This window comes from Linepithema humile, chromosome 1 (assembly GCF_040581485.1).
Source record: "Linepithema humile isolate Giens D197 chromosome 1, Lhum_UNIL_v1.0, whole genome shotgun sequence".
NCBI lineage: Eukaryota > Metazoa > Arthropoda > Insecta > Hymenoptera > Formicidae > Linepithema > Linepithema humile.
The window spans coordinates 13,996,743-14,068,831 of NC_090128.1; the positions used below are offsets into that span (position 1 = coordinate 13,996,743).

The 72,089-nt window shown below is 29.8% G+C and overlaps 1 protein-coding gene and 4 long non-coding RNA genes across 5 annotated transcripts in view; 3 read left to right on the forward strand and 2 right to left on the reverse strand.

The window, feature by feature from the left end:
* The window catches only part of LOC136997468 (uncharacterized), a 2,178-nt gene extending 1,097 nt beyond the window's left edge, over positions 1–1,081 (forward strand). Inside the window, exon 1 of the mRNA XM_067348377.1 lies at positions 1–1,081. This exon is cut by the window's left edge and continues 1,097 nt beyond it. Coding sequence (XP_067204478.1) covers positions 1–965 — 965 coding nt within the window. The 3' untranslated portion in view covers positions 966–1,081.
* A 6,032-nt stretch (positions 1,082–7,113) lies between these two features.
* LOC136997469 (uncharacterized) lies at positions 7,114–9,357 on the reverse strand. The gene is made up of 2 exons (XR_010888212.1): positions 9,225–9,357; positions 7,114–9,145 (listed from the first exon to the last, which is right to left on the reverse strand). It is a non-coding gene; the product is annotated as an uncharacterized lncRNA (long non-coding RNA).
* Positions 9,358–10,893: 1,536 nt separating this feature from the next.
* LOC136997470 (uncharacterized) lies at positions 10,894–11,816 on the forward strand. The gene is made up of 2 exons (XR_010888213.1): positions 10,894–11,026; positions 11,106–11,816. It is a non-coding gene; the product is annotated as an uncharacterized lncRNA (long non-coding RNA).
* Positions 11,817–24,270: 12,454 nt separating this feature from the next.
* On the reverse strand, positions 24,271–24,778 carry LOC136999685 (uncharacterized). The gene is made up of 2 exons (XR_010889994.1): positions 24,687–24,778; positions 24,271–24,579 (listed from the first exon to the last, which is right to left on the reverse strand). It is a non-coding gene; the product is annotated as an uncharacterized lncRNA (long non-coding RNA).
* Positions 24,779–49,924: 25,146 nt separating this feature from the next.
* On the forward strand, positions 49,925–52,760 carry LOC105668539 (uncharacterized). Its single transcript, XR_010890367.1, has 3 exons — positions 49,925–50,577; positions 50,713–51,280; positions 51,380–52,760. It is a non-coding gene; the product is annotated as an uncharacterized lncRNA (long non-coding RNA).
* The last annotated feature ends 19,329 nt before the right edge of the window (positions 52,761–72,089 follow it).

Sequence of the window (72,089 nt, forward strand, 5' to 3'; positions counted from 1 at the left end):
AGAATATTTTACTGCAACAATGTCAGCTCGAACAGAAAATATTACACAATTCATTAGCCATAGCCACTCAATCACCGGATGTTTTCGCTTATCACTTTATGAAGGGACCAGGATACATGGCCTTACTGGCTGGCGAAGTAATACACATAGTAAAATGTGTGCCTGTCGAAGTAAGAGTAGCACACACCGAAGAATGCTATGATCAATTGCCTGTGACGCGAGAAAACAGAACACAATTTTTAACACCGCAAACCCATATACTATTACGACAAGGAACGCAGATTACGTGCAATTTGTTCGCACCACCTATGTATCTTCTGGGAGATGCATGGTATAGACTCACTCCTAAACCAATACATACAGTACCGCCGATGACCATGAAACCGATGACAACACCTAGCTGGAAATATATTAGCCCCGGATCACTTGCTACCAGCGGCATATATACTGAAGGAGATTTAAGCGATCTCAGGGATCATATTATGTTTCCTGCTGAGAGACCAGCAATGTTAAACACCTTGGCCAGAGGAATGATGGGCCACTCTACGATTATGCACAATGGAGGATCTTTTGCAAACTTCCTAGATGAAGCATCAGTTGAAAAAATAGCTATGTCAGCATGGCAGAAATTTTGGGATCGATTCCTAATTTTCGGCAATATAAGCGCTGGATTTTTAGGAATTTACTTGGCAGTAAGAGCAGTAAAATTAATATTGGATACCATTGTGCATGGCTATGCTCTACACACAGTATACGGATGGTCCATATACCTGCTTGGAGCCATTTGGGACTCGTTAACTCAGCTCCTATTACACTTAAAACTGAAAAAACCACGCGATGGAAATAGAGAAACTATGCAACCGTCCGCAGAACGAAACCCGATAGAAGACTCTTCACAGAGGGGAACCTACCCCCTATTATCTGCAAAGGATGCATCCACTTATACATTCGCACTAAAGGACTGACCGCTTGATTTCTCTTTCCCTTGAAAAAAAAAGGGGAGAAAAAAAAAGAAAAAAAAAAGGAAAAAAAAAAAAGGGGAACGGAAAGAAGGAAAAGAAGAAAAAAAAAACATAAACAACAGCTTCCCTACCAACCTTACATAAGCGCCAACTCTGACAATTCTTATTTTTCTTATTTACGCATTTTATTGTTTTATCTCATTTTAATCTGTTTTGTTCCTTCTTATGGGGTCTCGCGGTTGCGACCCGAAATTCGCACCTAACCCCAACACCACCTTTTTGTTTATAGAAACATGGAGATCGAACACCTCGATACTCAAACACTGAGCCGCTCGCCGTTTGCTGTTAAAATAATCAGGGTGTTTTCGCCCACGCTGATTTGGATTCACCTGGAAAATAGTAAAGAATCTTTCCAAAAAATGATGGAAGACTTCAACCAGCGGATGAACAAACGCCGATTTTTCCATTCGAATACAAAACTAGGCGACATTGTTGCCCTCGAAACGAATGGAGGATGGCAACGCGGCATCGTTACAAAAATGAACGGAGATGGGACAGCGCAGGTAGGACTCCGAGATTGGGGCGTGTATGTCCGCCATGCAATCGCTGAACTCTACCATCTCGAGGAGAGGTTCAGAGAACATTTCTGGCAAGCCGTGCCATGTAGCTTAGCCTACACAGCCCCTGCCACCACAGGACCCACATGGTCCCGCAGGGCCATAAATGTTACCAGAAGCATCGCCGAACAGCAAACCGGAATTATGCAGATAATCAAACCAATTCGTGACGAAGGTGCACTCATCAAATTAGATATTAAGAACGAAACTAACAACGTCTACCACAACCTCAGAGACTTATTAATAGAATTAGGAGTCGCGCAAAAAATAGCGAATATAGCCACACACACCGTACCATCCGCGTTGAGTTAAACACCACACCCTTATTATCACGCATAAGGATATATACATAATTAATTCTATAATCACAGATAATAACTGATAAGAATAACAAAAATATATACATATATATATTGTGTTTGTTATTAGGCAAAAGAAAAGTTTTTACAAAAAAAAAAAAGAAAAAAAAAGAAAAAAAATTTTATATAACTATCTTTTATAAAAAGTTATCTCTAATTATCTCTTATAAGAGAGAAAATACATAAATATATATACATATATATATTCAATAGTATAAATAATAACCATAATATTATACACACACACCTATATATATATATATACATACATATATATATGAATACGTATATATATACACGTTTAAAATAATGTTAAGAAAAATCTATATATACATATATCTCTATATATCAAACATATATATATAGTACAAAGAAAAAGGGAAGAAAAAAAAAAAAATTCTTTTTTACTATCTACTTCAATAAATAATCAAACATATATAATCTTATATACATATATACATATATATAGATACATACACTTCTAAAGCATATATATATATATCTAAGTAAATAAGCAAAATAATTAACTTAGACGTAGGATTAACTTCTAGTATATATTTTACTTAATACATACATAAATAAATAATGTCGTATACTTAAAGGATTTTCACATATCCATAATTCTCTCATAAGTAAATCTTAGATAAAGTGGAATCCTTTTCATTAACAATTTGCTATAGGGAGAATTACTCGATGATCAGTCACAGTATAGAATGTCAAAGTACCAACTTTTACAAATACAAAAAAGGAGAGAGAAAGAAGAAGAAAGATCTATACATATAGTATATCGAAGAGTAATGTGCCACTAATCCACTTGACGCCACACTGAAAGATCACCCTGGAGCCTGCCCGCTGCTCACGGAACTTAATGTACGACCGCCCTGAGTGGGAAAATACATTAATTGTGGTAGACTACCACAATTCCCGTCACCAGTGTTGTCACAATCCGTGACTAAGGTGACTAAGGACAAACTTGAATACGCACCTATCACATTACCCTACCTGATCCATGAGATCAACCTATGTGAAGGTTGCGGAAACTTTATTAATAACATTGAAGATAAGAAGACTGTACAAAAAGGTTCCTGTATAAAGATGAAAGCCGAGCTGGACCAAGGGATGGAGAAGATAAGTGGCTACCCAGAAAAACAATAAAAGGGTACATGTGGTTGGACTGACCTACGGACCTTTGCACGTAACATTCTGGGACACGATTATCACGTAAATAAAACTCCATCTTTTCTTTTCTTTACTCATTTTACCATGTTCTATCGAACATTTGAAAGGATTCCACGGAAGAAGGCTTCATCAAATTCTTTATAGTAGATTTTTATTATTAGAAATAGAGTCAAAAGAAAAAATATATGCAGTATGTAAGCGACAGCAAAAAGAACGAAAGGAATAAGGAAGGGGTTTTGGAGGTCGCCTTTCCTTTCCTTCTCTTTAACAAACAAGCAGTGTAAGAACGATTCGGCATCTCAAATGGGAATGTTAACCGAGAAAAGAAAAGAATCTATCTTTAATTTAATTGCAAATGTTGCATACCCCCAACATTTGTCTAAGGTGGGGGGTGTTACGTCCTGATCAGACTACACGATTCTTTTCTTTTCATTAAATACCAGACCTAGTAAACGCAGAACCAACAAAACTCTTAAGAAATATTATAACGCCAGAGCTGTTTTTCTCATGAGACACCAGGAGCTCGAATCTTCTCACGGAGAAAAATAGCATGGATATTTCAAAATACCTTGGCCGCTCAGCGTGCCTATCGTCGCCAGAAAAACCGTAAAAGTCAAAACTTCGCGGTAGCTGGAGTCCTTAACCGACTCCAGACGGTTAGAGTAAGAGATAAAAAGAAAAAACTGGCACCAACTAGTCATACTCTTGGATTCCACCTACGGGAACTCTAGCTAGTAGATAGGGTTTTACCGAGTAACGATCGGGGAATGACCGCAGTCGCATGCCGAGAAGGCGCGACACCTGATACGGCGCACGTGTTTAGTAGGTCTGGGAAACCGAGATGCATTAGTCGCACTCTCCACGCGACACCAAGGGCACGCGACAGTCGTAAACTGTCAAATTTATTAGATCAGTGACCCAAGGTTTTGCGAACTTATATACCGATTCTTAACCACCCAATCCGAAAGCCGAGAATCGGGGCAAACACTTCTATAGACCACCCATCATTTCATCGTATGGTCTAAAGACTACGCCCACCCAGATCTTAAGACACTGAGATGCACCCCACCTATACTAATTAACACCAACCGGGTTACGCCACCTCAAAAACCTACCCCCATCATATATGGACCCGAAACGACGCTATTCCTTATTCGTTAGGGCCTCTTTCTTCCTATCTCATTTCAAGTAACCTAATCATCTAAACTCAATCCTATTAGCTAAAAATGACGCCATCCTCCCCCACATTAAAAATTTTCTCGCAAGACTAATTCCTATTCGATCCCCGCTCCAAAAACCTAAGATTTTCCAAAGGGATCTACCCCAAAGAAAAAGTATAAAAACCCGTGTTCTGGTGGCTCCGGACACAATCACACACAGTTTTTCAAGCAGTTTTGCGCAGTTATTCCGTTTAGCTCAAACAGTTTTTCGAGTAGTTCGGGGGCGCAAATCAAAGAGTAAAGTCAGTTGATACCTTGTCGCGATCGTCTCGTGGTGCATCTCAAGTAGAAGGCCCATCACCCTGACGACACCATCCCGCAGCAGGGTGCCCACGCGTTTACAAAAAAAAAGGGGTCCGACGCTCATATAACGCCTTCCCTCAACGGGGCGCCTGCTCAGAACCACCGAACATAGTCAACCCGACTTGAAACTATCCTACAACGAGTAAGTTAGTTCATTTGTTTTTTTTTCTCCTCTCTTTAGTATTCTCTTATTTCTTTTTATGTAATCCGTCCCTATTTCGGTTAAAAATCTTTTTTTGTGTTATTTGTCAGTGAGAACTAAACATTTGCCGCGACCCAACAATCGTCGGAACCGCTCGGATCTCTCGGCATTTGCTCTCTGTTTAGCTATATTCCTCCCGCCATACGTTAGATACGCTGCGAGGGTCACCGTAAGACCCATTAGAATTAGGCGACACACCCCATTTAATAACGCCCGTACAAGCACTCACACGCAAACAGACCAACCTCCTCCATTACCACCGATTCCTCAGGAATTTCCTCAACCACCTCCTCAACCCTTTCCCGTGTTCGACTTTCCTCTACTTCCTTCTCCTAGGTCTATCTCTCCGTCTCTTGAAGAGTTCCTGGAGTACAGACCCCCTTCGCCTGTTCGCTTCCATCCTCCTCCAGTAGAGGCTCAACTGGAGGAATTCCCACGAAACGATCCGGAGTTCGACAACATATCCGTCAACTCCGAAGCCACTACCATCGAATACGTCGCGGCTCCTCCCCATCTTCCAAACCCTGAATTCACAGGGTTTGATTTCCTAAACTTAGTCCTCTCCCCTGAGGAATAACACACACACACACACACACACTTGTGAAAAATACACTAATAGAAATATAAAACACGTGTGAATAAGAGTTGAGTTTTGTATCGTAATTATAAATTTAATCGAATTAAAATGTTGTCTTTAGTAAATTAAACTTTGTTCTTTTTTTTTATTTAACCACACCCTCCTCGTTCGTCACCCCCTCCACCTTCCCTCTCAAATTGCGCACAAAGGTTCCGCCCCGGGTAATAGGGATTCAATTCCTTGACCCAAAAAGAGAACCACGAGCGGTTGACTTGTTGACGGAGTAAAGACGACTCTTCCAGTCGCTGACCCGTCGCAAGTCCTAAACGCGCCGCTCGGCTCGTGCGGTCAGACCCGTTTACGCCGATCGCCGAGCCCAACGAAAAAATTCTACATCTATCAGGACGTAACACCAGTTATAATTCCAATTATATTATTATTATGTTTTAATTTTAATACTAAGTTATGTTCTGACTTAAGAAAATTCATAAAATATATCTCGTCATACAATATAGGATAGTTGTATTTTATAAATAAATAAATACATACATAATCATTAATAGATGCTAATTCAACTATAAAATTTTTATTATCTGTTTTAATTAAAGGATCATTTGTATCTATAATACCATCAACATTTTCGAACTTAAATTTATTCCAAAAATGTGATTTCTTCATTATTTATAAGTTATCAACATTATAAATCAATTCTCCATTTCTAACGAACAAATCCAAAATACCATTAGTTTCTTTAGCCTTACAAACTAAATTCATATCTTTGTCATATATATACTTTGATTCAGAATCAAAATATCCGTCTTCAATAATATCTGAAATAACGTACTTTATTTTGATAACTTTTTTGATCTTATATGTTTTAGATTCATTTACATATTCTATTTTATTATTTTTTATAGTATCGAAAATATATTCTTCGTTTATAGGTTTTAATGTATTGTACTTGTTATAAATAAATTCAATTGACGACTCTTTGAGAAGAGAGTACAATTGAGTTATTCTATTTAATTTTCTTTTTATAAGTTGAAACATTTCGTTATCAGAAGATTTTCCATTTTTTGTAAATGCTAATATTATATGAACATTTACATACTTTCTATCTATATTATAATGAGATCCATATCTCAATGATCTTCCTATAATTTGTCTTAATTGAGATTCTGACCACGGTATATCCAAAACAACAAGATCATTAACACATGTAAAAGACACTCCTTCACTACCAGCATTAGTAAAAATACAACATTTTACGTATTTTCCACTGTCGTTATTAATGTGATTAAACTCTGATAAGTTTCTTTCCCTAATATTTGATAATTTGGAATATTCTATAAAACTAATTTTAAATAATTTTAAATATTCCTTAAGTGTGTGTGTGTGTGTGGATATTCCTTCATAACTTACGAATGGTTCATATATTAAACACTTACCTTTTGACTTTAATATAAGTCTACATGGTTCTATGTATTTACATGAATATTGTTTTAGTTTATGAAAATTTTCATCGTTTATATTGTCATCATCATTATTTATAAATTTCTGGATAATTTTATCATCAAAACTCATATTTTCTATACTGCGTCTAAAAGAAGAAAGTTTTGATTTTATAAAGTTATTAAATTCCTCTTCTGTCATTTTCTCTCTGATCTTCAAACCGTCGTATACAAATGTTGAAACCATTCTTCTTATAGGTTTCAATTTATACAAATCTTTGTTCAAGGACTCATATTTTTCTGCCTCGTTGTAAAATGATTCTTGATAATCTGTCATTAGTATTTTGTATATGTGAATGCGTTTAGATGCAAAATTATCATTTTCAATTGTATTTGTTAACGAATCGTTTTCAACTTTTTGGTACGAAACTATTGAAAGTAGTCCGTTCTTCAACCTATTTCTGTTAACTAACTTTTCGTCATCAAAATATTTTTCGTCAAAATTTACAATATTTTTTCTAAGCAAATTTACAAGAATATTAAACTCTTTTATATCGTTTACAACCGGAGTTGCAGACATTAGAAGTAGTTTATTGTATTTTTCATTACAAACATTACTTATAAGTCTGTATAATCTGTTTATTTTTCTCTCTTTGTTGTCGTAATCCTTTTCTTTATTTCGTAGTATGAAATTGTGCGCTTCGTCAATTATAATTAATACTCTGTCTCTTTTGTTCTTATAATTTTCTAATTTTCCTTTAAATTTTAAAAAAACGTTATTATCATCATAATGTAGTATCTCAACTTTCTTATTACAATAATCAGATACTCCTTCCTCCCAAATTTTGTGTAAACTAGCTTTTACAAATATAAATATTCTCCACGAAGGATATATGTATGTGATATTCTTAATTATATATAATCCTAATAAAGTTTTTCCAAATCCAGTGTCCCAAAATACAAGTAAACTAGATAGTGTCTTCAATCCTATGAAAACTCTAGACGTAAAAGATTGATATTCTGTCAGTATTTTATCTTTCATATTAATGTCTAGACTTTTTGTGTTTTCTATTGCATAATTAATGTGTTGAGCAACTATCTTTTCCAATTCACCCATTTAATGATATTAATATTTGATATAAATGCTATTTCTAAATATTTTCAATATTATTTTTACATGTATATCTATAATATTCATTATACTTAGTGTATATCCACTAAGTATTTATGAACTTGTAGTAAGATCTGTTGTTATGAATATGGATAATAAAATAAAAAAAAAATATAATCTACCCATTGTCAAAAAATTTACAGTTTTTAGTAGTAATGATAATATACATAGTTCTGATGGTATAATGGATATTGTAGGTGATAATGTTATATTTACAATAAACGGGACTAGAATATAGTTAGATATTGTTAAAGAATATGATAAAATTGTACCTATGATATACAGTAAATGAATGACATCAATCTAATTTGTTATCATATAAATGGATAAGTACTCTAGTGCTATATCTGATAATGTAAAAAAATCATCAAATTTTTTACGCGAAAACACAAGATGGATTACATTAGGAATTATTATTTTAGCTATATTTATAACACTCATAATGGCAATATGCGATAAATATGTTGAAAATGGAGATAATTATCTCTTAGGAGCCACATACTTTGATATATTATCAGTAATATTATGTATGTTCTTGTTCGTTAATTTATGCATAGGATACGGATCTGTAAAAATGTAGAAGCTTATTATTTATATAAATAATATGAATGAAAATTTTTTTATTCCAATAACTTCTGTAGTAATCATAGTCATAATTATTATAATATTTCTTTTTAATTATAATGAACATCTTATTATAAAAGAAACTAGAAAGGAAATAGATAAATTTAACGACGAATAAATTATTAACAACAAGCTACAGAGCCCAAGCTGGATTTTCGTGCTTAATTTATTAATATATTATAACAAATGTTTAGGTCAATCTAGACGTTTCGACCATCTGGTTGTGGTCATCTTCAGTAGTTAGTTATTATAAAATCCGGAACATATTAATAAACAATCGTTACTTATAAAACTAATTCGGATATTACAATCTTCTTATATTCGTTACATTTAAAAATTGTTTAGAAGGACAACACATCTTGAAAGTCATGTCTCTTCTAATAACACCAATCTTAAGATCATCAGGAAGGAAATCATGTTTTACATTAAACATACACGATGTCCTTTTTAAGATTTGAATTGTGGTTGATTGCAATTATTCTAAAACCAGCATGAACCAATGTCTACTTTTATCTTTATATTACTTGTTATTTATTAAAATTACTAAAAATATTCTTACCTCAATGCATAGCAGTACCGTCATGTTGTGTTTTCGTGTAAACTTTCTTATTTTAAAAAAACTAAGAACCAAAACTATTCGGTGTAACGAGTCAGTTTGCTAAAAATGATATTGGAGGTCCGTGTCGTTTGAGTGGACATGGCAAACTAGTTGAATATAATAGAGGATATATTAGAGAACTCGTATGTGAAGGAGATTCGTGGTGGGAGAGTGAGTGATCTTTAAGCAGTAAACAAATTGAGAACTGGCAAATACAAGTTTGGCAGTAACTCAGTATCGTTCTGCTTATTAAGACTCGTTTTTTGCCGTTTTATGTGCAACATCTCGGAAATCTTTTTAGAATCGGATCATTGCCTTGCTTCTTTAGATGTTGTTTCTCTTTTTACGAACATTCCTGTTGAAAAGGCAATAGAAAGCATAAAAAACAGATGGGAATGGATTAGAAGGTACAATTCCATACCAATAGAAGAATTTTTAATTGGTATCAATTTAGTTTTAAATTCAACGTATTTTAGTTTTAATAAAGTAATTTACAAGCAAATTTTTGGCACTCCAATGGGTTCTCCTCTCTCTCCAATAATAGCAGAATTTGTGTTACAAGATTTGGAAAATTCAGCAATCGAACGTCTACCTTACAAATTACCGTTTTATTTTAGGTATGTTGACGACATACTATTTACGGCTCCAGAAAATCATTTAGACGAAGTTTTGGAGACATTCAACTCAATGCATAGCAGATTACAATTCACATTGGAAAAAGGAATAAATAATCATATCAATTTCCTAAACGTTAAACTAATATCGGAAAACAATTTTATTAAATTTGATTTGTTCCACAAACCTACTTTTTCGGGCAGATATTTAAGTTTTTATTCGCATCATCCCATGGCACACAAAAAAGGTGTTATCATTGGCTTATTTGACAGAGTTGTAAAGTTAACACACCCACAATATTGGCACAAGAACATCGAGGAAATGATTTCCCTACTTTTAATTAACGGCTATCCATTGGAATTAATTTTTAATAGTATTAACGAAAGACTTAAAAAATTTAGCAATAATTGTTGTAATAAAAACAAAAATAGCAATGATAGAACGGGTTATTTTACGATACCATATATAAAAGAAACTTTTGATAAATTCACACGGAACATGAAAAAATACAATCATCATTTAGCCTTTTCGTGTAACAATAAACTTAATAGGTTTATAAAAACAGGGAAAGACATTATTGAATCCATGAGCCAATGTGATGTAGTATATAAGGTAACGTGTCATGATTGCGAGGCTAGTTATGTGGGACAAACAAAGAGAAAATTGAAAACTAGAATTAAAGAACACAAGTCGGATATAAATAAAAGAACGGGATCCCCTTCTGTCATTTCTTGTCATAGATTAGAAAAAAACCATGAAATGGATTGGGAGAATGTAGAAATATTAGACAAGGAAATGTCTTATAGCAAAAGGCTTATTTCCGAGATGTTGCACATAAAACGGCAAAAAACGAGTCTTAATAAGCAGAACGATACTGAGTTACTGCCAAACTTGTATTTGCCAGTTCTCAATTTGTTTACTGCTTAAAGATCACTCACTCTCCCACCACGAATCTCCTTCACATACGAGTTCTCTAATATATCCTCTATTATATTCAACTAGTTTGCCATGTCCACTCAAACGACACGGACCTCCAATATCATTTTTAGCAAACTGACTCGTTACACCGAATAGTTTTGGTTCTTAGTTTTTTTAAAATAAGAAAGTTTACACGAAAACACAACATGACGGTACTGCTATGCATTGAGGTAAGAATATTTTTAGTAATTTTAATAAATAACAAGTAATATAAAGATAAAAGTAGACATTGGTTCATGCTGGTTTTAGAATAATTGCAATCAACCACAATTCAAATCTTAAAAAGGACATCGTGTATGTTTAATGTAAAACATGATTTCCTTCCTGATGATCTTAAGATTGGTGTTATTAGAAGAGACATGACTTTCAAGATGTGTTGTCCTTCTAAACAATTTTTAAATGTAACGAATATAAGAAGATTGTAATATCCGAATTAGTTTTATAAGTAACGATTGTTTATTAATATGTTCCGGATTTTATAATAACTAACTACTGAAGATGACCACAACCAGATGGTCGAAACGTCTAGATTGACCTAAACATTTGTTATAATATATTAATAAATTAAGCACGAAAATCCAGCTTGGGCTCTGTAGCTTGTTGTTAATAATTTATTTGAATAATTTGAGCCAATATTATATTTTTAATTTAACGACGAATATTTTAAGGATTTAAGACAAAAAGAGACACAAATATTTGACTTTAAAGTTGAAAATATAGAAGAATTGGAAGATTTGGTTAAAGATTTAAATGAATTATCTCTAGATTTAACATCTCAAATAACACAAGTGTCAAATAAAATAAATGATGTAGAAAAAAAAGTTAATGATATAGAAATTAAAATAAATGAAAAGAATGACGATATTAATGTGCTTAAAAGAAAAATTTTAGAGGAAAAATAAGCTTTTGTAATTATTCATTTATATAAATGAGCATTTTACTAATTGTATCTATTGTTGTGCTAATAACAGTGATTTTATTCTTGTATATCAAGATTACATCAAGGGATATTATAAATGTTCAAGATAATTTTGTTCATACAAAAGAATTTTTCAAAGAAAATCCCAAACTTTACGAAAAGTACATTAGTGACTACAGCAAGGAGTCAGATATGGATGATAAACTAGATAGTTTAAAGAAAGAGATTAATATAAATATTGTAAAAGAGATAAAAGATATTAATGAAAAAATCAATAGTATGAAAGAAGAAATTCTATCATCTGTAAATAAGATTGTGAAAGAAGAAATTATTTTAAGAGAGACTAGTTAAATATTAACTTATTTAATATATATAAATGGAAGAAAAAATAGACAAACAATCATTGGCCATTAAGAGATTGAACGTTATAGCAGAGATGCCTGCTTTTCGTGAAAAAATGAACCTCACAAAAGGAGGAAACAAAGGATTTGAAAAAGAAATAAAATGGGGACATGTTAAAGGTACAGACAAATATTTTTCGTACTACGAGGACAAAACTAATTTCGGTACTAAATATACAGGGTGTCTGGCAATAATCGCCCCACCGGTCATATACAGGTAGAGGAGGTCAAATCGAGTAGAAAAGTTTTTTACCATTTTTTGATTTTTGTAATAAGTACTAAGTAATTAACGAAAAAAGATCGGCGAATCCGATATCTATACCATCATTAAATCAAAATTTTATCTTTCATGATCATAATTTACATATATCTTCTTTTGATATAATTAAAGAACTTTCTAATATTTCGATATTGTATTTATTTTCTGATTATATGATTGATATTTTAGAGAGAAAAATAGGATATGGTATATATTATAGTATAAAACTACAAAATAGAGCTTATTTTGAAAATATTAGAGTTATAAAACCTTTTATTGTATCTAATGATAATAAGATAAAGCAAGTAAAACTGAAAGATAGACACGAGTATCATTATTTAATTAAATTACCGGCAGTTGAGGAAGAGAATATTATAATAACGTCTGATGGAATATTATTAAGTAGCAATATATCATTTGATAATATTATAGCTAAGAATTTATCAGATACATTTGAAATAGATGAGAATGAGATTATAAAAGAATATAATAATTATAAATCATTAAGAAGAGAAACTACAGAATCAAAACCATTTTATGTTTATGGGTGTGAAAATACAATAACTTTTAATATTTTTCATTATTTTGACATTAGTATATCTCAATATACTGATTTTATAGTAAAAATAATTGATATTATTTTCAATATTATAGAGGAAAGTATTTTAAATTTCGATCATACATTATATATTTATGATGGAAGTAACATTAGAGAGAAATTTCATAGAAATTCTAAAAAAAGCTACGATGAAATATATATAAGTGATAGTACTTTATCTCAAGTATGTTCATGTATATTTTTATCAAATGGACTGATAGACGGAGAGAATTACTTTATAAAAGACAAGGATAAGGAATTAGATATAAACTTATTATTAGGATTACTTAAGAAAAATAAAAGTATATTGATAGAAAATGTTAAAAAATATTTTAAAAAAGTTTCTATATTATACGATTAAGAAATTAGGATTTTATATAAACATATCCTTTGTGAATTCTCATATCGTTTCCTAGCTCGTCTTTCAGTATAATTTTTAGCTCTTTATTTTTTATTTTATTAAGATGTTTATTTATTTCCATGTCTATATATTCGTTATTAAAGAGAAATTCTAAGACATCATATTCAGTTTCATCTATTACGATAGATAACACTACAAATCCGTTGTATTTTATATTTGTTTTTATTTTGTGTAATATTATATTATCACAGTGTTTAAATTTAAAAGTTTTATTTATAGAAAATGAAAATATATCTCTACTATTAAATGCTTGAATATTTTCACATATTATATTAAGTTTCCTATCTGTTTCGGATAACCATTTTCCCAAGTTGTTAAAACCAAAAACGTTTCCGTTCATTTATAATGGATAATATTAATATAATTAATTTTATAGAAAGATCTATAACATATTCAAACTTTTTGAATTTTGATGTAGATAGTATATGTATTGATGAGAAATATAAAAACGAAATAAAAAATGTTATTAAAAGTTTAAAAAGTCCTGAAATAATTTATTATGATTATAATAATGAAGAATCGTTGAATTATAAAGAATCGTGTGCTTATTTCTACAATTTTCACGAAATTGATACTAATATAATATATAAAATTATACAGAAATCAGATTATATATTATGCATAACTGATAATATAAAAAAAACAAGAGAATTTATTGAAGATATTAATAAAAAATGTATAATAGAATTATTTTGGGAAAAAGATAACAGTCTTCTTGGTCTAATAGTAACTATGAAATATATATATTCTGTAGATATAAAATATATATTTGTACATTTTTAGGTGTTTTATATATTATCGAAGTTTAGTACTTTTTTATTAACCTTTAAATATTCTGTGGGTTTTCTTTCAAAAAAGTTAGTTTTTCTATTTAATATGATATTTTCCATAAAATCAAATGGGTATTTAACATTATAAAATTTTTCATATCCAAGTAACTCTATAACATTATCTGCTGTAAATTTTATATATTGAATCATTTGTTCTTTATTCAAGCCTATTATTTCAACATTTAAAGATTTATTATAAAATTCTGTTTCGATGTTCACAGCTTCTTCAATAATACTATATACCTTATTCTTGGATATTTTATCACAATCATCAAGCTTATTTCTATACATATAACATGCGAATTCACAATGTAATTGTTCGTCCCTAGCTATGAGTTCATTTGCTTGTGCGAGTCCATTCATTTTTCCAAGATGTTTCATATAAAATATAATAGCAAAAGAGCCAGTAAGAAATACTCCCTCTATTATTGAAAAAGCGACTAGTCTGGCTCCGAATGAATCGTTCGAGTTCATCCATTTTTCTATCCATGCTATTTTATTATCTATTACAGGATCAAGACAAATTCTATTATTCAATTTTACAATTTCGTCCTTATCATTAATGTATATATTTACAAATTTATCATATACAATTTCATGTATATTTTCTATAACTGTCTGTATATTATAAAAGTACTCAGCCCCTTTTATAGATAGAATGTCGTTGGAAAATCTTGTCTGTATGTTCTCACATATAAGTCCATCGCTGTGAAGGAAGAACGCAAGTATATATTTTAAAACATTTCTCTGATCATTATTTAAGCTATTCCAGTCGTTAATATCTTTAGTAAAGTCTAACCTATCAAAAAACCTGTCGTATATATTACCCTTTTAAAAAAAGCTGTCGTACATATTAAAACCTTTCAACAAGTAATGCTGTTGTGTATATTAAAACTATAAAAAAATATGATATCAGGAAATGACGCCAAGTGGGATTAAAGAACTATGAAAAAAGTTGTACACTATTTCTATAAAACTCTTCTATAAAACTTTTGTACATAAAGCTGTCGTATATATTAAAAAAAAAATCTAAAAAAATGCTGTCGTACATATATTATTATATTGCATACTATATTTCACCATATTTTACATATACTATACTATATATATTATATATATTATAACATATACTATACAATATATATTATTTATAATATTACATATACTATATATATTATAACAAATTAAACTCATAAATAAAAAAATAAAAAAATATTAAAAAAATAAAAATATTTTAGCAAAAAAAATTTTTAAATATTAAAAAAATTTAATTAAAATAAAAAAATATTTATTAAAAAACGCAAAAAAACTTGGCGTTGCTACACCTCAAAATATTATAAAGCAAAAAAATTAGTAATAATATAACAATTGACGATAAATTGACATAATGTAATAAGTTGACATCATGTAAGTTAACATGTAGTTTACTGTAGCAACGCCAAGTTTTTTTGCGTTTTTTAATAAATATTTTTTTATTTTAATTAAATTTTTTTAATATTTAAAAATTTTTTTTGCTAAAATATTTTTATTTTTTTAATATTTTTTTTATTTTTTTTATTTATGAGTTTAATTTGTTATAATATATATAGTATATGTAATATTATAAATAATATATATTGTATAGTATATGTTATAATATATATAATATATATAGTATAGTATATGTAAAATATGGTGAAATATAGTATGCAATATAATAATACACAAAAATTCATAAATGATAAGATCAGGCCAAGTTCCAAAAAAGACACTCCAATATGTTTATATTTTAATAATAATCTGAATTTTTAATATATTACCAACATGAAAAGTAACTGATATATTGTTCAAGGTGCAAATTCAAAATAAACATACATAAAATATACATAAAATGTATAAATAAAACTGATCATAATTTGATTCTAGAAAGTAAGTGATATATTATTCTTAGTGCACATACAAAATTTTTTAAAATTTAATTAAAATAACAAAATATTTATTAAAAAATACAAAAACACTTGGCGCTGCCACACCGAACAACATGTTAACTTACATAATGTCAATTAATTACATGATGTCAGTTAATCATGCTATTATTACATTATTACTCATTTTCGTTGTTTCATAATACTATAGGTGTAAAGATGTAAAGGGGTGGAGGGGTGGTGGAGCCTCTTGACGGGGGGGGGGGAGGGGAGGAAAGGGGGAAATGGCGTAAAGGGGTTGCGCTAGGGGGAGGGGGGATGGTGAAGCCCGTTGGCAGCGCCAAGTGTTTTTGTATTTTTTAATAAATATTTTGTTATTTTAATTAAATTTTAAAAAATTTTGTATGTGCACTAAGAATAATATATCACTTACTTTCTAGAATCAAATTATGATCAGTTTTATTTATACATTTTATGTATATTTTATGTATGTTTATTTTGAATTTGCACCTTGAACAATATATCAGTTACTTTTCATGTTGGTAATATATTAAAAATTCAGATTATTATTAAAATATAAACATATTGGAGTGTCTTTTTTGGAACTTGGCCTGATCTTATCATTTATGAATTTTTGTGTATTATTATATTGCATACTATATTTCACCATATTTTACATATACTATACTATATATATTATATATATTATAACATATACTATACAATATATATTATTTATAATATTACATATACTATATATATTATAACAAATTAAACTCATAAATAAAAAAATAAAAAAAATATTAAAAAAATAAAAATATTTTAGCAAAAAAAATTTTTAAATATTAAAAAAATTTAATTAAAATAAAAAAATATTTATTAAAAAACGCAAAAAAACTTGGCGTTGCTACAGTAAACTACATGTTAACTTACATGATGTCAACTTATTACATTATGTCAATTTATCGTCAATTGTTATATTATTACTAATTTTTTTGCTTTATAATATTTTGAGGTGTAGCAACGCCAAGTTTTTTTGCGTTTTTTAATAAATATTTTTTTATTTTAATTAAATTTTTTTAATATTTAAAAATTTTTTTTGCTAAAATATTTTTATTTTTTTAAATATTTTTTTTATTTATGAGTTTAAATAATATATATCGTATATGTATATTATAAATTATATATTGTATAGTATATGTTATAATATATATAATATATATAGTATAGTATATGTAAAATATGGTGAAATATAGTATGCAATATAATAATATATGTACGACAGCATTTTTTTAGATTTTTTTTTAATATATACGACAGCTTTATGTACAAAAGTTTTATAGAAGAGTTTTATAGAAATAGTGTACAACTTTTTTCATAGTTCTTTAATCCCACTTGGCGTCATTTCCTGATATCATATTTTTTTATAGGTTTAATATACACAACAGCATTACTTGTTGAAAGGTTTTAATATGTACGACAGCTTTTTTTAAAAGGGTAATATATACGACAGGTTTTTTGATAGGTTTAATATATACGGCAATTTTTTTTAAATGTAAAACAATACTGTTTTGTTTTGGTTGTGACAAGAGCGTGTACTTGGCGTCTTTTTCTTTACCTTTTTTTTTGAAAAGGTTATTTTTTGAGATATTATTTCTTTTTTTTTAGTAATTAGTTTTGATTGTGACAAGAGCGTGTACTTGGCACCTTTATTTTACCTTTTTTTTAAAAAAGGTAATTGATAGAATTTTTTTTTCTAATGATATATATACGACAGTGTTTTTTAAAGCTAAAATAATGAAATATTAGTTAGATTTTGCTAAAGACGGCCCATCATCACCCCAGTTGTACTTTCAGTATACAGCATACGACGGTCCTCTTTAATTAATTAAGTTACAAAAATACAAAATTCTATAAATATCATATTGTTTCTAGGCCATTGTGTTTTTCTAATTGAAGCATCATCAGCTTTAATCCAATCATTTTTTTCTCTATACAGGGTGTCCCATTTAACTTGAGACAACTAAATATTTCGAAAAATAAGCATTGTACGAAAAAATGTCCCAAATAAACTTTTAATATTATCAAGGGGGACGTCTGCCTGTATAAAAATTAACCCGCCCCCACCGCTCCTTGGGGAAATAAAAAAGTAGCTAGCGTACCAAAACTATGAGGCATCTACATATGTAGTAAATTTCTGAAATACTGAAAATACTGAAAAGGAGAAACAAAATAAATGAAAGAAATTAAGTCAGAACAATTCTTCAATAACTGGATTTTTTAAATTTCAAGTCAAGTAAATTTCAGTAATACGTACGCTAGCTACTTGTTTTTTTACGGACGCGTTCTTTATGTCAGCAAATAAATAATGGATTATTTATCTTTAGAGAAGAAAGTTGAAATAATTTTGAAATAATTTTGAAAGTTGAAATAATTTTATGTTACCTTAAAGAAAAAGTGTATACAAAAGTACCAAATACTCGAGAAAACATGGTGGAACGTATTAGATATGCTTGCGCACAAATAACGCCAGATACACTTTCTACATGTGTACAAGCATTCCAAGCTCGAGTTAATAAATGCATCGAAATGGAAAGTCATCATTTCGAGCATTTATTGTAATTGAATAGTGAGAGGCGAGGGGACTCACCGAAATAAAGCACCCCGATGGTGAGAGAAAATGGCAAAAACTAATTTTCACTGATTACAGCGCCATCTATCACGATTTGAAAAAATGTCTCGGACAAAACTTATGTATTTTTTTCCAAGGAATTCGAATCTGCAATAAAAAATAGGGGTTCCCATTTAAAATTTCAAAGTTGCCACCCGCCCCACCCCCAAGGAGCGGTGGCGGCAGGTTAATTTTTACACAGGCAGACGTCCCCCTTGATAATATTAAAAGTTTATTTGGGACATTTTTTCGTACAATGCTTATTTTTCGAAATATTTAGTTGTCTCAAGTTAAATGGAACACCCTGTATATATTACAACGTTTATAATTATCTATTTTATTTAGTCTCTATTAGGCCCTGACCTATTATCATCTCTTTCAGTTTAATAAATAATTTAATTATAGTTGTTATAAATAGAATTACAAACTCGTATTACATAGTTAAATTAAATTTGCAATTTATAAGTGGCATTCAAAAACGATATTCAAATACATTGAGTACATGAGTTAGATAATTAATTAAATATGTTAGTACGTATTATTCATTTGATTAGTTATTTAAAAACAATATACTACATATAATTATTTTTAACATGTTCACAATTTATACTGACAATAAAAAATAGAAACTAGCAGATATTACATTATATTACCACGATTTGGCCGTTCTGCACGTGCGCGACGTCTGTAGCCTGCGTACGGGATATATGTATAGGTACAACGCTTGCGCACAACGCACAGAGTCTGCTCTAAAGTGAGAAACAAATATCATCCGCACCGTAATATTTTTCGAAACTCTCAAGCACAATCAGCAATGTAGGAGTATTACACATATTTTATTTCACACACGTATACCGCTATGTGGCCAGATTTGAGACACAAACAGCAGCAGCAGCAGCAGGAATAAAAGGATTACCGCATATATGCGCAAGTCACATTGTACATGTGAGCTCCGCGCTTCGCATGTACATGGCTTGTGCATGCGTTGCCGGCGATACATGCCGATATGTGTACATCTGAGATACTAGCCATCTATCGGCAAGAATTTATAAAGTACATCCCAGACGACTGAAATAATTTTCATAGTTTTCATGACATTTCGACTTTAGACTTTAATATCTTTATTTATACAGCATATAGAGCAAAAACAAGCATACTTTTATTATATATTTTGGGTAAGCGCTAGCGATTGAGCCTATTTTTAAATCGATCGGCTCAGGCATTACTGAGATCCAATAATCTCGGCTCGTCTCAACTTTCGGTCTCGCGTAAAGATACACGGTCGGTCTTGCGCTGCGCGTGAACTTGGCGCGAGACACTGCCGTGTCTCTTGATAGGTACAACGCTTGCGCACAACGCACAGAGTCTGCTCTAAAGTGAGAAACAAATATCATCCGCACCGTAATATTTTTCGAAACTCTCAAGCACAATCAGCAATGTAGGAGTATTACACATATTTTATTTCACACACGTATACCGCTGTGTGGCCAGATTTGAGACACAAACAGCAGCAGCAGCAGCAGGAATGAAAGAATTACCGCATATATGCGCAAGTCACATTGTACATGTGAGCTCCGCGCTTCGCATGTACATGGCTTGCGCATGCGTTGCCGGCGACACATGCCGATATGTGTACATCTGAGATACTATAGCCATCTATCGGCAAGAATTTATAAAGTACATCCCAGACGACTGAAATAATTTTCATAGTTTTCATGACATTTCGACTTTAGACTTTAATATCTTTATTTATACAGCATATAGAGCAAAAACAAGCATACTTTTATTATATATTTTGGGTAAGCGCTATCGATTGAGCCTATTTTTAAATCGATCGGCTCAGGCATTACTGAGATCCAATAATCTCGGCTCGTCTCAACTTTCGGTCTCGCGTAAAGATACACGGTCGGTCTTGCGCTGCGCGTGAACTTGGCGCGAGACACTGCCGTGTCTCTTGATAGGTACAACGCTTGCGCACAACGCACAGAGTCTGCTCTAAAGTGAGAAACAAATATCATCCGCACCGTAATATTTTTCGAAACTCTCAAGCACAATCAGCAATGTAGGAGTATTACACATATTTTATTTCACACACGTATACCGCTGTGTGGCCAGATTTGAGACACAAACAGCAGCAGCAGCAGCAGGAATGAAAGAATTACCGCATATATGCGCAAGTCACATTGTACATGTGAGCTCCGCGCTTCGCATGTACATGGCTTGCGCATGCGTTGCCGGCGACACATGCCGATATGTGTACATCTGAGATACTATAGCCATCTATCGGCAAGAATTTATAAAGTACATCCCAGACGACTGAAATAATTTTCATAGTTTTCATGACATTTCGACTTTAGACTTTAATATCTTTATTTATACAGCATATAGAGCAAAAACAAGCATACTTTTATTATATATTTTGGGTAAGCGCTATCGATTGAGCCTATTTTTAAATCGATCGGCTCAGGCATTACTGAGATCCGATAATCTCGGCTCCTCTCAACTTTCGGTCTCGCGTAAAGATACACGGTCGGTCTTGCGCTGCGCGTGAACTTGGCGCGAGACACTGCCGTGTCTCTTGATCTCATTTTCAGTCCAGAAGAAATTTCTTTGTTTTATATAAAATTCGTGTAAGTCTTTGTCATATCGGCAGCTAAATGAGTACGATTTACTCATTATATTGGAATTCTTATAAGTATTTGTATAACTTAATTAAATTTTCACTTTTTTGTACACTTTTTCTTAGGTACGTTTTTCTTAATATTTATTTTTTCTGTAACATTTTTTTTAATATTTATTTTTTCGTTTAGTTTATTATTATATTTATTACTATCATCTTTGTGTATATTTAAACTATATTAAAAAACCTATAAAAAAAATGTCGAATATGTTAAAAACCTTTCCAAAAAAATGTCGTATATATTAGTAAAAACCTTTCAAAAAAACTGTCTTATATATTAACCCTTTCAAAAAAACCTATCCTACATTAAAAAAATCTTTAAAAAAAAAGATGTTATAAATATTTAAACTTTTCAAAAAAAGCTAACAACAAATATGAAAAATACAAAATATGAAACTTTTTACAAAAAAATGTGATATCAGAAAATGACGCCAAGTAGGACTAAAGAACTATGGAAAAAGTTGTAAACTATTTTTATAAAGACTCTTGTATATAAAGCTGTCATATATATTAATGTTAAATAACTAAATATTTAATTTACTTCTTTGATTGGAGTGTAGATTTTATTCTAAATAGTTTAAACCAATCGGAGAAGCAGATTTAGTTTTCTGATTAATATTAGATAACTTTTGTTTAGTACGCGTACCAAATATTTAATCTACTTCTTTGATTGGTGTACATTTTACTCTAAACAGTTTAAACCAATCGGAGAAGCAGATTTAGTTCTGGTTAACGTTAGATAGCTTAAACCAATCGGAGAAGCAGATTTAGTTCTGGTTAACATTAAATAGTTTAAATCAATCGGAGATTATAAAAATAAATAAGTTAATACGTAAAAAACAAAAAAATAAAAATATTAGAAAATAAAAATATTTAATTAAGAAATGAAAAAAATATATTAAAGAAATTAAAATAAAAAGATTTTTTTCAAAATGCAAAAAAAAACTTGGCGCTGCTACATTGAACTAGATTGTTAACTTACATGATGTCAACTTATTATTACATGATGTCAGTACACTGAATTACGTTGCTAACTTACATGATTAACTTATTTGTCAATTACATGTGTCAATTACATGATGTCAATTTATTACATTATTATTCCTTTTTATTCCTTTATAATATTTTGAGGTTGTAGCAGCGCCAAGTTTTTTTTTGCATTTTGAAAAAAATCTTTTTATTTTAATTTTTTTAATATATTTTTTTTATTTCTTAATTAAATATTTTTATTTTCTAATAATTTTATTTTTTTGTTTTTTACGTATTAACTTATTTATTTTTATAATCTCCGATTGATTTAAACTATTTAATGTTAACCAGAACTAAATCTGCTTCTCCGATTGGTTTAAGCTATCTAACGTTAACCAGAACTAAATCTGCTTCTCCGATTGGTTTAAACTGTTTAGAGTAAAATGTACACCAATCAAAGAAGTAGATTAAATATTTGGTACGCGTACTAAACAAAAGTTATCTAATATTAATCAGAAAACTAAATCTGCTTCTCCGATTGGTTTAAACTATTTAGGATAAAATCTACACTCCAATCAAAGAAGTAAATTAAATATTTAGTTATTTAACATTAATATATATGACAGCTTTATATACAAGAGTCTTTATAAAAATAGTTTACAACTTTTTCCATAGTTCTTTAGTCCTACTTGGCGTCATTTTCTGATATCACATTTTTTTGTAAAAAGTTTCATATTTTGTATTTTTCATATTTGTTGTTAGCTTTTTTTGAAAAGTTTAAATATTTATAACATCTTTTTTTTGAAAGATTTTTTTAATGTAGGATAGGTTTTTTTGAAAGGGTTAATATATAAGACAGTTTTTTTGAAAGGTTTTTACTAATATATACGACATTTTTTTGGAAAGGTTTTTAACATATTCGACATTTTTTTTATAGGTTTTTTAATATAGGACAGGTTTTTTTGAAAGGACGTGTACTTGGCGCCATTTTTTTACCTTTTTTTAAAAAGGTAATTTTTCCTAGATATCACTTGTTTTTTTAAAAATAATCAGTTTTCTTTGAAAAGTTTATCTAATACAATATTAATTAGATTTTGCTGCAAAGAGCCCACCACCACCCCCGTCGTATTTTCAGTATGCAAGATACGACGGTCCTCTTTGATTGATTATGTTATAAAAATAAATACAAAATTATATAAAAGTTATATCGTTTTAAGGCCATTGCGTTTTTCTAATTTAATCATCAATTTCAATTCAACAAGAAATATCAACAATTACTTATCAATCTTCTGTAAGAAAATAATACAGATATCTTTAGCGCCTCTAGGCCATTGTCTATTTCTAATTTGCGCATCGTCAGCTTCAATCCAAGTGTTAGATATTGCTTCTCTACATATACTTGTGTAGTGACCTTTTTCGATACATGATCCATGATGGAATATAGCACTCATTACTTTGTAGAATTGTCCAACAATGTTTATTTTAGTTGTTGGGACAGCACGCAAAGTAAATTTATCTGTTTTTGATTGTATACCGTCTTGAACTGATATTAAATGAATGACCATTATATCTCCGATTAATGTAAATTCACTTTTACATAATATGTCATTTCCTGTGCAATTTTTGCATAATTCGTTCTGTAATTGATAATGAGAAAACGTTGCATTAAATAATTCATTAAGATCTAAACTTTTTTTCTTTCATTTATTTACAGGAATTGAAAGGATATTATTTTTAACAATAGTCGTTGTATTATTACAACTTTTGCATCGTTTAACAGAAGTGACTTGATGCTCGATTAAACTTTTTATATAATCATATTTTGTACAAAGAGCTGTAAGAAATTCACATGCATCCCGTTTAACGCTTTTTGAAAAAAAATCTCCTAAACATTGCCGTATTACGTATATATTTAAATTAGGCAATTTGTTTTCATATTGATGCATTAATGTATCTAAGACATTTGATTTATCATAATCAAATATTTGTTTTCTAATAGCATTTAAATCAATCTCTGGTCGCTCTTTTGAAACCATTATCCCGTTGTTGCTAGCAGAATATGGTATTGCTTCTGTAAACAAAATTGTAATTTATCACAGAAAAGCAAATTATAATTTGAATAAATAGATAATAAATACTTTGTATTTTTCTAAACTTATTTGAAATTACATTACATACCACAAGTTACAAGTGTCGTTGTCATTAACAGATATTTTCTCTCAATTCTCTCTTTAGATCCTACGGAAATCATACGTTTTCAATAAATAACAGTTAAAAATAAACAATTGTATTATAGCTTTGAATTTATAGAAAATGTATGATCTCCGTAGGATCCAAAGTTTACTGATTAAAGTTTAACGCAATCAAAATATCAAAACGATGTTGCGAAGAAGCGAAATCACAAACACAATTCACTCATAACCTTTCACTTATAACATCAAGATTTATTTTCATATTATTACTTATTCTAGTATATATATTTTCATCATACATATATACATACTTGATTAAATATAATAAAATAATAGCGCGAGGCGAGACATCGTGTGTCTTGTTGACATTGAATTGAATACACCGCCACTATATCTATCACCGCCACCAGCGCACCTAACGCCAAAAATTCCAAACTGTACGCTTCAGCCGTACATCCGTCGACGACGACTGACATGAAAATAGATGAAAATTTAGACTTTTCAACTTTAAAAATTAATATCTTTTTATGTACACCACGCACAGCAAAAACAAGCACACTTTAATAACATAATTCGGGTACGCGCTATCGATTGAGCCTACTTTGAAATCAATCGGCCCAGTCATTATTGAGATCCGATAATCTCGGCTCGTCTCAACTTTCGGTCTCGCGTAAAGATACACGGTCGGTCTCGCGTCATGTCGCTTTGCGTTTTATGCGCTACGCGTGAACTTGGCGCGAGACACTACCGTGTCTCTTGATAGAAAAGTCCTTTACCGTTTTGCAATTTTCGCAATAGTAATTGGGATAATTTTCGCAATAGTAATTGGGATATTAATTAAAAGGGATTGACGAATAATCGCGCGTTGATCGCGGCTAGATCGTAGGCTGTACGCTCTAGGCGTGACAGCAATGAGAATCGCATGGCAACGAAAAATAACAACGCATATGACTCCTGCTCTCGCTACGTGTTATTTTTCGTTGCCATGCGATCCTTGTTGTTGTCACGTTTAGAGTGTATAGCCCACGATCTAGCTACGCGCAACGCGCGATTATTCGTCAATCCCTTGTAATTAATATCTTAATTACTATTGCAAAAATTGCAAAACGGTAAAGGACTTTTCTATTCAGTTTACCGCACTCTATTCGCACACGAGCGTTGGCACGAACATTATAAAACACCCTATATATATATTCATTATACAGGGTGTCCGACAATTGCTGAATCACCTCTCGGGTGTAGGTAGAGCGGGTTAAACCGAGTAGAAAAGTCCTCTACCGTTTTGCGATTTTGGCAATAATTAATGTGAAATTAATTAAAGAAGATCGGCCAATTTCCGCGAGTCTAAGCGCGCAGCGAGAAGAGACAGCCCACTGTTACGTGGTTGCTAGAACGCAAGGATCTAGCGTTCAGCACCGCTCGTATGTTGCCGTTGTCAATTGTAGAGCGCTCCTCCCAACGCTTCATCGTGTGCCTAGTAACCAAATAACAGTGGACTGTACCGCCACGGGTCTCTTCTCGCTGCGCACTTAAACTCGCGCGAATTGGCCGATATTTTTTAACTAATTCCTCATTAATTATTGCAAAAATCGCAAAATGGTAGAGGACTTTTCTACTCAATTTAACCTGCTCTACCTACACTCGAGAGGTGATTCAGCAATTGTCGGACACCCTGTATATAAGTTAATTAAATTTATATGAAATTATACATATAATACATATATGTTTCTTATAACAATACATTTATAATATATTTAAAGCACTTATTGTAAACATTTTTCGAGGCTATGTATACTTTGAGAACATTTTAATACAATGGGAACATTTTAATTTTTTTATACATATTTTGGGATTTCAAATTTATATAGTTTTTATTGCACATTATTTTACAGTTAATCCTATATTTCAATTACACGTAATTTATATAAAAAATGAAATAAGTTTAACGAACTTATATTATGACGCATTTAAATTGGTAAATAAAAATTAAGATATTTGTTTGTTATCAATGAATTTTTTTATTGGGGATAATGATGGACGTATTCCAAAAGATCCATATTTTTGACTTTAACATTCTTGTTATTTACATATACAATTAGAACTTGATTGCAGTAAAAATTATTTTATTTATTGATGTAGCTAAATTTGCATTTAGTGAATAAATAATAAAAAAATTAAATAATAAAAAAAACTTAAAAATTATTAATATTTATGTATAAAGTATATTAAATATTATACATATTTTAAATAAAATTTAAAGACAAATATATAAAAAGCTTTCTGTTTATACTGATTACTAATTTTGTAATAATATTAAAATTATTTATTATATTATTAATCACATAATGAGTTTTTATTCCCATGTTAAGCAGAAATTATTTAATGAATTCATTAAATAATTGAATAACAGTCAATGTATAGTTTGAGGAAAATGCTATAAAATAATACTAATTGGCCCCTACATCCAGTCAATATCATAATTTGCAGTCCTCAAAGTATATGTTAGACAAAAGTATCAAAATGTCCTCAAAGTATACGCACGCTCGAAAAAATGTCTCCAATAAATACTCTATGTATATATATATATATATATATATATATATATATATATACAATATACAAATATATATGTACAACGCATATTTTGGGATATTTGCGTTTTATTGGTGTTATGGGGACTATATCACCTTATAATGCAATATAAAATTTTATTTATACTTTAAGATTTTTTGAACAAAGGCATTGATTGGGACTATCCGCACATTATACGATCGACATACCTCAAATTATGTACGATCGACTGTTCTCAAATTATATGATCGGCATACGACGGAAATGTCCTTAAATTAAACGTTTTATCTCAACTTTTAGATGTTGTGGGTCCAAAGAACCACAACCAATTATTAATAATAAAATATATATATATTAATAAAATATAAGAAAATATCTATTGCATATCAGATTAAGATATCTAATATTCAGTTTCCGGCTCATGCGAGACACCGGATAAATCGCGCAGCGAAAATTAAAACCTAATTCACTTTTTACGCGACAATGCTGACGAACGATCGAATTTCGTCAGCAAGTTAGATCGTAAAAACTGCAATCAAGTGCAGTTTCACGTATATAAAATCGCCGTCGCGAGATCACGACGGCGGGTCTAAAACTATCAGTCACAAGAAACGGACGTATGTCCGTTGGGACCACAAATCTAGAAGAACGCGAATTATAACAATTCGCTAAAAGCGAATAAGAATAACTTGGGGCTCCGTGATACCACATTAAGACAAGGATTCCTGACGGAACCTAGACTAACTAGAAGTAAGGGAATTTGTAATAGAACAAGAAACCAATAAATATATGGGAGACTGTTTTTTATTGAAAAAACATCAAAGGATTATTCCCGGATTCCCGGCCTAACTCCTCGGCAGATCCCGAACCCGTGCCCTATCACCAAGGGCACAACATAGAGTATATTTTGTTGTCAAAATAAGTGTCTTATTTCAAAGTTTTTTAAGCATATTTTATGCAATTAAAGTACGAATTTCTTTTGTTAAATATATTTTTTGTATCCGTATTTCTTTAAAAAAAATGAGTGAATATAAGAAGGTAATAGAAAATGAGCAAAATTAATAATCATATAACAAAATTAAATTTTTGATTACGTCATGCCATCGTTCTGCCATTTGCTAAAATATTTTCATTAAATGGGTTATAATTTTGATTAATTAAATTTATTTTGTTCATTATGTAAATTACGTGTAATTGAAATGCAAAATTAATGGCAAAATAACGTGCAATGAAAATCATATAAAGAAATCTCAAAATATCCATAAAAGAATAAAAATGTCCCCAAGGTATCGAAAAGTCCTCAAAGTATACGCACACTTTTAAAAATGTCTCCAATAAATACTCTATGTATATATACAATATACATATATATATGTGTACACCCCATATTTTGGGATATTTCCGTTTTATTGGTTTTATGGGGACTACATCACCTTAAAGTGCAATATAAAATTTTATTTATACTTTAAGATTTCTTGAACAAAGGCATTGATCGGAGATTATCCTCACATTACGATCGACATACTCAAATTGTGTACGATCGACTGTCCTCAAATTATATGATCGGCATACGACGGAATATATATGAAAGAAAATTAATTAATAGTATATATATTATTTATATACAGGGTGTTTCATAATGTCCGTGCCAACGCTCGTGTGCGAATAGAGTGCGATAAACTGAATAAAAAAGTCCTTTACCGTTTTGCAATTTTCGCAATAGTAATTGAGATATTAATTAAAAGGAATTGACGAATAATCGCGCGTTGCGCGTAGCTAGATTGTGGACTGTACACTCTAAACGTGACAACAACGAGGATCGCATGGCAACGAAAAATAACACGTAGCGAGAGCAGGAGTGATATGCGTTGTTATTTTCGTTGCCATGCAATTCTCATTGCTGTCACGCCTAGAGCGTACAGCCTACGATCTAGCCGCGATCAACGCGCGATTATTCGTCAATCCCTTTTAATTAATATCTCAATTACTATTGCAAAAATTGCAAAACGGTAAAGGACTTTTCTATTCAGTTTACCGCACTCTATCCGTACACGAGCGTTGGCACGGACATTATAAAACACCCTGTATATGTATATGTATATATGTATAAAAGAAAATTATTTAATAATATATACATATACAAAATAATCATTTTGATATTTAAAAATGCGTAAACATACGCATAATACGGGAGCGCGCTCGGGGCACGCGCCTCAGTCACGCGATTCAACCGCCCGGCTGTCCAGCCGACCGTATTGCTCTCTCACTCACTCTATCCTACTCGAGTGTCGAGTGAGTGAGACAGCTATTGGACGGCATTAACGCATAGCACGTCGCATATCGCTTTCTCTCTCCATCGTCCGTCTTGCGCGAGGGATGCAAGATAGAAGCGCGCCCCACTACTATTCCCCCACTACCCTACTACTGTCCTCCTGCCCCACTACTCGGCCCCTCGTGTCTCGCGTGATCGCGTCAAGCGTTGGTCCGTCCTAGGTAGTCCTAGGGATCCCCCGAAATTTAATTACGGACGGCATTAATGCGATATTGGCGGTATTAACCGATTCGTGTACACAATTGCAATAGTGTGCCGCGACCCCAAAGAAACGATTCTAAAAAGTGAATCAGTTTAATTGTTAAACTTTTTTTCAGAAAGTGTCTGCACAAGATAACCACAATCTTAATCAAAGAAAGTCGATAATATATACTTGCCAAACATTTCTTGCAGTCATGTATTTATTAATAAAATTTGATAACCAAGAATGCCTTGTAACTCTTTCAAAAAAAGTAAAAATTATTGAAGGAAAAGATTGTCTTGTTAAATTAAAGGGATCGTCATATGAATGCTGTTTATTAAACACTGATGGTACGTTAATTCTAATAATCTATAAATATAACCTATTAGATAAGTTTTATAGTAAGTATAGTTTAGGGACGGATGACTGTTTATTTTGTATTTTGATTATATTTATTATTATTATTACTATTAGCAAATATTTTACATACATTTTGATATCAAATTTTAATTATTAATTTTTAGATTCATATACAGTTTTACAAAGAAAGCTAGACGATATTAACAACGGTATGAGTAATAGAAAAGATGAATCGAGATCACTGCTATCACCTAATCAAACACGATATTCTAACTTTATAAAAGACACTAATTGTTCGACACCTATTAAAATACCACCAACGACAGAGAATCAATTTGATATGCATTTATCTGCAATTCATCAAAATTCAACCGACATATTTATTGAAAGTAGTTCGCCTAGCGGTGTGTCAGAAATTATGAAAGTTGTCGGAGATGATTGGCTAAAAAATTTGAGTATGGAATCAAATGTCACGGAAAAAAATATTTCCTCCATTACTGAAGAACAAGTTATCGAAAATTCTGATAATATAATCAAAAACGGGGAAAAATCTTGCGATCACATTGTGAATTTTTCATATCAAAATAACATGGAATCTAACATTATTGGAAAGTCTAATTCAAAAGAAGACAATGATACAACGGCAGATAACAAATGTGAAGATAGTTCGAATTATGTACCAAGCAGTAGTATCACTACAATAAATGAAACAAATTCTAACATAAATGATAAATTAAATTTTTCCATTAATAATAATGCACCTTTAGTTGATATTCGTGACATTTATGTACCTGTTTCTCAAAGCAAAGATCATTTACTTAAGAGGATGCTGAAGTGACGGGCGAACTCCGACGCGAAAGCGCCATCATTTCGATGGTACTAAAAATGAAATGACATTATCGGCGCAGCCTACGGACCTATGCCGCGTAGGTCCGTGTGTACGCATTTGTTTGTAGTGGTGACTCACTACACTGACGTGTGGTCTGTGTACGTGTGTCATCGGAAGTTTGTAAACAAACGATGCTTGCGCTTGTTTCCTCGACTGAAATTTCGTTGCAAGGCTGCAATATAATGTCCGAGAAAACATAAGCGTATACAAGGTGTCAAATAAATACAAACTAAATATGACAAAATAATAAATGAAAAATATACATATAATACTATATATATCACTGAAGAAAAATGTCATATACTTTTCTTATTTTTATCCTTATGTAGTAAATACTAAATAACTAATTAATCAATTAATTAATATATACATATACACATATATTCAATAAATAGTTATCTTTATTTTGTATTTTATATGATAATGACTGAAATAATGGAAGTATATATCATTTCAGTTATATAAAATACAAAATAAAGATAACTATATTCAATATGTATATGTATGTATTCAATAATTAATTAACTTATTTATTTATTTTGTATTAATTACATAAGAATAAATTTAGGAAAAGCATATAACATATTTTTCCAATTAGATATATAGTATTATACATACATTTTTCAAATAAAATATTTTATCATATCTAACTTATATCTATTAGACACCTTGTATAAGTCTATTTTGTCTCGTATGTACATCATTCAGCTATACGCTAGAATTTTAATTGCGAGAAAAAAGGTTAAATGACCTTATAAATTATCTGATAAAATATAAACAGACCACACGTGCAGTAAATTGCTAACTAAAATAAATACGTATTTCTTCAAATCTGTCAGCTGACGTTAGATCGCCTATGACAATATTTCTTAAAATCTGCCAGTTCACGAATAAATCGTCTTTGGCTCTCTTTTTTCTAAACGGTCAGCTGACGTTAGATCGCCTCTGACAATATTTATTAAAAATTGTTAGCTGACGTTAGATCATTTCTGACAATATTTCTTACAATTTGCCAGTCCACGAATAAATCGCCTTTAGCTCTCTTTTTTCTAAACTGTCAGCTGACGTTAGATCGCCTCTGGCTTGTCTTATTCTATATTGCCAGTCCACGAGAAAGCCGCCTCTGGCTTGAAGACAAGAATAAGAATTTTCTTCTAATTCCAGTTCACGAGAAAACCGCCTCTGGCTTGTCTTATTCTATATTGCCAGTCCACGAGGAAACCGCCTCTGGCTTGAAAACAAGAATAAGTATTTTCTAATGCCAGTCCACGAGAAAACCGCCTCTGGCTTGAAGACAAGAATAAGAATTTTCTAATGCCAGTCCACGAGAAAACCGCCTCTGGCTTGTCTTATTCTATATTGCCAGTCCACGAGAAAACCGCCTCTGGCTTGTCTTATTCTATATTGCCAGTCCACGAGGAAACCGCCTCTGGCTTGAAAACAAGAATAAGTATTTTCTAATGCCAGTCCACGAGAAAACCGCTTCTGACTTGAAGACAAGAATAAGAATTTTCTAATGCCAGTCCACGAGAAAACCGCCTCTGGCTTGTCTTATTCTATATTGCCAGTCCACGAGAAAACCGCCTCTGGCTTGTCTTATTCTATATTGCCAGTCCACGAGAAAACCGCCTCTGGCTTGTCTTATTCTATATTGCCAGTCCACGAGGAAATCGCTTCTGGCTTGAAGACAAGAATAAGAATTTTCTAATGTCAGTCCACGAGAAAACCGCCTCTGGCTTAAAGACAAGAATAAGAATTTTCTAATGCCAGTCCACGAGAAAACCGCCTCTGGCTTGTCTTATTCTTTATTGTAAGATACTTTTATTACGTCATATGCTCTATGTATATATATAATGTATATTATATGCTCCATATTATCTATATTCATATCAAAATATTTTTCTAAGAAATTGACATTATTTTGTATACTTTTTTTACAATAAATGTATGATATATGCCATATTTTTTATTTCTAAAGCATGAAATATAAAGATATTTTTATTTTTTTGTGTCTATTATTTGTAAAATAATCTTGATAAAAGAAACAACATTAATTTTGCGACTTGCAATAATCTGTTTTATTATATGCTTCTTTTAAATACTTACAATTAGCCTTATTTTATGTGATTAACTTGGTATTTAAAATACGTATCAAAATCGAAAATGTATTTGTATTACAGTAGAAACGAAACATTCTTGTCTTACAACAGAGAGAAATGGCAAAATATAATATTGTCTAAAGTACAGTCTAATAAAAACTGTTAAAATTGAACATTTTATAAAACCACTGTGATTCATGAAAAATCAGAACTATTATTTAAAAAATATAAACATATTTTGACTGTGTGTTTTAAACTGCACCACACATTCAAAATTCACAGAATAAAATTATTTCTGCAAAGTTGTGTATAATGTCAGTGGAAGAGTGATTTATTTGTTATTACATATACATGATATTTTACCATTCTTCTCTGGTGTAAGACTACAATGTTTTTTTTCTACTGAACTAGAAATTAATTTTACATTTTGATGTGTATTTTAGATACCAAGGTAAACGCATAAAATAAGGCTAATTGTCAGTATTTAAAAGAAGTATATATTGAAACAGATTATTGCAAGTCACAAAATTAATGTTTTTTTTATCCAAATTTTTTTACAAGTGATACATACAAGAAACTAAAAATACCTTTATATTTCATGCTTTATAAATAAGTTATATGACATATACATTTATTATAAAAATATATACAAAATAATATTAACTTTTTACATAGATACTTTGATGTGAATATACATAATATGGAGCACATAATATATATAATATAAACACATGAAGCACATGAATAAAAGTATTTTACAGAAATTAGAATATGAATGTATGTAACTAAATAATATAAATATTTGCAAAAATGTTGCAAAATTTATGTATAATACATACACTTTTTTATCCTTCAGAGTGCCTTCAACCCATTTTTTTCAGCCGGGTTTTGTAGCACATAACACAAACACACACACACACACGCACAACTAACACACATAACTAACCTAAAAGATTCTGTATATGACAGATAGCACTGAGAACTGTATAGCGCCTCTATCCCAAAATCGCGGAACTAATCTATAGCTCTTTTTTACCATTTTCTTCTATATTGCACGCATGCTTTGCATAAATCTGGAAAAGTATGGCATTTTAAAAATAAGTCTCTAAGCTCTATTTTTTTGGTTTTCCATTATTGTTTCATACGCTCTTCTTCGGCACACACTCTTGTTTTGCAGATTGAAGCAGTATAATTTTGATATAAAAGATATAATTTTTTGAGGTGACATTGTCGATAAATTTTCAAAAATTTTTTTTATTTTTTGGTTTAAATTTCACTATCCACCGAAAGATTAGCATGTGCACTTTACTTACACCAAAGGATTTGTAATTCTATCAAAGCAATAAAAAATGCCATACTTTCCAGAAAATTAGAAGTTCGGTCGGTAACAATATGACTTCAGCATCCTCTTAAACAATATTTTTGCCCTTATTGCAAAAAGCTCCAAACAAAATTTGCTCGGCATTTGGAATTAAAACACAAAAAAGAACTAGATGTTAAAAAATTTATGCATTTTCCAAAAGGCAATCCAGAACGACGCAAAATTATTGAAAAAATTCGGAAATATGGAAATTATCTTCATAACACCGATGCCAATTTAAATACAAGAGTTCTCATAACTTGTCGACGTACTCAAACAAAATTTAAAAATACGGTTGAAAGCTACGTATGTTGCAGTCATTGCAAAGGATTTTTTTCTAAGAAAACTTTAAGAATACATTTTAAGAAATGTAACCCAGCTTATGAGAAAGGTCAAAAAAATCAACTTGTGAAAGGGAAACAGTTAATGGGATATATACATTGTGATGCTAACGATGTAATGCGTCGAAAAATTTTTCCATCATTTCAAGATGATGATGTTTCAAAATCGATTAAATACGATAAGCTTCTGATTTTGTTCGGAAATAAATTATGCAATACATACACACTTTCTCATCAGTACGATATGATCAGAAATTATCTACGTCTTCTTGGTCGTTTTAAATTGGCAATCAAAAGAATTAACAAGGAAATAACTGATTTTGCATCCATTTTTCATCCTCGATACTATGATGACGTTATAAAGGCGGTTAAAGTATGTGCAAATTATGATTCAGAATTACAGATTTTTCAAACACCTTATAATGCCACTACTCTGGGAACAATGTTAAAAAAATGTGCTCGCATACAAGCTGCTGAATATATTAAACAAGAAGATTTTGATGGAAAAAAAGCTGTTGATCATTTCATGGTATTGTTTGATGATGATTATTCAGTAACAATTAATAAAAAAGTTATAGAGGATCGGACAAATAAACGTCGAGAAAAACAAATTGTCCTTCCATCAAAATCAGATATTCAAAAATTGTATAATTATACGAAAAATATGTGTGAGGAGGCTATGAAAATTCTTGAAAAAGAGTTTGATCTTAGTGCATGGAAAATGTTAACAGAAGGCAGTCTTATTCTCGTCCAAATGTTTAATCGACGAAGAGCCGGTGAAATTGAAAGACTCTCCATTGAAAGCTATGAAAATCAAGAGACGATTGACAAAATTTTCAATCTTGACGTATTTGACAACATATCAGAAGAGTCTCAAAGACAAGCCAAACAATTTGTTCGATTAACTATACGAGGCAAGTTAGGAAGAACTGTTCCCGTATTATTGCATACATTTTTAATTTCGTACATCGATGTTTTACTCAAATATCGTTTCAAAGCTGGAGTAAATTCAAAAAATAAATACGTCTTTGCTGTACCTCGAGCAGATTCTCCAAAAAAAGGTTATGTCAGAGCTTGTGCTGTAATGCGAAAGTTTGCTGATGATTGTGGTGCATCAATACCTACCAGTTTGCGAGGAACTATGCTTCGAAAGCATATTGCTACTTACACTGCTATGTTGCGAGTAGAGGAAAATCAAGTTTCCGATTTAGCAAATTTTATGGGACATGACAAACAAATCCACAAGAATGTGTATCGTATCCCTAATGGACTGATTGATATGACTGAAATATCTCGCTTACTGCAAGCTGCAATAGGTGATAATGATGAAAAAGAAGATAGCAATGAAGAAAATGATGAAACTGATTCCAAAGACGATAATGTACAAACAGAAGGTTCGTTGATTATCGATGATCTTTGTAGGAATAATAATGTTAGTATTAATAAAATACAATCAGGATCTTCAAGAAAACGTATTTGCACACGTCAATTAAATTATGATGACGACAGTGACGATGAAATCTTAAATTCCAGTACTCATCTCTCAAGCTGTAAGTTTGTAAAAAAATTTTTTAATATTATTGATTTATTACTTTTTAAATTTATACCTTTACTTTTTATCTAATATAATATTAATTTTTAAAAATTAATAATTTATAATAAAAATTTATAATTTATAATTTAAAATCTTTTATTAATATATAATAAATTATATTTTAATTACAGCTTTACAGCAAAGATCAGTAACACGTATTAGATGGACGGAAAAAGAAAAAGAAGTAATTAAAAAAAAATTTGGTGATATTCATAAGCTGCTTAAATTACCATCATTAAAGGAATGTAGAGCTTTAATTTATCAAAATAATTGCTTGAAAAAGAGGACTCCTGAACAATTAAAATCCTGGATTGACAATCAGCGCAAAGAAAAAGCTAGAAAAAAGAAATACTTAAATAAGAAAAACGCTGAATTTACTACAAAAATATAAAATATTATAAGTTTATTATCATTTCAAGAAGTTTTCTCAATGTTTTCAATTTCATTTTTGTGTCTACAATTAAAATTTTATTTTCTTATTCTTAATAAGTTTAACTATTTAAGAAAAAATAAAACTATTGTTTAAAATTTGTAGGTTATAGTGTTTAAATTATAATATTAGATCTGTGTGTGTTTAAATTATAATATTAGATCTGTGTGTGTTTAAATTATAATATTAGATTAGATCTGGATTTGGTTACAATGTTTTTGTTTAATTTTTGCTTAACTACAATGTTTTTGTTTAATTAGATATTGATTGTGTTGAGATTTAAAGCATTTAATCACATGTTTCAGATTTTTAAAAAGTTTATATTTAAGTTTAAAAGTTTACATATATATATTATGTAATACATAATAAAAAATAAGAAAAAACACATTTAAAACCCTTGCAACTAATTTTTTTCTTCTTATTATTTAGTCACCACATGCTACTAAAACAATCTTTCTCATTCCAATTCCTTGCTGCTTCATCAGCTATTATACTCGTTAATGTTCCTTTCATTAGATTTACTTTGTCCGCTCGAACATGGGCCTACTAATCTTTTTAATACTATACGGGATGGAACCTTACACAGAATTTTATCGCGGAAAAAGTAATTTGGTTTATTATTGCAGCTAAACTTACATTCAGTAAATAAACAATAAAAAATTTGTTTAAATATATATTATATATTATAGTAATATTTATATATCAAATGTATTAAATTATACATATTTCAAATTGTTTAAGTATGTCGAAAGTCTTAAAGTAAAAATAAAATTTCACATTGCACCATAAGGTGATATAATCTCTACAAAATCAATAAAAAAGGAACAAAACATGCGTTGTGACACAAAATACTTATACTGAAACATTTTTTCGAGCGTGCGTATACTTTGGAACATTTTAATATTTTTGTTTAACATATAGGGGAAGGTGGGGTAAGACGGACCGCGGGGTAAAATGGTCCATTTGCTAGATCTTATTAGTAAGTACCTCTATCTGCTGGATAAACATAAAATTAATTTCCTTTTTGATGCTTTTTAACTGTTTAAAAATTACGTCATTATATCATAAGACTATCGTAAGTTATTTATAAAGAAACGTCAAATTCTTGCAAATAGATCTCGTGATCTAATTTCTTAGTATTACATTTTAAGTGACTAAGATTGCAAAACTTAATATTTTTAAATTTTTCTAGAAGTTCCATATTTCTGGTTATTGAGAAGTAATATTTCATCAGTTACATTTAAAAAATAATTTTGATACAGGTAAATAAAAATAAGATAATATTAATGTTGTCATGTGGGGTAAAATGGACCAATTTAAATGGGGTAAAACGGACCAATTTATATATTTGTTCTACTTATATTTTCTACTTATACTTTCTACTTATAGTTTTCTGCTTATATATTTGCTCTGATTTGAGAAATATTTTACATCTCATTTTTTTTTTACTGAAAAAAGCTATAAAAAATAAAAAACGCACTGTTAAAAGTAGAAGAAACTTGAAATTTATTGAAAATAATGTCTTCAAATAAAAACAGATTTTATAATAATTATTTATTTTATTTACATGCTTTATTTTAAAATGTTATATTTAATGTTATATTTAATATAAACGTTAAAAATTATAAAGATTATAATTATTTTAAAGATTTGTGTGTATAATAAAATAATTAATGTTAAATTAATTTCTATTCTTATTCAAAAATATTTAATAAATACTATATAGTTTTGATTTTGAGTTGATCAGTTAAATTATTTCTTGATCCATATTATCTCGGCTTGGTCCATTTTACCCCATGGGATGGTCCATTTTACCCCACCTATGGGATAAAACGGACCAAAATTAAGTTTTTAAAAATCTTAATAATAATTCAAACTTTTGCAAATTTTGAAAATTTAACATTATAATCTTATAATAAACATTCTACAGTTTCTTCATGCTAAATTTCAGTTATTTTTTGTCATTAATATAAAAAATATAGCCATTTTTGCTTAGGGGGTCCGTCTTACCCCACCTTCCCCTACTTTGAGGACTGCAATTTATGATATTGACTAAATGTAGGCGCCAATTAGTATTATTTTATAGCATTTGTACTTAAACTATACACTGACTATCATACAATTATTTAATGAATTTATTAAGTGATTTCTGCTTAACATGAAAGTTAAAAATCATTAGGTCATTATAGTTTTAATGTTATTATAAATTCAGTAATCCGTATAAACGAAAATTTCTTGATAATATAAACAAATATCTTAATTTCTAGTACTTTAAATGGATAATAATATAAATTAATTAAATTTATTTTGTTTTTTATATAAATTACGTGTAATTGAAAAGCAGAGTTAATGGTAAAATAACGTGCAATGAAAATCATATAAAGAGATCTCAAAATATGCATAAAAAAATAAAAATGTCTTCAAGGTATCGAAAAGTCCTCAAAGTATACGCACGCTCGAAAAAATGTCTCCAATAAATACTCTATGTATTGTATATATATATACAATATACAAATATATATGTACAACGCATATTTTGGGATATTTCCGTGGGATATTTATTGGTTTTATGAGGACTACATCACCTTATAATGCAATATAAAATTTTATTTATACTTTAAAATTTTTTGAACAAAGGTTTTGATTGGATACTATCCTCACTTTATGCGATCAACGTACCTCAAATTATGTACGATCGACTGTCCTCAAATTATATGATCGGCATATGACGGAAATTATATGATCGGCATATGACGGAAATGTCCTTAAATTAAACGTTCTATCTCAACATATTTTATACAATTAAAGTACGAATTTCTTTTGTTGAATATTTTTTTTGTGTCTGTATTTCTTAAAAAAAAAAAAATGTGTGAATATAAGAGGGTAATAGAAAATGAGCAAAATCAATAAATATGTGACAAAATTAAATTTTTGAATACATCACGCTGTCGCTCTGACATTTGCTAAATTATTTTCATTAATTTCTATTCTTTTATATTAATAATTTTGTGTGAAAATTTTAAATTTAAAAAATTTGAACACATATATGTGCCTATTAGTGTCCCTTATTTATAATAATAAAAAAAATTTTATATTTTTTTCGGTCTCACCCTTTAAAAAGTTTGCAATTGGTTTGCAATCTAGAATCTAGAGAGTTGAAATTTTATGTAATATCAATTGCAAACTTTTTAAAGGGTGAGACCAAAAAAAATATAAAATTTTTTTTATTATTATAAATAAGGGACACTAATAGGCACATATACTAGGTGCGCAACTAAGTTTCCGGGTTTTTTTTATCAATGCAAAATGGAAAATTTCAAGAGAAATACAAAAAACGATTTATTCAAAGTATCGTCCCTCGCTAGCTACACATTTTTGCCATCTCTCTGGCAATACATGAATACCGCGACGATAAAACGATGCGTCTTTGAATCGAAACCATTCATCCAACCAGTTTCGCACTTCTTCGAAATTGGCCAAGTGTAGCCCAGCCAAGCCATGCGCCATCGACCGGAACAAGTGATAATCGGAAGGGGCCAGGTCTGGTGAATACGGCGGGTGCGGTAGCAGATCCCATTTCAGCGTTTTGATGGTGTCCTGGACGATGGAAGTGCGATGGCACGGAGCGTTGTCGTGCTGCAATATCACTCGTTCGTGTCTCGTGTCCCATTCTGGCCGTTTTTCGAGCAATGCATGGTTCAAATTTATCAATTGTTGTCGATAGCGATCCCCATTGACAGTTTCGCCCGGTTTCAGCAGCTCATAGTACACGATTCCTTTCTGGTCCCACCAAATGCAAAGCATTGTCTTCTTTCCGAAGCGATTTGGCCGTGCCGTCGATGTTGATGCTTCGCCAGGTAAAAGCCACGATTTTTTGCGTTTGGGATTCTCGAAATATATCCACTTCTCATCGCCAGTAACAATTCGATGCAAGAAACTCTTTCTTTCATGCCGCAAAAGCAAAATTTCGGAAGTGGCTCTTCGATATTCCATCTGTCTCTCAGTCAACTCATGCGGCACCCATTTTCCTTCTTTTTGAATTTTTCCCATGGCATGTAAACGTTTGGAAATACCTTGGCGAGTCATGTTTAATGCCTCCGCAAGTTGATCTTGTGTTTGTGTATCATCTTCATCCAATAACGTTTGCAGATCGGCGTCCTCAAATGTTTTTGGTCTTCCGGAGCGCTCCTTGTCCTCAGTGTCGAAATCGCCACTTCTGAAGCGTTTAAACCAATCTTCACAGGTAGTTTTCGATGGTGCATGTTCGCCGTAGGCTTTTTCAAGCAAACGACGTGCTTCAGCTGCATTTTGTTTCAAGTTGAAGCAGAAAAGCAAAGCTTCCCGCAAATGCTGTTTATTTGGCACAAAACTCGACATCTTTCTTGTTAGAAAAAATATTTTTGCGTTGCGATATCTGTTGGTATTATGACTGGTTATTGTTGACAGATGTCCAAGTTAATAAAAAAACACAACTTTAGACATGTATATCGACTACATGTATCGTTAGCGCCATCCATGTGTAAAACCCGGAAACTTAGTTGCGCACCTAGTATGTGTTCAAATTTTTTAAATTTAAAATTTTCACACAAAATTATTAATATAAAAGAATAGAAATTAATAAAAATAATTTAGCAAATGTCAGAGCAACAGCGTGATGTATTCAAAAATTTAATTTTGTCACATATTTATTGATTTTGCTCATTTTCTATTACCCTCTTATATTCACACATTTTTTTTTTAAGAAATGCAGACACAAAAAAAATATTCAACAAAAGAAATTCGTACTTTAATTGTATAAAATATGCTTGAAACACATTGGAATAAAACATTTATTTTAACAATAAAATATACTCTAAAAGTTGAGATAGAACGTTTAATTTAAGGACATTTCCGTCATATGCCGATCATATAATTTGAGGACAGTCGATCGTACATAATTTGAGGTACGTTGATCGCATAATGTGAGGATAGTATCCAATCAAAGCTTTTGTTCAAAAAATCTTAAAGTATAAATAAAATTTTATATTGCATTATCAAGTGATGTAGTCTTCATAAAACCAATAAAACGGAAATATCCCAAATTATGCGTTGTACATATAGATATGTATATTGTATATATAGGTATATAGAGTATTTATTGGAGACATTTTTCGAGCGTGCGTATACTTTGAGGACATTTTGATACTTTTGTCCAACATGTACTTCAAAGACTGCAATTTTCACGGACTTGAAATTCTTGTGATTATTTCTTTTTTTATTATTATTTGTCACTGGTACTAAAGCATATAAAGCAGTCTTTCACAACTTATTTCTCGCCAGATTTGTCTATCTCGTTTCTCAATGCTCTTTTCGCTAGATTCGCTTTATTTGCTGGAATATGGATCTACCAATGTTTTAAGTACTATAGGTACATATAGATATTTGGTGAAAATTATAAGCATAGACTATATGGGCACATATATATCCAACAATGTTTTTTAATTTATATTTTTACACAAATTATCAGTATCAAAAAATAAAAGTTAAAAAAATTAAAATTAATAAAAATTATTCCTAGCAATAATCAGAACGACATCAGATTGCATGTTGTATTCAAAGGATTATTTTTATTATATATTTATTAATTCAGCCCCATTCCTTTTACTTTCTTATTCTTTTAAGAAACATAGACTAAAAAACAGATTTAAAAAATACGTTCAACAAAAGAAATTAGTACTTAATATATTATATTTATAAAATATGCTTAAAAAACATTGGAAAACAATTATTTTGTGGAAAAAATATAATATTCTAAAAAGCAAAACGGTTGAGGCAAAACGTTTAATTTGAGGACATTTCCGTCAGGTATGTCGACCGTATAATTTGAGGACAGTCTCCAAATAATACCTTTGTTCAAAAAATCTCAAAGTATACGATGATTATAAAATTGCCAATATTTTTTTTGTTATTGTTCTATAAACAAAATTTCAAATTGCCTGTTGTTTGTAAAGTGATGTAGTCCCCATAAAACTAATAAAAAGAAGATGTCCCAAAACATGCGTTGTACATAATATATATATATATATATCTATTAAGTAAAGTATAATAAGAAACAAATACATTTTTTCAAATTTATTCTTTCTCATTACATATTTAGCATTATATAATTTATAATAATAATAATAATAATAAAGGATTATTCTCAACACATATTTCACGCTATGATTTGCAAGAAGGGTTAAGGTTTTAGAATTAAATAGTAATAAATTATTATTATTATTTATTTAATTAATTGCAAACTTTTTGCAAAAGCAGTCGGGAGACGTCACGCTGGATGTGCGTGTGCGTGCGAGCGTGTGTGCATTTATCTGCGCGCGCGCGTGCGTGTGTGTATGTGTATTTCTATGAAATTTAGCGTGACGTCTCCCGACTGCTCTTGCAAAATGTTTGCAATTAATTAAATAAATAATAATAATAATTTATTACTATTTAATTCTAAAACCTTAACTCTTCTTGCAAATCATAGCGTGAAATATGTGTTGAGAACAATCCTTTATTATTATTATTATTATTATAAATTATATAATGCTAAATATGTAATGAGAAAGAATAAATTTGAAAAAATGTATTTGTTTCTTATTATACTTTACTTAATAGAGATATATATATATATATATATATATATATATATACAGGGTGTCTGGCAATAATCGCCCCACCGGTCATATACAGGTAGAGGAGGTCAAATCGAGTAGAAAAGTCCTTTACCATTTTTTGATTTTTGTAATAAGTACTAAGTAATTAACGAAAAAAGATTGGTGAATCCGTGCAAGTAAAGCGCGCGCAGCGAGAAGGACATCCCACTGCTATGCGATCACTAGGCGCGCGATGAAGCGTTGGGAGGAGCGCTCTACAAATGACAATGGCAACATACGAGCGGCGCGTAACGCTAGATCCTTGTGTCCTAGTGATCGCGTAGCAATGGGACGTCTTTCTCACCGCGCGCGCTTTACTCGCGCGGATTCGCCGATCTTTTTTCGTTAATTACTCAGTACTTATTATGAAAATTAAAAAATGGTAAAGGACTTTTCTACTCGATTTGACCTCCTCTACCTGTATATGACCGGTGGGGCGATTATTGCCAGACACCCTGTATATATATAAATTGACTTTTTTTTTTAATGCTTCACCGGAATATATATATATAATTAAATATTCATTATAATACAGCTTGTACTTACACTATAAATATATATTAATTTCTTAAATTTTATTGAAGGATAAAAAAACGACAAGGGAGAGAGAGAGAGAGAGAGAGAGAGAGAGAGAGAGAGAGAGAGAAAGAGAGAGAGAGAGAGAGTGAGAGAGTGAGGAACAAAATAAAAGTGGAACAACAAAAAAAAAGAAATATTAAGAAGAAATAAGTAGAAAAAGGAAAAGACGTTTAGAAAAAGTATGTATATAAATAAATAAATAAATGTAAAAAATTTTAAAAATAATGTAAAAAAAAATATTATACATAAGTCAAATCAATGAAATTAATCTACATTGATGATTTAATTTTATACAAATAACAATCTCCATTTGAGAGATCGACTTTGAGAGATATTTGCAATTACTCGATGATATTTGTTAAAATTAATTTCTCTAAACATTTTGAATAATGTATGTATAAATAATAACAAGAAGATAGCAAATAATTTCAGCATTAATGATTTTGTGCTTTGATTTATGTATAATATTTATTTACATTGGCTATATAGCTTAATATTAAAACGGTTTCAGTATTAAAATTGTAAATAGAGTATCAAATTATAATTATTAGCTCAATATTAAGTTATCCAGGCAATGTAAGAAAAATATTATACATAAGTCAAAGCACAAAATCATTAATGCTGAAATTATTTGCTATCTTTTTGTTATTATTTATACATACATTATTAAAAAATTTTAGAAAAATTAATTTTGACAGATATCATCGAGCAATTACGAATATCTTTCAAAGTCGATCTCTCAAATGGAGATTGTTATTTGTATGAAATTAAAGTACATTGATGATTTAATTTTATATACAAATAACAATCTCCATTTGAGAAATCGACTTTGAGAGATATTTGCAATTGCTCGATGATATTTGTTAAAATTCATTTCTTTAAAGTTTTTAAATAATGTAATTATGTACTTGAAATTTAAAAGAAATAAATTTTAACAAATATCATCGAGCAATTGCGAATATCTTTCAAAGTCGATCTCTCAAATGGAGATTGTTATTTGTATGAAATTAAATCATCAATGTACTTTAATTTTATACCAAAAATTAATAAAAAATATTTACTTGAATCAAATAAATATTTACTTGATTTTAATAAATATTTACTTTAATCAAAGAAATATTTACTTAAGTCAAAAAAATATTTATTTGATTCTAATAAATATTTGCTTGATGTTAATAAATATTTACTTAAATCAAGAAAATATTTACTTGTATCAAATAAATATCTACTTGATTCTAATGAATATTTACTTGAATCAAAAAAATTTTTTATTTTAATTAAAAAAATATTTACTTAAATAAAAAAATATTTACTAAAATTTAATAAATATTTACTTGATTCTAATAAATATTGGTTTGATTCTAATAAACATTTACTTGATTCTAATAATTATTTATTTGAATTAAATAAATATTTATTTGAATCAAAAAAATATCTACTTGATTCTAATAAATATTTACTTAATGCTAATAAATATTTACTTGATTTTGATAAATATTTAATTGAATAAAAAAAATAATTTACTTGAATAAAAATATAATTATTTGATTTAAGTAAATATTTACTTGGAATCAAAAAAATCATTTACTTGAATCCACTCTTAGAAAAGGCATGAAAGATCGATACTCGAATGTATCGGAAGTATTGTTGATGCTTTTTCGCGACGCTGATTGGTTATCGCGATTATTCTGATAGTTTGATAGCTTGATAGCGAAGGTTATTTTGACGGTTATTTAAAATAAAAAAAATTTATTAAAAATTTATATTTCTACAAATATAAATCAAATATATAAATAAATTTATAAATATAAATTTAGTGAAACTTTTTTTATTTACAATATAAATTTAATAAATAATTTTATTATTATACATAGAATAATTGAGAAAATGGAAAACAAAAAAATTAATTATACGAAAAAAAAATGGAAAGTATTGATGAAGATTTAAAAACGGAAAATTTAAATATTGAAAATTTGTTAACTCCTAATGAAGTTCTTGACAACATTAAAATGTTTGACTCAACTGTGTAAGTACACAAATTATACTAAAAATTCTAAAAATGCTTTTTGAAAAAAATGTATAAAATTTTTTTGCCTAATTTTGATATTTATTTTTAATATTTAATTTGAATAATTTAATTTAAATATTTATTACACACCCTGGTAGAAATTGCCAGTTTAACGCCAAGACAGAAGTATGGGCCTCACTTGTTTGCCAAGACGTAGCCTATCTAAAAGAATTTAGAAAGGCTTTAGTATGGCCCAGAATGATATTTAGTCTGGCGCTATGTTTAATCAGTAGCGTTCGCCAGTCTTTGCTGCTAGGAAAAAAAAAGTTTGGCCTTACTTGTTTACCAAATCATAGCCTATCTAAGAAAATTAGAAGGGTTTAGGTATGGCCCAGAGTTTTGTCTGGCGCTATGTTTTATATGTCCATATAGTGTCCGCTAGTCTTTTTTCTCAAACTGTTTCTGAAAGAGATACTATTATAGAGTCTATTATAAGTCTATATAACTATATTTATTCCCGCTACGTTTTATAAAAATATAACAATTCACTTCTTCTTCCAAATATGGATAGAGACATGAAATTGTTAGCGGATAGATTAACCGCACAAAAATATCGAAAAATTATTAAATTCAAACGAAAATTAAAAGCTATGAATAGGTTAAGTGCAACAAATAATTTTAATACACAATCTTCATCTAATGCGGGGAATAATCAAAATAATATTGGTGAATGTGAATGTCATAGTGAAAAAGATAGTTCGACCGAGTGTAATAAATACCACGAGGAAAGTTTTAGAACCGAAGACGGAAGAGAGACTGCAATTGACCTTTATAATACACTCGATGAAAAGAAAAATGATAATTCGGAAACTAACTCTGGAGACCATAGTGACTCTGATATTGATTTTAATAACATTAGCGATAAATCTGACGGCAGCGTTGACAGCAATAATGGTGATGTAGATATTGAAGTTCGACAACATCAAAATCAAAACGATATTTCAGCTGAGTTACGTTCTTGGGTCATTGGATGTCGAGTTCCTCACTCGACACTAGATTCTTTACTAAGCATTCTGAATCCTGTATTGCCAAATTTACCTAAATCATCTAAAACTCTTTTACAGACAAACAAGTCACATTATTTTATAACTAAAATGCTCGCTTTAGATGAAACCGAAGGACAATATGCTTATTTTGGTATCGAACAGGGATTGCGTACTTGCATAAATTTAGATTTACATTATGCAAATATTTTATATCTTTTAATTAATATTGACGGTATCAAATTATTCAAATCAAGTGTAAACGACGTGTGGCCAATACTTGTAAAAGTACAATGTAATCCTGATATTTATAGCCCATTTGTTGTCGCAATTTATTCAGGAAATTCAAAGCCAAAATATATCCATGAATTTATGAAAGATTTTATAATGGAACTAAATAAATTATTAGTTCATGGCATTTCTATACAAGAAAGGCACTTTGAAATCAAAATTAAAGATTTTATATGCGATACTCCTGCACGGTCTTACTTGAAATGCATAAAAGGGTACAATGCAGCACACGGTTGTGAACGTTGTGAAATTCAAGGTATCAAACATAACAGAACAATGATATTTTTAGAAACAAATTGTGCAGAACGCACTGACTATACTTTCCGTAACTTTACCGATCCACATCATCACAATGCTGCATCGCCTCTTTTATTCATAACTCCGCCAATTAATATGATTAATGATATTATTCTAGATTCAATGCATCTATGCTATTTAGGTGTGATGAAAAGATTAACAGATGCATGGATGTCTACTAATCTAAAAGTTAAATTTAGTCAAAATCAACGAAAAGAACTGTCAATGAGAATGTTAACAATAAAACGACAACAACCGATTGAATTTGATAGAAAAATGAGACCAATAACAGATTATTTAAAATTTAAAGCTACTGAATACAGATTTTTTTTATTGTTTGCTGGCCCTATTTTGCTAAAAAGAATTTTAGAGAAAAACAAATATGAACATTTTATTTTGCTTCATGCAGCTTGTCGTATGCTGTCATCAGAAAATGCAGTAAATTTTGTTCCTACCGCTAAAGATTTACTGAACAAATTTATTTTACAATCCAAAGATCTTTATGGTCCAGACTTTATGGTTATGAATGTTCACAACTTACTTCACATTTCAGATGACGTTTTTAATACACAGTGCAATTTATCGTCTATAAGTGCTTTTGCATTTGAGAGTTATTTAGGAAAAATAAAAAACATGCTTCGTTCACCTACAAATGTAGTCGCACAATTAGCTCGAAGACTTTGTGAGCAAAAAACTTGCATCAATCAAGTACCTTCTCCTTTAGTAGTGACAATTCTTAAACAAAATGGAAATAATATAGAAGCTTTACAGTGCATTAATATGTTACTTACAAATAAGGCGCCAGATAATACAGTTCTTCTAAAAATGGGATGTATATGTACGATAAATAAAATGTATGTTGAAAATAACAAAATCAAACTTGAAGGCGATGTTTGTATAATAAAAAAATCTGTTTACACAAATCCAATAAATTCATCTGTTTTAAACATGTGGGAATTATTAGAATCTCGTTTTAATGCAGTAAGAAGAAAAACTATGACCGTACATGATATCGCACATAAAATGATTAAATTGAAATTAAATCTTAATGGAACTAATGAAAGAACATTTGCTATATCTCTTTTACACTAGATTGAATCTTTGTATGGAAAAACTGAATAATTTTGTGAAGACAAAAAGACATAAGTAAATCATAATACTTGTTGGTACATTTATTTTATTTATTTTTTCCTTTATTAAATACATCGATTATAGTTTTACACGCGGTAATCAACGAAACCTTTGGGATTACGATTGTAATTGTCCAAATTTATTTCACAAATTTATTACATTATTCTAACATAATCTAATAAGTGCAACCCTGACTCCCTCAAGCCCGACGCGACTGTGTATGTGTATACAGCTCCGCACACAATGATATAAGATACAACAATGCATGGATCACAGATGCGAAAATAGTTTTAAATAGTAATAGTAATAGTTAAGTACTAGTAATAGTTTAGTAATAGTAATAGTAATAGTTTTAAATAGTTTTTCTGCCGTGGCTACAGTACAAAACACGGAACGACATCAGTTGGTGAAACCGTAAAACTGATCAATTGTCAAATGTTTCTTATATATTTACATTCTTCGTTACTTTGTTTTTCATAAGCCCGTGTGATGCGCGTGACCGTGTGCTTTTTATTCTGCACATATTATCATTTCTTTTATATTAATTAACAAACAAGTCAAACGGGTGAAACAATTTTGTGTAATAACTATCAACGATATTATTCTTTGAAGACCGAAATATCGTGGAAACTGAAGGTAAGTTATTTGCACAATTTTTTTATTTCATCAAAGTTAGTCTCAATATTCGGTCAAGTTTGCATTAAGATCAGAATTCATAGTTGAATGTTAATAAATAAGGCGTTCTTTATTTCTATACATAACAATAGGAATAAGTATCTCAAGGCTTGAATATTTTTTCCGTTGTTTAGATGAGTGAGGACGAAGACTATTTGCACAAATATCAGTTAGTACAATTTATAAGGAAAGGTCCAAAGTCTGGAAAAAAAGAAATTGACGTGGTACTGTCGAAATGGATCTCATGGGACCAAAAGCGACTTAAACTCACGACAAAATTTATGCCAGGACCGTACGATGAAAATACTTCGAAACTTTTACAGGATTTTGTAAATCATTGTTTTGATGCACCAGAATCTTGGCCTACTTATACGGTTAAGATCGTTGGCGAAGCAAGTAAGTAATTAAATTAATATAATTAATATATAATAATAAATTAATATAAAAATAAATAATAAATAAATTAATAATAAATTAATATAATAAATAATGTATACATATGTACATATGTATACATATATACATGTAATGTATACATGTATATATATAATTTTAATGTCCTTTAATTAAAGCAATTTGTTATGCATTCTAGAGCAATACGATGAAACTTTAATAAAACTGGACGAACTTTCAGCCCAGGAATTTGTTTTTTCTTTGCCTTCTGACGAGGATCCAAAAGAAAAATCAGAAGCAAAAAAAGAATTTTATAAAAAAAAAGCATTGAATGACAGTGCAGCATTCGTATCAAAGTTTATGACGTCTGACAAAAACTCAAATTCTTTTAACTCAGTCTCAGGTAAATTACAATTATAACGCATGATAACTATATAATAAGAAATAAATATCAAAATTATTATCCAACAATCTTTCGAATTAATAAAAATTGATCTGTTCTACTTTTTGTTTCTTTTCAGAGCCAAATAAAACATTAAAACGTCTTAAAAAAACAAATACGAAAAAACAAAATAAGGGTCTAAATACAGGATCTTCAAGGATAGTGCAGATGCCCCAATTACCCATTGGTTTGTAAATTTATGTTATTTTTTAATACTTTATATAAAATGATTCCTATAAATTTTTGTGTAACTATTGCAATTTTTAATAATTTGTAATAATTTTAATAATTATATAAAATCATGATTATTACTATTTTCCAGATAAGAAGATTATTCTTCAGCGTGAGGATACTTTGAGTATGGATTTAAAAGATAAAAGCCAATCGATAGTTGTAATGGATAAGGACATTCCTGTTTTAACGCTTAATTCACAAAGTAACTATTGGAATATTTGAAATTTAACATAAATATTTGTATTTTTAATGTTATTATAAAAATCTTAAATTTCAGATTTGCATGGAGTAGAATGTGAAAACCCAATCAACTTTACCACACTTAGTGAAGAAAGTATGTTTGAACATCCAAAATTAATTATTTTTATGCAATTGTTACATATAATTTATTATTATTATTATTATAAATATTGTTATTTATTTCAGAAGCCGATTTAATACTTGTAAAGTTAGAACAAATCAGATATGAAATTCGGAATTTAAAAGCTATAGTCATGTATAATGAAGCAACGAAAACTACTGATAATAATTATTATACAGCAGAGTCAACTGGATTTTTGAAAACATATAATATTAAATTTCCACTAGAAACAAATGATCAATTCAACGCATTTAATACTCAGTTGAATACTGACCGTAATTTAAAACAAAGTTTTGTGAGTACTACAAACGCACATACACATACATACTAGCATACAACAGCATTTATATCTGTTTAATGTTTATCCTATAATTTATAAATAATTCTGTTTTAGTGTGAATTCATTCATCGTTATCTCGATTTCAGCAGATCTTTAAGCCGAAATATATTGCATATTATAAAACATTGTATTGCAAGAAATGTTGCAATAATGTACACAGCGGTAAAAAATATTCCACACAAATACGTTTTCAAGAGCACAGAATTTTACTCATGTATAGAAGGTATTGACATACAGGGTGTCCGATAACTCGCGGACCAATTCTCGTGAACAGATAGAGCACAATAAACTGAACAGAAAAGTTTTTTACCATTTTTGAATTCTTACAATAATTATTGAAATATTAATTAAAAAGATTGACGAATAAGCGCGCGATTCGCGCAAAATGGTAAAGAACTTTTTTGTTCAGTTTATAGTGCTTTATCTATTCACGAGCGTTGGTCTGCAAGTTACCGGACACCTGTATACATATATAATTTATTTAATTAATTATTAAATTTTAACTTATTAAACTCTATTTAATTGCATCGATATTTTTTTCTAGAAGTTTATTTGAAACAAACTTTGACTGGGGAAACAGTAACTCATGCTCTTTTAATCAAGGCCATCAGTGTCGTCCTTACCAATGCTAAGGATTGGGAAGGTTACCGAAAGTCACGGACAAAATCAGCAACAATTATTAATCAAGTATCATCAGATAATCAGTCACAAGAATCTGGGTCTATTTATTCTGATGAATCGAATAATGTTGAAAATTTATTTTGAATTTAAATATGCCTATTTTTTTTTATTTCTGTAGTTTTATAATTTCATTTTTTCAACATATTTTTTCAAATATATATATAATATTATTTAATTGTATTTCGTATATAGAAATAAACAACACATTTTATGTAACGCATTAAGCTTATAAATAATTGCAGTAAACAAATAAAATAAACATATACAAATTTTTTTTAGATATTTTATATATTAATTGATATATGTGTATGTATTCGTGTATGTATATGTGTGCGTGCGTGTGTGTACATACACTAACACACCCACATAAATATACACGCGCACATGTACACACGTATAATGTAATTTTAATCGGAACCTTATTAAAATTACCATGGCTCTACCTTTCATAAACCTACCATGATAAATTTAGTAAGGGTCCGTTTAGAACAAACACGGTCTAAGTGGCAGCCTAGATAGTGCCAATCCACAGCCCCAGTCGCCCCAGTATTGCGGTGAATCTGTGGCGCTAGCACAGCCATTTATGACGATTTCGTATGTGGCCCCGACTAATTTGCCAGTATCACGCCCGAGTTGATGACTGGCGAGCTAGTCGGGGCCATAATAAGGCCTAGAGTGAATTTCTACCAGGGCAGGTTTATTTTATTTGCATAATTATTATTTATTTTACAGTGAAATTGTAGGCTATGTGGACGGCATAGAATCTCCACGTTTAGTAGGAAACAACCAACAATATAAATTTTACAAATTTTATCTTAATAATAATTCAGGACAAAGAGTACAAATAGTTGCATGGAATGATGATATAAAAAATGTGGAACACCATGTGATGTCCAATCATGTAAATATTCATATATACACTATATGTACACAATGTGCACTCGGTCATAGGAATGCCTTAACGCATAAATGTGCATGAAAGTCAAGACACATTCAAACGGTGTGTTTTGATTTTACATATTTTTTGCATCATAATTATGATTATTCCTCTTGTATGACATATGTCAAAGACAATAATTATCCGCTAAATAATATATCAAAATACAGTTATAAAAAGTAAATAATATAATTAAATGATATACTTATTGTGACATATTATTAAACAAATAATCATACTTTTTGATATATGTCACACGTGAGGCATAATCACAGTCATGATGCAAGAAGTATGTAGAATCGAAGCAGGCAATTTGAATGTGCCTTGATACTTATGCAAATTCATGTGTTAAGGTATTCCTGTGACCAAATGTACATACATGCATACCTACGTATATATAATGTATCCGCAATGTACGTGTGTTTAAAAAGTTCCAGGCTTTGATAAATAATTTTATTAATATAATCAAAATCAGCCTATAAAAAGTATTTTCAAAACTGGAAAAAGCGTTAGCATAAGTGCATTATACAGAAAGGGAACTACTTTTAAGAAGATCGTATAAAATAAATATTAAAAATAAATACAACCTGTTTTATTTATCAAGGCCTGGAATTTTTTAATCACACATACATTATATGTATGTATATATACCAACGCTTCTTCTAGCTTCAGAAACATTTTTTATAGGTTGATCATCTACTTCCTCTTTTACTATTCTTCTTTCTCAAAATCAAAATCAGCCTATGAAAAGTGTTTCCAAAGCTGGAAAAAGCGTTAGCATAAGTGCATTGTACAGAAAGGGAACTACTTTTAAGAAGATCGTATAGAATAAATATTAAAAATAAATACAATATGTTTTATTTATCAAGCCTGGAACTTTTTGAACACATCCATTTGTCAATTTTGTCAATTTCGAATGGGAAAGTGTAAATATAATAAATTGGCACTGCTTCATTTTCTTTATTGGGATAATTTCAATAATAATAATAAAATTAAATAATAATAGGAATTAAGGACACATCATTTAAATTTTTTTTTTGGGGGGGGGGCATATTATAAGAAATAAAGTAAAAAATATGTTCTAAATAAAATTATTATTATAAGAAATAAAGTAAAAAATATGATCTAAATAAAAAAAATGTTCGAAATAAAAAAAATGTTCTAAATAAAAAAAGATTCTCAAAAAAAAAATTTTTAATTTATGTTTTAAATTTAAATGTTTTTGTTAGATAATTCACATAGATAGTGCACAGGCAAGATTACCAAAAAATAATCTATTTAATAATGGAAACGTTCAATACGAGTTATTAATCCGTAGCAATATGATTGTATCCAATCTTGGATATTTCGAACCAATAAAAACATTAAATGGTAAACCTAAAGCAATCCAAATAAAAGATGTTTTGAATAACACCGATCGCATTAGTTAGTTATATTTTTATTTATATCTAAATTCTCCAAAAATGCTACTTAGAAAATTTTTTTTACGCAAAATATTTTATAAATTTTATTTCTTTAATAATTATTTTATTTTTACATTATGATAATACTAATAAAATTCAAGCTTTTTACATTTTTTTCACTATCATGCATTTACATATTTCAGTTTTGGAAGGATATGTTAAAACCAACTTTTCTGAAATTTTTAATAATAAGTTGAATAAAATTATTGGTTGTGGGTCGATAACAGATGGTTTATTTAAGCTGGAAGTTCATATTCTGGAATTTACCTATGATATGTATAGCGATCTAGATTTGATAAAGGGAGATAAAATTGAAATAATAGGATGCATGCAAAGTAACGGTAAAAATATTGATATTTCTTATTAATTACTTTTAATTTAAAATAATTATTTTTATAAAATTATTTGCGCACGTACGCATGTGTTTACATAATTTTGATAATTTTATGATGATTTTATAGCTGATCCGCCATATTTAATAGTTAATGATTTGAAAGATATAAAAAAGATAGAAGGACGTATGTCGATTCCTCTGCTATTAAAAGGAGTAAATACTCCTAGAAAAAAAAAACTGGATGGTATAAAATTACAATTATTATTATTATAATTTTATTATTTTTTAAAACAAATTTTAATATTTACATAATAATACATAATTTTTTTTACAGAAGCAGAAGAATTACCAAATAAAAAAGATGGCACAAAAAAATTATAAAAAATGTAAATATTAAAAAATGCAAAAGCACAGAAAACATCGTGAAATAAAATATATACTTTTACCAGCAATAAATTAATAGCTAATGTGACGTTCTGAGCAATTATATAATAAATTATATAATAAATACAATATATAATAAATACAATAAATATAAATATATTTATTGTATTTATTATATATTGTATAATAAATATAATAATAATAATATAATAATTATATATTTATATATAATATATAATAAATATAATATATTTATTATATATTATATATAAATATACAATATATATAATAAATACAATAAATACAATTATATAATAAATACAATACTGGAATTCTTGTTCAATGCATAGTTCAATACATTTTGATCATTTGCATCATAAACTTTTAGCAAATACAAATAAAAATCTTTATTTGAGATATTATTAAAATTATTAAAATTATTAAAATTATTATTATTTTTAAATATGTTTAATACACATAACCAAATGTATTCAAAGAAACAAATTAAATTTACCTGTCTGATACTCATGGTGCATAATATGTATAAAAATATAAATGAGCATTCCGTATAATCATCGCCTGGAAGATTTCTATGGGATAAACCTTGTATTCAGCTGATTGGAACAAACGGTAATCTCGCAACAGCTCGTCCATCAAATATGTTATTGAACATACTTAACAGTGCCGTAAACGCAAATCCAATAGCAAACATGGATTTCATTTTTACAAGAGATAAGTCTCGATTATTATTCTTTAATCTTTCCTCTTCGCGTTCTATCTTCTTCTTCTGCTGCTTGTCCAAAGAGTCTTCATGAGCCTCTTTTCTTTTTTCTACTGGCAAACAAAATCACTTTATGCAGATATTTTTTTGTATATACAATTCCTCATATAATACCTCATAAATATCTTGAATACCTCATAGATATTTTGTAGACTTACATTTTTTACTCTGCTTTTCAACTTCAGTCTTTAATTTTTGATATTTTTTAGTTCTATACACCATTAACCATGTCAAACCTAAACAATATATATAAAATAAATATATTAGAACAAATAAATAAATTAAATAAATTATTTTGTTTTTTTTTCAACTTATAAATACATTTATGAAAATATTGCTTTTTATGTTTTTTACCTTTATCCAATAACGCTGTACATATACTGATAAATACAATAAGGATGGTGTCTGCCCACATATTTAGAAATAAATTTTTTATTTGAAGTTCATATAATTCAACAATTAACACCAAGAATTATTGTTAATTCATTGAACTTCTTTTCCGTTAAAAGTGACTACGTATGCACTGTACAATATATAAGTCACGTTGTGTCAGAATTAAATTATGCACTTCACGATGTTATTAAATACATTCGTGTTAATTCAGAATATCGGATATAGCGTGAAATCAGTCTTCTTTTTAACAAACTTGCACATTGTTATCACATGCAGACATTGGGATTTTCAGATCAAATAACCTCTTTTCGATCTGATGACTATCACCGACGAAGCTATTATAAAACAGTACAGTGATAAATTACAATACTTGTGTACTTCCAGTACAGTTGGATCAGTTGATAATGTCACCGCTCTATAGTTACCTTCGGGCCCTTTTATGAATATTATTAATATTTATTCAGAGCTGTGTTTACTTTCTACTTAAAAAAATCTTTTCCACTCATGCACAAGCCTTAACATATATTTTTTTTTTAAAAGTACAAAGTAATTATCTGCAATTCTCTCATTTTTTTTTCTTATTTTTTCACATATTTTTATTTTATTACTTTTTTTATTTCACGCTTTCTCGCTTTTTTTAGATTTTTTTATTTTACGAGATTTTCATATTCTCTTATTTACCCGCTTTTTTATTTTTTTTTTTCATTTTTCCATTTTTTCATGTTTATTGCAACGTGAATTTTTTGGATATATTATTTTATTGGATATATTATTTTATTTCTTTTCTCAGAGAATATAAATTAAAATCAAGCCAGTGTTTTATATTTGCTTAAATTAACCATTACAAGTACAAGTTTTTTAAATTTTATAAACGGATTCTGTATAGAGAATATTTGATTTAAAAATAGAATTTAGTTATGTTTAGTTGTGATTTAAATTTCAGAAATATAAGTATAGATATCTAGCAAATCTCATTATATAATTACAAAGACAATATAAAATAAGTAATTATAATGTTCAAGGATTTAATGATAAATAAATAAATAATATGAATGCACTAATATGTATATATGTATATATTATTATATGATATGTTGGATATTATTTATAAACTTTATTTTACAGCACAATATATCAAATTATTATTGTATATAAAATAAAATAATTTAATAAAAATACATGTAGAAATTTAATAAAATGTTAAAAAATATAAGTATGAAAATTTGTCATTAAATCTATTGGAAACCAGCTTTGGAACCGATTTTTAGGAATTCCATAAATTTTTAGGATTTACAAGATAGGTTTTTGCTGACAAGTTTGGGTATTGCATAATATCTTTCAGTTTGTCGCAAGTTTTCATTTAGTATAAGTTTCATTTGTGGCAGGTAATGGCAAGAAACTGTTTCTTTATATGCATAAAGAAATGGATTGGTCCATAAAAAAATGCATAAAGAAATGGACCAATTAAATACCTTATATACTATATATGCTTATGCGTTTATGCAAGTTTATCTGGATAGGCTTTAACTCAGTGTTTATTCGACCTAATCCATATTTTATTAATTTTTATAACTTTATATTTGAGCTTTGGAAATATTACTAAAAAAATAATAAATAATAAAATAATAAAATTATACTCTATTTACCGTTACAAATAATTTTAAAAATTAAATTAAATTTTATTGTTGTATATACATATATATATAGGGTGTCCCGCGTAAGGTGTACCACCGGGAACTGGGAGGTAGATGGGATTGAAATAAATATAAAAGTCCTTTACCGTTTTACGATATTCGCAATAATAAACGAGATATTAATTTTTACAATTGGACTAATGAGAGCGCGTCGAGAGAAGCGCTCGAGCCGCTCGAGGTCTAGCCCGGCCTAGTCTATCATACATTGGCTGCGGGCGGCGCGTTGGAAAGGCAAGAGGGGAAACGCGCTGTGGCTCGGCGCTCAGCTCACGTCTCGCCGCACCGCGCCTAACGTCACGCGTCTATGCCGCTACGCACAATCGCGATTACAATATGTATGTTGTATAATAATGACAAATAACTTATTTAGGGAAGAAAATAATAAAAGATCGCGAATTTGCGATAAAGTACGATACGATAAAGAAAAAAATTACAATTGTGGATACTGTAATTAAGTTATTTTGTATTTATGCGTTAATTTTTTACATTAACACGATTCTGTTACTTTTACTTTATTATGATATTTATTTGTTGTGTACATTTGGTATGAATTTTTTCACAGTGCAAGGAAACGCTATCGTTTCCACACCACCTTGAGGTAGATAGCTTGGCGCGTTTTTTTTTAAAGTGGTTTCCCCAGTAGGCCTAATCCACTCTTCTCACACTTCTAATTAAGTGTATGTTCAAAGTGCCTTCCTTGCATTTGCAAACATACTTCTACTCTCCGAGAAATTTGCCGTGTTGCACGGTGCGCCATATCTGGAGTGATGGTTTGAAAGGCCGCTATGATTTCATCACGTACCTCATTTTCAGTACCATCACGTTTATGCTCGACTAAAGCTTTGATATAGCCCCAAACGAAATAATCGAGCACGTTTAAATCTGGCGATCGTGCCGGCCAAACGATCGGACCACCCCGACCGATCCATCTATCCGAAAAACGATCATTTAAAATTTCTCGTACTCTACGAGAATAATGTGCGGGAGCTCCATCGTGCTGAAAAATCAGCGTTTCCCGCTCTCGAAGAGGAATGTCCTCCAAAAGAATGGGCAATTCATTTTCCAGAAATTCTGCATATCTTTGTCCATTGAGATGTGCCGGTAAAAAATACGGCCCGATCTGAAAATTTGCCACAGAAACGTTATGGAAACAATGCAATAGAAAAAAATGTCTTTATTTGCAAGAATATTTACCACTCTGTTTGCAAATATTCCTGCCCACACATTTATGGACCACCGATATTGGAAGGTGCACTGACGAACAGCTTGCGGATTCTCCTCTTCCCAAAACAAGAAATTGTGAGAATTGAATACACCATTCGGCGAAAAAGTTGCTTCGTCCGTCCATAAAATGTGATCGGGAAATGAAACATTTCGCCGACATTGTGCAAGGAATCCTGCGCAAGTTTTATTCATGATTATTATACAGTTAAAAGCGCTATAAATATCAAATAAAAATTAGAATAAAATCATAAAAATACCTTCACAGAAATAGATGCGCTGTATTTCATCTCGTGGAAAAAGTTGCTGCACACGTTGAAAATGGAAAGGATGCAATCCATTTTCTTGCAAAACACGATGCACTGTGGTTCGTGGTATACCAAGTGCGCGACTTACACGGCGTATAGTATTTTGGGGATTTTCCTCGAACGCACGCAGAATTTGTTCGTCGTTGTTGACGTGACGACGCAATACCCTGTCACGGTTTTCATGCATAACAACTCCTGTTTCTATTGCGCGTAGGAAACATCTCGTTATTGTGTGCCTGCTTGCATGCCGACGATTCGGAAATCGCTCCGCGTACAGACGCTCCGCGACACGAGCATTTCCTCTGGCCATACCGTAAAAATAAATCATGTAAGTATACTCTTCCGTTGTAAAATTCATTATAAGCGCACTCTAATAATACATTACTAAGAACAGATACGTGCAACAAATGTAAATACGAGAAAAAAACAATTGAAAATATATTTTCAATTATTTTTTTCTTGTGGTCATATATTGTTTTTTTCTCGTATTCACATTTGTTGCACGTATCTGTTCTTAGTAATGTATTATTAGAGTGCGCTTATAATGAATTTTACAACGGAAGAGTATACTTACATGATTTATTTTTACGGTATGGCCAGAGGAAATGCTCGTGTCGCGGAGCGTCTGTACGCGGAGCGATTTCCGAATCGTCGGCATGCAAGCAGGCACACAATAACGAGATGTTTCCTACGCGCAATAAAAACAGGAGTTGTTATGCATGAAAACCGTGACAGGGTATTGCGTCGTCACGTCAACAACGACGAACAAATTCTGCGTGCGTTCGAGGAAAATCCCCAAAATACTATACGCCGTGTAAGTCGCGCACTTGGTATACCACGAACCACAGTGCATCGTGTTTTGCAAGAAAATGGATTGCATCCTTTCCATTTTCAACGTGTGCAGCAACTTTTTCCACGAGATGAAATACAGCGCATCTATTTCTGTGAAGGTATTTTTATGATTTTATTCTAATTTTTATTTGATATTTATAGCGCTTTTAACTGTATAATAATCATGAATAAAACTTGCGCAGGATTCCTTGCACAATGTCGGCGAAATGTTTCATTTCCCGATCACATTTTATGGACGGACGAAGCAACTTTTTCGCCGAATGGTGTATTCAATTCTCACAATTTCTTGTTTTGGGAAGAGGAGAATCCGCAAGCTGTTCGTCAGTGCACCTTCCAATATCGGTGGTCCATAAATGTGTGGGCAGGAATATTTGCAAACAGAGTGGTAAATATTCTTGCAAATAAAGACATTTTTTTCTATTGCATTGTTTCCATAACGTTTCTGTGGCAAATTTTCAGATCGGGCCGTATTTTTTACCGGCACATCTCAATGGACAAAGATATGCAGAATTTCTGGAAAATGAATTGCCCATTCTTTTGGAGGACATTCCTCTTCGAGAGCGGGAAACGCTGATTTTTCAGCACGATGGAGCTCCCGCACATTATTCTCGTAGAGTACGAGAAATTTTAAATGATCGTTTTTCGGATAGATGGATCGGTCGGGGTGGTCCGATCGTTTGGCCGGCACGATCGCCAGATTTAAACGTGCTCGATTATTTCGTTTGGGGCTATATCAAAGCTTTAGTCGAGCATAAACGTGATGGTACTGAAAATGAGGTACGTGATGAAATCATAGCGGCCTTTCAAACCATCACTCCAGATATGGCGCACCGTGCAACACGGCAAATTTCTCGGAGAGTAGAAGTATGTTTGCAAATGCAAGGAAGGCACTTTGAACATACACTTAATTAGAAGTGTGAGAAGAGTGGATTAGGCCTACTGGGGAAACCACTTTAAAAAAAAACGCGCCAAGCTATCTACCTCAAGGTGGTGTGGAAACGATAGCGTTTCCTTGCACTGTGAAAAAATTCATACCAAATGTACACAACAAATAAATATCATAATAAAGTAAAAGTAACAGAATCGTGTTAATGTAAAAAATTAACGCATAAATACAAAATAACTTAATTACAGTATCCACAATTGTAATTTTTTTCTTTATCGTATCGTACTTTATCGCAAATTCGCGATCTTTTGTAGTTATTTGTCATTATTATACAACATACATATTGTAATCGCGATTGTGCGTAGCGGCATAGACGCGTGACGTTAGGCGCGGTGCGGCGAGACGTGAGCTGAGCGCCGAGCCACGGCGCGTTTCCCCTCTTGCCTTTCCAACGCGCCGCCCGCAGCCAATGTATGATAGACTAGGCCGGGCTAGACCTCGAGCGGCTCGAGCGCTTCTCTCGACGCGCTCTCATTAGTCCAATTGTAAAAATTAATATCTCGTTTATTATTGCGAATATCGTAAAACGGTAAAGGACTTTTATATTTATTTCAATCCCATCTACCTCCCAGTTCCCGGTGGTACACCTTACGCGGGACACCCTGTATATATATATATATATACATTCCTTTTTAAAAAAAAGCAAGATTCCTCGAACTAGAATATATCGAAGTGTTGAAATGTCTGTTTTTTGCGATACTGATTGGTTATCTTATTTGTGAGCTGCGATTTGCCTCACTCTTAACTGTCATATAAATTTTGACAGTTTGTTTCTGAGTAAATATTACATAAATAAATAATAATTATCTAATATTAAAGAGAAAAATTGAGCAGTAAGAGAAGGAAAAAGTAAAGAAAAGAGAGAGAGAGAGAGAGAGAGAGAGAGAGAGAGAGAGAGAGAGAGAGAGAGAAAGAGAGAGAGAGAAAGAGAAAAAGAGAAATAAGAAGAATAAGAAGAAAGTAGAAAAGAGAGAAAAAAGGTATGTATAATATACGTTTATCGGTTGAAGCTCTTACAATTAGTTTTTTACTTTTGTTGCTGACTTAGAATGCGTTTTAAAATTACGAGAATCTTGAAAAGCGAAAATTTTCACGAATCAAGGAGCGCGAGCAGATAGCAAAACCTTATTCTTTATTTGAATTCCGCCAGACTTTTTGAAAGATATTCGCAATTGTTTGATGATATCTGTTAAAATTAATTTCTCTAAAATTTTTAAATAATGTACGTATAAATAATAACAAAAATATTGTTTGTATAAAATTAAAGTACATTGATGGTTTAATTTCATACAAACAACAATCTCCATTTGAGAGATCGACTTTGAGAGATATTTGCAATTGCTGGATGATATTTGTTAAAACACATTTTTTTATAATTTTTAAATAATGTAATTAAGTACTTGAAATTTTAAAGAAATGAATTTTAACAAATATCATCCAGCAATTGCAAATATCTCTCAAAGTCGATCTCTCAAATAGAGATTGTAATTTGTATAAAATTAAATCATCAATGTACTTTAATTTTATACAAATAACAATCTCCATTTGAGAGATCGACTTTGGAAGATATTCGCAATTGCTCAATGATATCTGTTAAAATTAATTTCTCTAAAATTTTTAAATAATGTACGTATAAATAATAACAAAAAGATAGCAGATAATTTTAGCATTAATGATTTTGTGCTTTGATTTGTGTATAATATTTTTTTTTACATTGCCTGGATAGCTAAATATTGAGCTAATAATTATAATTTGATACTCTATTTACTATAATATTTTAATGCTGAAACCGTTTTAATATTAAGTTATCCAGCCAATATCTTTCAAAGTCGATCTCTCAAATGGAGATTGTTATTTGTATGAAATTAAAATACATTTATATAATAACAAAATTAAAAATAAATTTTCTAAAGAAACTTATTTTAAATTTTGTTATTTGTATGAAATTAAAGTACATTGATGATTTAATTTTATACAAATAACAATCTCCATTTGAGAGATCGACTTTGAGAGATATTTGCAATTGCTGAATGATATTTGTTAAAATTCATTTCTTTAAAATTTTTAAATAATGTAATTAAGTACTTGAAATTTTAAAGAAATGAATTTTAACAAATATCATCGAACAATTGCAAATATCTTTCAAAGTCGATCTTTCAAATAAAGATTACTTTTTGTATAAAATTAAAATACATTAATGATTTAATTTCATATAAGAATCTTTATTTGAGAGATCGACTTTGAGAGATGTTTGCAATTGCTCGATGATATTTGTTAAAATTCATTTCTTTAAAATTTCAAGTACTTAATTACATTTTAATATTATATTTTAATGTTGAAACCGTTTTAATATTAAGTTATCCAGCCAATGTAAAAAAAAAATGTATAAATAATTACAAGAAGGTAGCAAATAATTTCAGCATTAACAATTTTGTGCTTTGATTTATGTATAACATTTTTTTTTACATTGGCTGGATAGCTTAATATTAAAACGGTTTCAGCATTAAAATAGTAAATAGAGTATCAAATTATTATTATTAGCTCAATATTAAGTTATCCAGGCAATGTAAAAAAAAATATGATACATACGTTGTGTGTCGAAAGACTACAACGAGATATTTTAATTTAGCAACGCTATTGTTTAAAGAATTAGCAAATAAAACTTTCAACTCGAAGCACGTTCTTAGAAAGACGAATAAGGTATTTAAAATTAACAAAGATATTGACCAATGCTATTCTTTAGACAAGTAACAATCGATTATAATTAAACGCTGAGGCGTTAACCGCATGAGGAAACGATCGGCGGATTGCCTCACAAACAAGCGAAGTAGATCAGCATTCACGGAAAGCAGACGTTGCTAACCTTGATACTGATCTGTATAAAAGAAGGTGACTCGATCGTCACCACGGGTTTTTAAGTTTGATCTAAGCACGAGCTGCACGTCGGTATCGCGAACTCCGAGTTTGTATCTTACGCGATCGTAACGACTGTGAGGAAGCCGTTAAATCAAGTGTACGCGAGTGCTAAGTGAATAAAGATATTTTATTTCTCATTGAACATCGTTCAATAATTATCTCCCTTGGATCAACCCCTTTGGCCCTACACGACGGATCCCGAATCCTGCGTTGGCCCGCGACGAGATCTTTGAGTCACGGGCAGGGCGTAACACATAAATCAAAGCATAAAATTATTAATGTTGAAATTATTTGCTATCCTTTTGTTATTATGTATACGTAAATTATTTAAAAATTTTAAAGAAATTAATTTTAACAGATATCATCGAGCAATTGCGAATATCTTTCAAAGTCGATCTCTCAAATGTAGATTGTTATTTGTATGAAATTAAAGTACATTGATGATTTAATTTCATACAAATAACAATCTCCATTTGAGAGATCGACTTAGAGAGATATTTGCAATTGCTCCATGATATTTGTTAAAATTTATTTCTTTAAAATTTCAAGTACTTAATTACATTATTTAAAAATTTTGAAGAAATGAATTTTAACAAATATCATCCAGCAATTGCAAATATCTCTCAAAGTCATATAGTACTTATATTAGTTTTATATTACTTTTTTTGAGTAGTGTATAATAATTTTTTATATTTTTAAAATAAATATAAATATATTAATATTTATTTTTTCTTTTGTTTCAGGTACTTTGAGTAAAGTTCTAGAAAAAATTAATAAATATAAACAATAGAGAGACAGAAAAAGAAAAAGGGAAAACAAGAAAAAAGGAGAAGAGAAGAATATCTATTCATATTATAATATTATTAATTAGTTGAATATAATTATTATTATTATATTAAAATGTTTAATTATATTGTGTTGTAATATATAATTACGTTGTATATAAATAGTAATTTTAAACACTTAGTTAATATTTTATTACAGTTATATTTATATTATTAATTATTGTGTTGTAATTTATTTTATGTGTAATCTATTATATGTGTAATTGATAATAAATATAATGTTAATCTTAATAAATAATAATTGATTATAAAGATGATGATGATGATGATGATGATGATGATGATGATGATGATGATGATGATGATGATAATAATGTTGATATTTATCATTTTCCTACATATTTGCATGCATTAAAAAAATTTTTTATATATAATTTTTATTGTATACTAACAATTAAAAGAATAAAACAAACTAAATTTTGATAACATATTTGTTTAAATTTAATAAATAGAATTTTATAATTAATGTAATTATATAAATATATATAATATAATATAAATAATATAAATATAATATAAAATTAATATAGTGTATACTTATATTTTTGTCAAATGCCGAAGCGTAAGAAAGAGCGTACTTTAAACGAAGAACTTGAATTTCAACGACAATGTCGTGAAAGAATTGCAGAAAATCAACATCGTCGTTATTCTGTTGCTAAAGAAATAAAAAATAAATTAAAAACAGTTGATTATAGAAAATATGCTATAAATGTTACTGGTACAATACATGATAATCATATAACAGAACTGAACAAAGAACATTCTTTAGATATTACACTAATAAACAAACAAATTAGTTGCACTGGTAACATACATACTAATCGCATAATAGAAATAAATGAAGAAATAATTGAAGGAAATCCTGGAAATACTATATCATTAAATCAGCAAAGTTATGCAGAATATCTATCTTATTATCGATCACAGAAAAAACAACAACCTTGTTTAAATATTAATAGTACAATATTAATTGACGACATAAATGAATACTATATTGGTTCTATGGATGTGTCTTGTGTTCATTGCAATACAAAATATTTTGCAGCCAAAAAAATATCTAATAAAGGCAATTCATTTCACGATTGTTGCAATCATGGCGCAGTATATTTGCAACCATTGCCTGAATTTCCTCAATTTATTCATAATTTATTTGATGGTAGTCATGTAAAATCTAATGATTTTTTTCAACATATTCGCAGTTATAATAGTTCATTATCATTTGCATCATTTAATGCCAATTTAATTAATTTTCAAAATAGACGACCTGGTCCGTACTGTTTTAAAATACAAGGACAGATTTATTATCAAATTAATACAGCGTTATATGCTGCGCAAAATGAAAGTCCTTCTTACGGTCAACTTTTTATTGTGGATTTAAATGAAGCGATCGATCATCGTCTTAATCAAAATTCGTGTTTAGATTTTGAAATTGTTCAAAACCTTGAACATATAATGCGGAGATCTAATGTATTTGCTCAATCTTATCAAATGATGGGTGAAGAATTAGAAAATCAACGACGTTTGGAAATGGAATCTGGTGATTTGTTACCAGGATTACAATTATCATTTACTTTAAGATCAGGTATGGATCGACGTCGATATAATGCTCAAAGAACTAATGAAGTTGCAGCTGTTTTTCGTACTACTGCTGATGGAGAAATTCCAGAATCATATGTTACAATACGTAATAAAAATACTAAAATTTTGCAAAAAGTAAGTACTATGGATCCAAATGTTGAACCATGGATATATCCATTATTTTATCCATATGGCACTCAAGGTTGGCATCGTGATTTAACAAAATTAAATAGCAATAAACGAATAACAAGAGGACAATATATTAAATATCGTATGGCTATTCGTGATGAATTTAATGTTTTTATATTAGGTCGTCGCTTATTTCAACAATGGCTTGTGGATAATTATGTAAAAATGGAAAAGGATAGAATTGATTATTGCAAAACTCATCAAAAAGAACTACGTTCTGAAACATATCAAGGTTTAAGAGATTATATACAAACTATGGCAAATAATTTAAATGGACGTATTGGCAAAATGGTAATACTTCCTTCCACATTTATTGGATCACCACGTAATATGATGCAAAATTATCAAGATGTAATGGCAATTGTTAGTAAATTTGGAAAACCAGATCTTTTCATTACAATGACTTGTAATCCAAAATGGCGTGAAATTGAAGAAAATCTTTTGCCTGGTCAGCAAGCTTCTGATAGACCTGACATTTGTGCTCGCGTTTTTAACATTAAAAAAAATTATTTAATTGACTTGCTTGATTGTTATAAGCAAAAATTTTTTGGTGAAGTAGCAGCGTTTGTGTATGTTATTGAATTTCAAAAACGTGGTTTGCCTCATGTTCATATGTTGATTACTTTAAAATATAATTTTAAAATAACAACTCCACAGATTGTTGACAAATATATTTCTGCTGAAATTCCTGATCCATCTGACAATCGTATTTTACATGATATAGTTATGAAGCATATGATTCATGGACCTTGTGGTGATTGGTGTTTGGTAGATGGTAAATGTTCGAAACATTATCCGAAATCTTATTTTGAAGACACTAAAATGGATGAAGATGCTTATCCCTATTATTGTCGACGAAATAATGGTAAAAATTTTAAACGTCCTGGTGGTTATATAGTTGATAATCGTTATGTTGTTCCATATTGTCCTACTTTATCGATTATATTTAATTGTCATATTAATGTCGAAGTAGTTTCAAGTATCAAATCAGTTAAATATCTATATAAATATATTTATAAAGGGCACGATGTTGCTGCTATAACCATTGAACCAATAACAGAAAATGTAATTATTGATCATGATGAGATACACAATTATATCAAAACTCGTTATGTTGGACCTGTAGAAGCCTGTTGGCATATCCTTGGTAAGAAGTTACAAGATAAAAGCCATACTATAATGCGTTTACCAGTCCATCTTCCTAACGAACAAAATATTATAATTGAAAATGAATCTAATGAAGACACAATAACTTCTGCATTAAGCCAGGTTACTATGTTAATCGATTATTTTTCATTAAATTTGCGTGATGAAGAAGCAAGACAATATTTATATATTGAAATTCCACGCTATTATACATTTAAAAAAGAGAAAATTAATGATAGAAATGTGTCACACTGGGTTAAACGCAAAAGTCACTATAATTGCATAGGACGAATGTATTCTGTTAGTCCATCTCAAACAGAATTATTTCATTTACGATTATTATTACTTACAATAAAGGGGGCTACAAGTTTTAATAATTTAAGAACTGTAAATGGAGAATTATGTCAATCATTTACGGCAGCATGTTTGGCTTTAGGTTTAATCGAAGATGATGATGAAAGGAATCGAGCTATGAATGAAGCTGTTGGATGGATGATGCCACGACAACTTCGTAAATTATTTGTACGAATATTATTACATTGTCAGCCATTACATCCTGAAGAATTATGGGATAACTTTAAAACAGCTTTGTCGGAGGATTATGTTCGACATTTTGGTATGTTACAAGGACAGAAGAAAGCATATATACAAATCAATAATATGCTTTGTACTGAAGGCAAAAGTCTTGCTGATTTTCCACAAATGGAGCAATTATTAGAAACTGAGTTGTTAAACGAAGAGAATGATTATGTGATATTTGAACAAGCTATGGAAATAGGTACCAAACAATATAAACAATTAAATGATAAACAAAAAGAAATAGTTGATCTTGTGTTAAATAAATTAGATAACAATATTTATAATAATAATTATTGTTTTTATATTGATGGTCCAGGTGGATCAGGTAAAACATTTATATATACAACTATTTATCATTTAGCAAAAATTAGAAAGAAACACGTGTGTGCAATGGCTTTTACGGGTATTGCAGCGACATTATTACCTGTTGGAAAAACAGTTCATAAGACATTTGGATTGCCGGTTCCATTATTTGCTGATTCAACATCTGCTATTAAAATCCAATCAAAGGAAGCTCAATATTTGAAAAATACAGATATTTTTATCTGGGATGAAGCACCAATGTCACCACGATATGCTTTAGAAATTATGGATCGAACATTGCGTGATATTATGAACAATAATTTACCTTTCGGTGGAAAAATTGTTTTATTAGGTGGTGATTTTAGACAACTTCTGCCTATAAAAGTACATGGTACTCGAAATGAAATTGTGAATCTTTCTATTAAATTTAGTGCTATTTGGAAACATTTTGTAAATTATTCTTTAACACAAAATATGAGAGTTTTTCCAGAAGAAATTGAATTTGCAAAATTTCTTTTAGATATGGGAGATGGCATATTGAATGATTCTAATGATAACATACAAATTCCTAAATGTTGTATAGCACCTATTAATGCTGATATTGTAGAAGATATATATGGCGATTTAATACGGAAAAAGGAATTTACCAAAATGGCTAAATGTGCTATACTTTCTGCAAGAAATACTGACGTAGATGAAATAATTAAAAAAGTTGTTGAATTATTAGATATAACTAATGAACGAATTTATACAAATGTTGATAGTACTATGAATTGTGATGATAATGGCGATATTGGTGAAGCTTTGTTACCAGAATATTTAAACAGTTTATCTCCATCATGTCTTCCTTCTTATGAATTACGTTTAAAGCCAAATTGCATTATTATGTTGATTAGAAATCTTAGTATCAATGAAGGTCTTTGTAATGGTACTAGATTAATGATTATAGAACTTACAGATCATTTATTGAAATGTAAAATCTTAACGGGTGATAAGACAGGAGATATCGTTTTTTTAAATCGTATAACATTATATTGCGAAAATGTATATTCTTTTACCTTTTCAAGAAGACAGTTTCCAGTAAAATTAGCATTTGCTATGACAATTAATAAATCACAAGGGCAAACGTTTGATAGAGTAGGAATAGATCTTCGCAAAGATGTTTTTAATCATGGGCAATTATATGTTGCTTTCTCAAGAGTTCGTTCTTGGCAAGCATTAAAAGTTTTTCTTGGTAATCAACGAGATAATAGACACGTTAAAAATTATGTATATAAAGAAATATATATGTGAAATAAAAATATATATTAAACTGAAAGCTGTATTTAAAGATGTATGTTATAGTTAATTATGTAATTAACAAATATCATCGAGCAATTGCAAATATTATACGTCGATTTTGATGACATTGGAACCATCGGTTATTTAGTTCCTCGAAGCAAACTAAAGTTTTACTTTTTTTTATATGTATAAATGGACATATATGGCGCTAAATGTATTAATTATTGCTCTGGAGTTCGCTGGATATATTTATTAATTTCTTTATTTATTAATTTTTAAATAATGTAATTAAGTACTTGAAATTTTAAAGAAATGAATTTTAAGAAATATCGTCGAGCAATTGCAAATATCTCTCAAAGTCGATCTCTCAAATAATACATTGATGATTTAATTTCATACAAACAATAATCTCCATTTGAAAGATCGACTTTGAGAGATATTTGCAATTGCTAGATGATATTTGTTAAAATTCATTTCTTTAAAATTTTTAAATAATGTAAAAAAGTATTCATAAAAGTACTCATAAAAAAACACTCGGATTAATAAGAAGCATAAAGAACAGCATGCACGGAGAGGAAAGCATGTACTGGAAGTGGTGCGCGCTATAGATATGAGAATTTTTAAAATTATTACTTACCTTTTTTTTACTTTTCTCTTTTATCCTTTCCTTCTCCTTTTTTCACTTTTTCACTCTTTTTTCACTCTTTTTAAAAAAATGCGTTTTTTGAACAGGGAATACGTCTGTACAATTTGACAGCTTGAAAAAATGTAAACAAGAGTGGATATGCGAAGCTAAATAGCGCGCGCGAAGCGCGCGCCTGTGTTGTTCTAGTATTATATAAATAATTATTTAATAAGAATTTTTGATTATTTAATTATTCATATAATATATTATTAAATTTATATTAAAATATTTAAATCTATAAAAAAATAAAAAAAAAATCAATAAAAGCAAAAAAATAAATAATATATATAATATTAAATAAAACTCAGCTTCCAATTATTCTGAAGTAATACCCCAATAAATAATTTTTAAAAATGTCAAAATCAGTTTTACCTCAAAAAAAAAAAAAAAATAAAATACAATTGATTTTAATGAACAAAAAAATCCAATAAAAACTTTCATTAAAATTATAAATAAAAATATCTTTGATAATTCCTTTTTATTCAAACACATAAATATTTTTGGAATATGAATTTTAGGGTTAATATCTATGTATTTAGATAAAAAAAAATTATCAAAAATTTTTTTATTTATAATTTTAATGAAAGTTTTTATTGGATTTTTTTGTTCATGAAAATTAATTGTATTTTTTTTATAAAAAGAATTTTTTTTTTGTATTTTTTTTTTTTTTTTTTTTTCTTGAGGTAAAACTGATTCTGACATTTTTAAAAATTATTTATTGGGGTATTATTCCAGAATAATTGGAAGCAGAGTTTTATTTAATATTATACAGGGTGTCCCAAAGCACTCTTAACAACTCTCGTGAGGTGATAGAGGAGATCGAGACGAACAATAAAGTCTAATACCATTTTGCGATATTTGCAATAATAACAAAGATATTTAATGTTAAAGTCAGGCGAATAAGAGCGCGCCGCGAGAAGCGCTCGAGCCGCCTGAGCCGTAGGACGGCCCAGTGTGTATCATTATTGGCCGTCGGCGCGTGGTAAGGGGAAGGCAGCGCGCCGCTGCCCATGGTTACGTCGTCGTTCCCGCGTCTTACCGCGCCGCGCCAAAAGACTCGATAACCGATAGTACAAAATAATAAATAATGAAAATAATAATAAATAATAACAAATATAAATTAATAATTAAATAATAATATGTATAAAATGTTTGAGCACGTTTTCCGTAAAATATCGTATAGTATTTCAATACATGAGATAACGATTACAACTTACATTCTGCTCTGCTTCACATAATTCTAGTGTC